Source organism: Oryza sativa, chromosome 11 (genome assembly GCF_034140825.1).
Source record: "Oryza sativa Japonica Group chromosome 11, ASM3414082v1".
In the NCBI taxonomy this organism is placed as follows: domain Eukaryota; kingdom Viridiplantae; phylum Streptophyta; class Magnoliopsida; order Poales; family Poaceae; genus Oryza; species Oryza sativa.
Window position 1 is genome coordinate 17,787,921 of NC_089045.1, and position 72,089 is coordinate 17,860,009.

The window sequence follows — 72,089 nt, forward strand, 5'->3', positions numbered from 1 at the left end:
AATTATTAAGCAACAACAACCTTTATCAAAGTTTATTAAAAAGAAAAAAACCTAAAAATAATCCTCCTTCCTCCTTTGGGCCGAGTTCAGCCCAAAGTCTTTCTGTCCTGCCTCCCTTTTCCCATCTCTCTCGGGCCTCCTCTCCCCTCGGCCCAGCTCCCTCCCCCTCCCTTCCTTCTCTCGGGCCGCCCCTCCCTTCTCTCCTTCCCGGCCCACTCCCTCCTCTCCTCCTCCCGCCTGGGCCTGCCCCGGCCCAAGCCGAGCTGCTCCCCTCCCGTGCCGCGCACGTGCGTGAGCGCTGACCGCGCCCCGCGTGGGTCCCACCCGCGCCGGTCGTCGTCCTCCTCCTGCTCGGCTCCTCTCTCTCTCTCCCGTGAAACCCTAGCCGATTCCTCCCACAAATCCGCGCGATTCAAACATGGGATTCCAAAATTGATTAGGGGGAATTAATCCCCTTTCCTTCCTCTTCAATTCCCCCCTAATTCTGCCTTGATTCGTGCTCTTATTCACCCGGAACGGCCTCGCCATTCCCGGCCACCTTCCATGGCCGCCGGCCGCCATTTCCACCGCCGTTCCCCGCTCCTCCCACCCCGCGCCTATAAAATGGGACCCTCTCCTTCCATTCTCTCGTTTTTTCCTCTTCCCGAGCTCCCCCGTGGCCGCACCGCCTCTCCCCGCCGCCTCCTTCTCTTTCCCCGGCGCCGGCCGCCTCCAGCCGCTTGTGCCGCCTCGCCCGTGCGCTGTCGCCACCCTCGGCCTCGCAGGTGCATCCTCTTCTCCGGCATCACCTCCGTTTCGCGGGAAAACCACCGAAGACGCGTCCTCGCCAGTAAATAGTGGCGTTGCCGTCACTGCACCACCTCCGGCAGCCCCTTCCGCCGTGCCCGAGCACCAACCGATGTCGCCGTCTCCTCCTTCGACGTCGCAGAGTTGTCCTCTCCTCCGGCTGCTCCTCTGTTTTGCCCGGAAACCGCTGCAAGTCGCTGCCAACCCCTCCACCCGCCTTGCCGGAGTCCTTCGGCTGCCCGTTCCTCCTCGCTTGTGCACCGGTCGGCCGCGCCTCCTCCACCTCCGGCATCGCAACGGAAAGGTCGCCCTCGGCCTCGCCTCCTCTTCGGCTGAACCCCGCCGGTCTTCGTCGTCGTCCTCTGATCATTCCCGGTTGCGCTTGTCGTCGGCCCTCCCTTCGTCAAGCCGTGCTCGTTCGTCGCCCGCGTTTCGTCAAGAGTGCGTCGCAGCCCCCGTCGTCGTCTTAGTCCTCGGCTCCGCGTCGTCAAGCGTTGCGCCGGCCGCGTCTCGCCTTCGTGCAAGGATCGCCGCCGAAGTCGTCCCCTCGCCGTTTGTCTCCGCCGCGCCCGTTCGTTGTTGTCGTTCCCACGCCTCGTTGCGTGGTGGTAAGGATCTCTCTCCTCTCGCTACCCCGTCCTCGTCCTTTCGGTGTCACCCTGTGCCCATTGTGCAGTTGTCGACCCCGATACCCGTGTATCAGTGTCGGTAGTCGTTCGCTTGTGCGTGTGGTGACCGTGTTAGTGTGCCCGCTTGGTAGCCGTGTGGTTTCCACGTGTACAGCCCGCGTGGTGTCTAGTAGAGTCCGTTTGTCGATCACTCGCCTCGGTTGACACACGGGGTCTGCTTCCGTCGACCTGTGGACCGTCTCTGTGTACTCGGTCCACCGTGGTCCCTTAGGTTGACATGTGGCATGTCAACAGCGTAGCCTTCCTGTCTTTTCCAGGCTAGCACTTACATATGTTTTATAGTTGCAAAGCCTAATTATAACAATCCGCAAATCTCCATATAACAACATTAAACTTCGGATGACCATGTCTTGGTCATACGAGCTCCGAATAGACCCGTTCAAGTCTCTTAATGTTTGTTATAACATAAAGAACCCTGTGCTTTCTTTTTTATGTATTGTTATTGCTTCTTTATAGGCTTGTAGCTTTGCTTGTGTGCTTCGCATAGCTACTGTCGTTCCGGAGGTTCGCGAAGCGTGGTTCGCAGTCGTCACCGAAGGTTCGGAAGGCCGTTCTCTCTGAGCAAGGCAAGTCACATCATCCTTGAGCATATTGAATCCAATTTATAAAATTATTTTGATTTAAATTAATGCATCATCGCTTTATTTAAATTCCCGCGTTATCACTGTTTTATTTAGCCATGCCTATTTACCTTTGTTATGAACTTATTATTATTGCTATTGTTTATATCACCTTGTTCACCCTAGGAAAATAAAACCCCAACTAGTGGGTACTCTATTCATGGTTCCACTAGTATGAATTTAGCTAGATGCTTCGCTGGTTAATTAGGCAACATTAGGTGGTTTTATAATTGTAGACTTTGGGAATTCTCATATCATTTGGACAGTATGGAATGGCTGGCTTATGTTGGAATTGGACACAACCTCCCCCTCTATTCAAAACCCCCAAAATGGTTTTAGGCTGGGCTCAAGGTGCGTGGTCGGGTTTTGTTAGTCGTACTTCGGGTACTATAAGGATTAAGCTCGGGCCTCTGTTGCAAAGCACTACCGTACTTCCACATGTCTAGTGGGTAAGGCGTAGTTTGTAGCTCAGTCTGGACATCAACAAAGGTACACAGATAGAGATGGACGAAGTCGAGGCTCGATGGACATCTCTAGGGCAAATGAAGGCTACACGAGTTGCGGCCCAGTAGTCGAGATGTCATGGCACAGGGCCGGTGTCGTGCTGCTAGGGGCTCAACCTTGGTTACCTGTCTCGGGATTTCGGCCATAGCCAGGGTTGGGTCGGTACTCTTGTTTATGGCTAGGATGGGTTGAGAACTATGTCACGTTTTCCGTCCGTAAGCCGTGGTGGTATGTGGCACGTGGTTACACGTGAGGAAGATGTGTCTTGTGGGTAAAGATGTACACCTCTGATCAGAGTATAATCTATTCGAATAGCCGCGCCCTCGGTTATGGGCAAGCCTAGTAATGTACCCAAGTTAGTGGTTTACTTCTTAAAACCTGCTTAACAACTAAAATGTGGAATGGTTGGCCTGGGTTGGCTTAGGACGAGCTGGGACCCAGGTCGGGTTGCCAGTTCGGTCTGAATCATCGTAGGCCTTGGGTTAAGGCAGGTTCGTGCGGGTTCACGGTCTTGATTAATAATATTGTGTAGCTCTAGGATCGTCTTTATAAAATAGCTTTGGGCAACTAAGTGACTTTTAAATGTTGTTTACCACAAAACCTAACCCCATATTATTACTCCTTACCCCCTTGCACTAATCATGCATCTCCCGATGAAACTTGCTGAGTACTGTGGTTGTACTCATTCTTGCTCAATCTTTCCCCCCTTCAGTAAGAGAAGCTTTGAAGAAGAAGTCTTAGGTGGAGTCCTGGCTTATACCCCAGTTGAGCGCCTGTGAAGATGGAACCTTATGCCTTGAAGGCGTGCTCCGTCGGTGCAATGCTGAAGAGATGTAGGATCCATCTCTTTCTGGGCAAGTATGCAAGTGCCAACTGGAGTAGAGGAGTAAACACCTCGAAAAGAAGAGGGCATCTCCTCTTTCTTGTATGCGTGTAGGCGCTGCAGGAGCGAGAGGTTGTGCACGGCTAGGAGTGGATGAAAGCTAAGCCAAGGCAGCACATGAGCTCAAGAGAGGGGCTGAGTGTAGCCAGGCAGACCGATCGCTACTAGCGCGGTGTATAGCCATATTTTAAAGACTCGCACATAATGCGGTCTTTGATCTAAATGTAGTCCGTCTGCTCTCTTGCTCTCTTCTTGTTCTCCCATCTCTTTTTTTTATCTTCCGTATCTCTTTTCTTTTCATTTTTTTCTTTTTTTTTCAACAAGGTAAAACTAACACCAACTGCAAACCAGGATCTTGGTTGATGTAACTCGTCATGCAAGCTCGTGGACCTCCCCCCACACTTGGACTTTTGTGTCGCAAGACATCAAAAACCAAGTGTGTGATGTTGGAGTCTTCATAAAGTTTGTTTCAACACCAAGCAACACCAAAATGTACAGTTGATGTAGCTCCCGAGTTCTTAGGCATCGTACATCCCTTGTTCTTAATCTCAACCTGAAATGGTTATTGACCAAGAATACCCGAAGGTGCATACTATCCTAAAAGCATGTTCTTGCTTTTATTGGAGAAAAAACTTACCAAGATAATCCGGGGTATCTCCCGATAGTGCTTTGTTTTATGGTCACAAGCTTGACCTTTGGGACATCATCCTGCAAGATTAGTGCCACAACATATACGAGATTTGCAGTATTTATGATAAATGAAAGCATCCACAACCACACTTCTAATCATGCTAGAATTGAAGAATGTAAGGTGGTTGTGATTCTCGTACAAGGATGTGGTACTAATTTCACAGGACTCTGAGGATTCTTTATGTGAGCAGGATTCCTGAGGAATTTTGAGAGTGAAATTTTCATGCTCATTCATGGAGTTGTCATCCGCCAGAGTTGATGTTCAAACTTGTCCATGGCTTGCAGGTTCTCCTTCTCAAGAGATGCATCGTGCAAGAACAAGGTTGTTTCTTGACAAATGTCAAGAACAACATTTTGATGGCCAGAGGGACAAGGTTCAGGCTCGATAGGAGGTTGCGATGGTGGTTCTTTGGAGTGCAACTCAAGGGTCTTGCCAGAATCTTGAAGATCATCCTGTTCTAGAATAGATTCAGGGGACTCATGAAGCAGAACCGCCATTACTTCCTCTATCGGCGTATTATCAGGGAGGATGCCCGTCAAGGTTTTCTCATAATCGCTATGAGGATCATCCCTGAATTTAGGAGCACAACCCGGAGCTTGAATTTCTTTTGAATCCGGCGATGGCTCTAGGGAGGACTCTTTAGTCAGTCCCGAAGATGTTGAAGGCTCGGGTTTAGGCTTGGCAAAAGAAGGTTCCTCCCTTCCTGACACAAATGCTTCTGGATGGGGTTCAACACACTGCCCGACAAAGGAGGTATTTTCCGATATGCGATAGAGAATTTCCTTGCCTTCGGCGGGAGTTTTGTGCATGAATGACCCTCCAGCAATTATGTCAAGGTAGAATGCAGACTCTCTATTTAAACCCATATGAAAATGCTGCAATAGCACGTAATCGGGTATAGACAGAGTTGGGCTAGACTAAACTAAGTTAGTGAATCTGGACCAAGCTGCACCAATCGATTCTTTATTTATCTGCTGGAAACTTAGAATTCCTACACGAAGAGTAGTAATACGGGTTATAGGGAAGAATGCGAGGCAGAATCTGTCTCGCAATTTCTCCCAGTCACCGTTTACACACCCGACGGTAGATGTGTACCATTGTTTCGCTCTCTCATGAAGAGAGAACGGAAACAATTTCCACCGAACAGTCTCTTGCTTCATGCCTCGAATCTTAAGGCATGAGCAAAGCTGTTCGAATTCCCGCAGATGATAGTAGGAGTTTTATTGGCCTAAACCAGAGAAAGATTTCTCCCTAACCATACTGATGAATTCGGGACGAATTTCATAGCCAGGTGTTAAAATATGCTCCGATGAAGGAGGTGGCTCGTAAAATTCGCCCCGAGGAGCAAATAATTGGAAGATAGATTGTGGCTCCATCGGTTGAGAAGGTTTTACAGGAATTCTTCTCTGGGGTAGAAGGGGTGAAGGTAGAAGAAAGAAAAATAAAAATGATACGAGGATGAACAAGGTTCGGAGATAAACAACAACCGTTCCCCGGCAACGGCGCCAAAAATGCTTGTTGGTATTTCTTACGATCACAGATAAGATCCGCAAGCGCACGGATATTCCGATGTAGCACTTCCCCTACGGAGTATTCCAAGGGTATCGAATCCAAGGGAACGTGTGTGATTATCTCTTCCTCCGGTTCATCCAAGGACACAAAGCTAATATGGGCAGAGGGCAAAGAGGATTTCCTAATGAGAAACAGTGTCTAGGGAAAGCTTAAGTTTTATCCTAACACAATATTTCAGGCACTGACAACCCGCTTGTCACACCCTGAAGTTCTTTCCCAAGCCTAAATTGAAGTTATAAATGGTCTTAAGAAAATACCTGTGTAAAGCAAGAGTAAACCTTAATAAAATAATGCAAATAATAATCGGAATTGGCATGTGGAATTTTTCTTGAGTTCTACATGTCGAAATACGCTAACAAGATTTTTAGTGGAATTTTCAGAGCTCTAGAAATAATTTTAACCAATTAAAAATGAGAGCAAGCAATATTTAATTCCCTGGAAATTCTTTTCCTCCTTTTTCTTTCTTTTTCCCTTCCTTTTTCCTTTCGGAATGGGCCATCGGCCCATTCTCTCCTTCCCCTCCTTTTCCCGCTGGGCCGGCCGACAGGCCGAGGCCCAGCTGAGCCGGCCGCCCGACTCCCTCTCTCTCCCGGGGTCACCGACAGGTGGGGCCCACCTGTCGGGTCCTCCCCCAACCTCCAGCCGCTATCGCCGCCCCCATCGCCGCGACGCCGTCGCCCTCCGCCGCCGGCCGGTCGCCGCCGGTTGCCGCCTCGCGTCGCCGCTGTGTGCGCGCCGCGCCGCCGCGCGCCATGGCCGCCGGGCCGGCTTGAGCCGTGTCCGCGCGCGCCGGCCGCGAGCCGCATCCACCGTCCGATCTACCGGGCGGTAGATCGGGGCCGTCCGTTCGGCCGCCCGCGTGGCTGCCGCGTGGCCGCCGCGTCGGTGCCACGTCAGCGCCACGCGGCCCGGTCCGTGGACTCGGTGCACCGTGAACCGCCCTCCCCGAGTCACTGCCATGTGGGGGTCGGCGCCGCCCCTCTCTCTCCCGGGATTTATTTATTGCGCAATAATTCAATTAAGGATTTTTCTATTTATAGTAAAAACACAGTGAATCTTCTAAAATTCATAGAAAATTCATCCGAGCTCCGTTTAAGCCCATTCAAGTCTCAGTGAATCAAGAAAAATGTAAAGAATCCATTAAAAATGATTTTGTTCTCTGTTTCAGTAGTCTTATAGCCTGTTTGTATTGTTTGCTTTGTATGTCGCTTAGATTCCGGCTCTCCCGACGCTCCGGTGTACCCGAAGTTCAGGTGGATGGTTGGGCCTGTTGCAACGTGGTGTAACGTTGAACAGTGGATGGTTAATATTGATTAATTATTACAACTGTTTTACTGCTTTCAACTTCTGTTTATAAATGCTCGCTTTATGTAAATGAACCATTATAGCTATCCCTTGATAATTCCTTGCATCATACCCCTATTCCGGTATGACTTGGTGAGTATAGTGGGTAGTACTCAGTCTTGCTCTATTTTCCCTAAACCCCAGAATTTGAGTATGCGTCAGATGGTGGTTTTTCCGAGGAGTAGGCTTCGCCCGTGCCGTCGAGGATGCCTGTGGAGTGGTGTTCCCGCTGCAGATCAAGTCAAGGCTTAGCTCCAGTTATCTTTTGTTTTTCCGCTGCATTTATGTAAGACTTTTATAATGTTTGTAAGACGTGGATCTATATATCAACTTTGTCGTTTGTGTACCCCGGCCGGTCCTGGACGGGGATTTTAATGCACATTCTGCTTGGAATTCTATTGGGGAATTTCTGGGCGTGACACCGCTGTTCCCAGATGTCGCTCTACTACGTACCCGGACAGGGAGGACTTAAGTGCTCTTGAGGGCTGTCACCACCTCTACACCCACCTCAAACGTACTGTGGGATACGCAGCAACCACTGGAGATTAATTACCCAGACACCGCGTCTACGCAATTAATAACTACTCTAGTGCCGATCAAACACTAAAGCAATCACTATAAATAAATGAACTATAGTGAACAATGATCCCGTATGCTAATTAGGAACTAACCAAGAAGTAATTCTTACTAAGCAAATCTTAATTACTCATAATGAGATTTCTATTAAAGCAGAGTAAACAACAAGATACAAAAGTAAGAGGACATTACCGACAACTCCGGGATTCTTCCGATTCCTTCTACCTTACTCTCTCCCTATTCTAATATACCATAAAGTACACTAGAGCCTCTTGTAATTCAGCTCATGCTTTGGTGTGTGTGAATGAGGGAGAGGAGAACGGTATTTATAGTGTGGAGGTGACTTGAGAGAGTGGAGATCCTCCAAGCATCCAATGAGCATCTTCATCCTCCTAGTGCCATGTGTCCAGCTGATGACGGTTATTCTGGTAAAGTCAGTAGAGACCATCATAGCAAGTCGGTAACTGCCAGCCTATGAAGTTTGGGGCCGAACAGTGCAGCTAGGGGTTCGGTCGAACCACTTGGTTCGGCTAAACCCTTTTTGGCCCGTTTTGCTTCGCATTTTTTCGTGGGCTCTGGTGTTTCATTAGGTTTGTGGGTCCAAAGCTCCATAGGCTGGAATATGGATGTTTAATTCACCTCCTCTTCTATGTATCTTTTGTCTCAACTTTGGTGGTTCGTCACCTGCATCCAAATATACACCTACACTCATGGAAATGGTTAGAAATAAACCCTACCACTACATTGGATGTTTTACTTTTATGGTATAATGCAGGTATTGATGGTGTTAATTTGGTATTTAACAGCCGTCAACACGCACGACAACAGATGGCGGCATGCGATGACGCAGCGGTGCGGCACCGAGGCAGGTTCGCATGGCAAAAGCGGCGGGTGGCGCGGCAAAGAGAGAGAGAGAGGAAGGGAGGGGAGGTCCTCACCGACGATGAACGGGGTCGGCGAGCGACGAACGGCATTCGGGAGGGCCTAAGGAAACACCCGAGAGGAGTTAGAGGGAGAGAGAAGGTCCATGGCGAGCGGCAATGCCGGCTGAAGGTGGGGAGAATGGGATGCTCACCGGCGTGCGAGGAAGGATGAACTCCGGTGGGATTTTGATGACGGGAGGCGGCGGCCGAGGTAGCTCTCGCAGCGACGAAGACAACGGCGGCGGCGACGCGGCTCGTCGGCGGCTCTAGCGGCGGCGAGCGTTGGCCGGAGGAGTGGAGATGGCAGCGGCAGATGGATGCACGGTGCGGGAGCGGTGGAGAGCTCGGGAGAGGCCGGAGAAAAAAGTAAAAAGGAGGTGGATGATGTGGGGATGGATTATATAGGGGCGGGGAGGTCGGGAACGGCTGGGAGTGGCTCTATTTCGCCGGAGTTTGTGGGGATGTGGAGGAGGAGAGAGAGGTGGGATTCAATTCGAATCCCGGCCGTCTCGTGGGCGCGGGCGTGCGCGGGAGTGGGGGCGTGGGTGCGGGGAAGGCGGGGCGTGCGAGGGAGTGGGCGACGTGGGTGTGGAAGCGGCGCGGAGTGGGCGCGGCGGCTTCGGCGGCGGGTGAAGAGGGAGGCCGCCCCTCCGGCTGTAGGTTAGGGGCAAACCCAACAGGTGGGCCTCACCTGTCGGCGCCTGGGAGGAAAGGGGGAGGCCGGATAGACTTTGGGGAGGGGGAGGGAGGAGCGGGCCGGCGCGGGAAGAAATGGGCTGGCGGCCCAAGAGGGGAAAAAGGGGGAAAAGAAAGGAAAAGGAAAAAAGGGAATTTCCAGGGATTAAATATTGCACTTTGTAGCTTTTAGTTGGTTAAAATTACTTCCAAGGCTCTAAAAATTCCACTAAACTTCAGGGCGTGACAAACCTACCCCTCTTAAACGGAATCTCGACCCCGAGATTCAGAAGAGCTGGCGAAGAGGTGCGGCCTTCAATTCGTCTTCTTTTTCCCAAGTGGCCTCTTCCTCTGAGTGGTGGCTCCACTGAACTTTGCAAAACCTGATCACATTGTTTCAGGTCCTTCTCTCATTGGTTTCGAGGATGCGGACTGGCTTCTCGACATACGTTTGATCTTCCTGAATGTCGATGTGCTCTGAGCTAGCTTGTTCCTCGGGTACCCTCAAACACTTCTTCAATTGAGACACATGAAACACATCGTGGATACCAACCATATTAGATGGAAGCTCAAGCTGGTATGCGACTTCACATCTGTGTTCCAAAATCCTGTCTGGTCCCACAAAGCATGGTGCCAACTTTCCTTTGGTTTGGAAGCGGTGTACTCGCTTGAGGGGAGTGACACAAAGGTACACATAATCCCCTACTTCAAAAGTGAGCTCCCTTCGGCGGTTCTCAGCATAACTCTTCTGCTGAGTCTGGGCGATTCGCAATCTTTCCCTGACAATCCTGACTTTCTTCTCTGCCTCGCTTAGCACTTCTGTCCCGAACAGTTGGCGTTCTCCAATTTGATCCCAGGAGAGTGGTATGCGGCATTTACAACCATACAACGCTTCGAATGGAGCCATTTACAAAATGGCCTAATAGCTGTTGTTGTAAGAGAATTCCGCATAAGGCAGACTTTTATCCCAAGCTCCGCCAAAGTCAAGTGCACATGCTCATAACATATCTTCCAAGATCTGATTGACCCTCTCAGTCTGATCATCCATTTGCGGGTGATAGGCTGTGTTGAAATTTAAGCGAGTCCCCAATTCTTCTTGCAACTTCTGCCAGAATTTTGAGGTGAATTGACTCCCTCGATCAGATACAATGTTCTTGGGTACCCCGTGCGTACATATGATTCTTGAAAGGTAGAGCTCTTCCAATCTTTTCCCAGTATAGGTAGTGTGCGCTGGAATGAAATGAGCAACTTTGGTGAGTCGATCCACGACTACCTAGATTGAATCGTGCCCTGATGACGTCCTGGGCATACCGGTGATGAAATCCATTCCAATGTCTTCCTATTTCCATTTCGGGATCTGAAGAGGTTGTAACAATCCTGCGAGCCTTTGATGTTCTACCTTTACCCGCTGACAAACGTCACAGAGTGCGACGACTTCAGCTATTTCTCTTTTCATGCTGGCCCACCTGAATTTCTCTTTGAGGTCCTGGTACATTTTGGTACTGCCGGGATGAATTGAATATTGAGTCTAATGGGCTTCTGTGAGTATCAGATCCTTTAGTTCTTTGTCCTCGGGTACGCACAACATTTCTCCCATCCAGATTGTGCCGTGCTCATCTTCGTGAAAATCTTAGGCTTTTCCAACCCTCATATTCTTCTTGAGCTCAGCTATTTCAGCATCATTTACTTGAGCTGCTCTGACTTGATCCACGAGCGTAGGCCATGCCTCTAGGTCTTGCTGCAATTTGTCTGTACATAGGGCATTGCAATAGCTCTTTCTGCTCAAAGCATCTGCCACGACGTTGGCTTTACCTAGATGGTAGTGTATCCCCATGTCATTATCTTTAACTAACTCCAACCATCTTCGCTGTCGAAGGTTCAAGTCAGGCTGAGTGAAAATGTATTTCAAACTCTTGTGATCAGTGTAGACTTCACAGCAGTTGCCAATAACATAGTGCCGCTAGATTTTCAGAGCGTGAACCACTGCTGCCAACTCAAGGTCGTGAGTAGGATAATTGCTCTCATGTGGACGCAACTGCCGCGAGGAATAAGCGACCACTCTGCCCTCTTGCATCAAAACACATCCCAACCCTTGGCGAGATGCATCACAGTAGACCTAGAAGTCTTTCGTCTGGTCAGGCAGAATTAGAATTGGTGCAGATACCAATTTCTTTTTGTGTTCTTCAAAGCTTTGGTTGCACTCAGCTGACCACTTAAATTTTTCATCTTTCTTAAGCAATAGAGTCATGGGCCTGGCAATCTTGGAGAAATTTTCAATGAACCAACGGTAATAACCCGCAAGTCCAAGAAAACTCCGGATTTGAGAAACTGTCTTTGGTGGGGTCCACTTGGTAACTGACTCCACATTTGATGAATCCACTGCCACACCTTGAGCAGTAATGACGTGATCAAGAAATTTAACTTCCGACAACTAGAAGTCACACTTACTGAACTTGGCATATAACTGGTGCACCTTCAATTTCTCGAGTACCAGATGGAGATGCTGCTCATGTTCTTCTTCTGACTTTGAACAGATAAGTATGTCATCAATGAACACCACGGCAAACTTGTCCAGAAACTCCATGAATACTTTGTTCATCAAGTTCATGAAGAAGGCGGGTGCATTGGTCAGTCCAAATGACATAACCGTGCACTCAAACAACATATACCGAGTGGTGAAGGCTGTCTTGGGAATATCCTCTTCCCAAATTCTCAACTAGGGATAGCCTGATCGTAGGTCTATCTTGCAAAACACTTTGGCTCCCTTTAACTGATCAAACAGGTCATCAATTCTTGGCAACGGATATTTGTTGTCGATTCTTGATTGTGACCTCATTAAAGGCGCGATAATCAACGCACATGATCTTGGTCTTGTCTTTCTTCTCCACAAAGATAACCGGAGCACCCCAAGGCGAAGTACTCAGGCGGATGTACCCTTTCTGCAGCTGTTCATCAACCTGCTTCTTAACCTTTGCTAGCTCATTAGCTGCCATTCTGTACGGCCTCATGTAAATTGGAGCAGTTCCAGGTGCCAAATCGATTCGGAACTCGATTTCTCTCTTCGGTGGCATTGTAGTGAGGTCTTCAGGAAACACCTCAGGATACTCTTGTACTACAAGAATATCCTCCAACTTCTTGGGACTTTTCTTCACTATTTCTGTCTGTTCCTCAGTAGCAGCCTGATCCTGACTTGCTACAGACTTCTGTGGCACTAGAGGCCGAAAGGTGATCTTCTCCCCTTTGTCATTGGTTAGAGTGATGGTGCGACTTGCGCAGTCAATCACTCCCTTGCGCAGCTAGAAGCTGTGATCTCTTGATCTCACTAGTCACTGAGGGGCAGTTGTGTGTTGTCTTCATGTCATTTCCATGGGTATGAACCCGCATCGGTATTTTAAGTTACACTACCGATAATCCATGTGTCCCAGCAAACTTCTTGGAAATGAAAGAATGTGTTGCACCTGAATCAAAAAGAACCACTGTCGGATGTGAGTTGACAGGAAACGTGCCCAGCACGACCTCTGGTGCTGCCCGTGCCTCCTCTGCAGATGCATGATTGATGCGGGCCTGAACGAACTTAGGTCCAGCACGCTACGGCTTTGGACACTTGCCAGCAAAGTGCCCGTGCTTGCCACAATTGAAGCAGGGTCCTGGCTTTCCTCCGGACTCCTTCTTGGGCTGTTCTGATTGAGCTGGCATAGCTGGCGGATCTGACGGAGCTGGTGCCATTAGTGAGGGTGGAGTTGAGCTTTGGTTGTGCTGCTCACTGCTGTTGTGACTGCCACAGTTGTAGTCGTTGTTGAAGTTACCATGGGCCATTTTCGGCCCAAGCCTCCCCCTTCTCCTTCCCCTCCCGCGGCCCGCACGCCCACTCCCTTCTATTGGGCCGGCCCAGTTCGGTTCCCCTCTCCCACAAAGTCCGCTTAACCCCCTGCCCGGCCTCCTCTCTCCTTCCCTCACCGACAGGTGGACCTGAGGCCCCACCTGTCAGGGCCTCCTCCTACCTCCAGGCCCGCCCACATCGCCGCCGATTTTGGCTCCTCCCGCTCGCGCCCTCGCACCCAAACCGCATGAAATCGGTTCCCCTCCACCTCCACTACACTCTCCCCACGTTTCCCCCAAAAATCGCGCCGGGATCGAGCTCCACGATGTCGCCCATGTCGCCAGCCGTTGCCGCCCAATTCTGCCCCTCTTGGCTACGATTTCCCTCCCCGCGCCCATATAAAGCATCGCCTAGCTCTCCTCTACCGTTTCCCCTCCTCCTCCGAGCTTCCCGTCACCTCCCTCGCTCTCCCCATGCCGTCCCCACCTCAGCCGCTTTCCGGCGAGCTCCAGCCGCGCGCTACCGCCGCCATAGCCACCGCCGCATTGCGCTGCCGCCACCAATGGCTTCGCCGTCGTGCGCCGCACACCAGCAACCGCTCCGTTTTCTGTCACGACCGGAATTAACCCAACGGGCATTCCTTACGTGCATGCATTATTCCTTGTCCCAGGAGGCAAGGTACACCAAAAGTTGATACAATTCAGAGTTTAACAAGCAGTAGCGTAAATAGTTAATTTATTACATGGGCGGCGAAGGCCCAGCACACATGAAGACAAACGAAAAACAACGGAAGACTAGGGCGACGACCACAAGCGCTTGACGGCAGGCACGAGCTAGACACCAAAGCCTTCATCTTCCAGGAACTCCTCTTCTGGGTTTGGGAAAAATTGAGCAAGACTGAGTATAATCACCGTACTCAACAAGACACACCCACAAGTGCAGAATAAATGCAAGGAGGTATAAGGGAGTTATAATATAGGGGGTTAGGGTTTGCAGTAAACAGCATTAAAAGACACTTAGTTGCTCAAGCTATTTGGTAAACACGATCCTAGAGCTATATAATATTATTAATCAAGATCGTGAACCCACACGAACCTGCCTTAACCCAAGGCCTACGATGATTCAGACCAAACTGGCAACCCGACCCTGGGTCCCAGCTCGTCCCAAGCCAACCCAGGCCAACCATTCCACATTTTAGTTGTTAAGCAGGTTTTAAGAATTAAAACACTAACTTGGGTACATTGCTAGGCTTGCCCATAACCAAGGGCGCGGCTATTCGAATAGGTTATACTCTGATCAGAGGTGTACATCTTTACCCACAAGACACATCTTCCTCATGTGTAACCACGTGCCACATACCACGACGGTATACGGACAAAAGACGTGACATAGTTCCCAACCCATCCCAGCCATAGACAAGAGTACCGACCCAACCCCACCTACGGCCGGAACCTCCGGGACAGGTAGGCAGGACTGAGCCCCTAGCAACAGGACACCAGCCCTGTGCCATGACATCTCAACTACTAGGCCGTAGCTCGTGTAGCCTTCATTTGTCCTAGAGATGTCCATCGACCCCCGACTTCGTCCATCTCTATCCGTGTACTTTTGTTTATAACCAGACTGAGCCACAAACTAAGCCTTACCCACTAGACATGTGGAAGTACGGTAGTGCTTTGCAACAGAGGCCTGAAGACCGGTCCTTATGTGGCCGAGGTGCTACTATCAAAACCATGCAGCCCGAGGCCAGCCTAAAACCATTTCGAGGGTTTTGAATTGAAATGGAGGTGTGAATCCAATTCCACAATAATCCAACCATTGCACAATGTCCAAGTGATATGAATATTCCCAAAGTCTAGAGTTATAAAACCACCTAATGTTGCCTAATTAAATAGCGAAGCATCTACCTAAATTCATACTAGTGGTACCATGAATAGAGTACCCACTAGTTGGGGTTTTGTTTATTCTAGGGTGAACAAGGTAATAATAACAATAACAATAATAATAAGGTCATAACAAAGGTAAATAGGCATGGCTAAATAAAACAGTGATAACGCGGGAATTTAAATAAAGCGATAATGCATTAATTTAAATCAAAATAATTTTATAAACTGGGATTCAATATGTTCAAGGATGATGTGACTTGCCTTGCTCGCTTTCCCAAACGTCGGCTTCAACCTCCACGTAGAGCGGATCTTCCGAAGCCGCAGCGTCTACACGACCAACAGAAAGGAAAAAGGTTTTTACTCTTATAAACTCCATATAACAAGCAGGAACAAAGCACAAAAATGGGTTCTTGACTTCTCGAGGAAAAATTAGAGACTTGAACGGTCCAATTCCGAGTTCAAATGGCCAAGTTATGGCCATTTGAAATTTATATGCTATTTAAGTGAATATTTGCGAATTTCTTCATTTAAATTTTAATTTAAAATGGATTTATTGCGTCAGCCAGGGGAGGGGGCGCGCGGACCGGGTCCACGGGAGTGGGACCCACGCGGCAGCCTCACGGTCCACGGTGGACCGGGCGCACTCGGGCTCACACCGGCCGGCGCCGTGGGCCCCACGTGTCAGCCGCACCCGAGGACACGGGCGGCTAACGACCGGGCCCCACGCGGCGGCCACACGGCACGCCTGGAGGCGGCCACGACGGCGCAGCCGGCAGTAGGCGGCGCCCGCGCCCCTATGGTCGCCGGCGACGGCCATAGGCACGGCGGAGCGGCGGCCGAGAGAGGGGAAGGGAAGGGGGAAAAGAGGCGGCGGTCCACGGCTCACCCTGGGTCGATGGCGACGACAAAGAAGGCGGCCGGAGCGGAGGAAGGCGGTGGCGTGGCTCGGGTGGACGGGGACGACGGCGCTCCGGCGGTCGACGAGCTCGGCGAAGTGGTGGGCGGGGTTGGCGGCGATGCGGCGAAGCCGGAGAAGGCGACGCCGAGGCGGGAGACGGTCCCGGCGAGCGGAGAGGGCCGGCCGGAGGTCGTCGGCGACGGAGGAGAGAGAGGGCGACAGCGCGAGCTCGTTTCCGGCGAGGAGAAGATGCGGCAAGTGGCGGAAACGGGCGAGGGAGGTGCGGGGAGGGTTTAAATAGGGTTGGGAGGGAGAGAGGGCGGCCGGCGGGGAAGGAAACCGGCATGGGAGGACCGGCCACCATCAATGGCGCCGGCGTGATTTGTGGGAGCAAATCCGGCCGTTTGAATGCGAGAGAGAGAGGGAAAAATGGGGGGAAAGGGGGAGGGGATCACGGGGAATAATTCCCCCCACTTAATTGCATGCGGGGGCGGCGGGATGCAGCGGATTCGGCGGCAGCGGCGGCGCTTGGCGCGGGCGGGGCGGCGGGAGCGGCAGGAGGAGGGGGATGACAGGTGGGCCCCACCCGTCAGCGAGGGTGGCGGGTGGGCCCGCCCGTCAGCGGCGTGTGCGCGGGGAGAAGGCCGAATGGGCCGCGGGGGAGAGGAGAGAGAGAGGAAGTGAGATGGGCCGGATTCGGCCCATCCGAGGGGAGAGAGATTTTAGGGTTTTTTTTTATAAAACCTTTTCAACTTTGTTTATTTCTTAATAATTATTATTTGTGCTCTGAAAATTCCACTAAAATTTATTTACACATTTTAGGCTTTTAGGAATTATACAAAAATCCTCCAAGCCTTACTTTGCACATTTTAATTTTTGGAGGCTTTCACAAGGAATTTAATTATTCTAGGCATAATTTTAAAGAATATATTTTAGGGTCGTTTTGGGACGTGACATTTTCCCCCTTCACCACCGGAACCACCAGTCCACCACCACACCCGAGCCACCTCAACTATACCGCCTCCAGCCGCACGCTGGCCGCTTGAGCTGCTCCCATGCCCTACCACCACCGCAACCGGCTTCGCCGCCCCGCGGGCAAGTCCGGTCACCACGCCGCTCCCCATTCCACCCCCGAGCTACCCTCTCCACAGTGAACCCAAGCCACCGTCGCCATTGCCGCCTCCGGCCGCCAATCGCCACCGCTCTCGTCCGTCCCGTGCTACGTCGTCGCCTCCCTCGGCTTCGCAAGGATGGGGAGACCCTCGGCCACCGCTCCTCGCCGCCAGAATCCGGCCTAAGCTCGGTTCCTCTTGCGCGCCAGTGAGCTCCTCCATCTCTACCTTCTCCATCCGGTGATTCGCGTCGTCTCGAGCCACCTCTCCCCCTACTAATCCCGCTGTCACCTTCCTCAGGTCGAGGCGAGGCCTGTCCGCCTCTTCCCGAGCGCCGCCCGCCGTCGGTGACGCCGTTCCGCCGCCTCCAATGCCACCGCCGGCCACCTCCCCTTGGTCATCTCGCCGTCGCCGCCCTCGGTGAGCACTACCCTCCCCTTCCCTCTTTCTCCCCTTCGCCGGCCGCCTCTCGTGCTTGCGCACGGCGCGCCGCAGCCGCTGGTGGCTGCCCGACCTGTGTGTCGCCGCCGCTTTGGTCCCGGCCGCCGCCGCCGCCGGCCTTGTGTGCGCGCTGGCCAGGCCGCACCGCCTGGCCGTCCCTAGTCGTCCGATCGGCCTTGGCCGATGTGGACCGTCGGGTGCGCGCCCGCGTGGCCGGCCGCCGCCGCGGACACGGTCCATTGTGGGCCGTGCCGCTGACGTGTGGGGCCCGCCCCTTTGTGGACGCGGTCCGCACCTCTCCCCCTTGATGACGTCAGCGATATCCATTTCCTTTGTAAAAATAAATAATAATTGCGCAATAATTCGTTCTTTAATTCTAGAAATTCATTTAAATGGCTCAAAACTTCTAAAATTCATATCTAGTTCATACGAACTCCAAATTGAGCCAGTCAAGTTGCAAAATTCATCTAAAATTGAGCTCTACATGTTTGTTTACTTTTTATGTACTGTTTACTTAGTGTTTATTATGTTTTTTCCTCGTTTTGTGTGCCAGCGTGTAGATTCCATTGTTTTGGAAGTCCGCGGTCGCGAGGAAAAGAGTTCGAAAGATTGTTTGAAGAAGCAAGGAAAGTCACACATTCCCCTTGAGCATGTTTATCCAAATTTATAAATGTTTTACCGTTTGCAAATAAATATGCATGTTTTGCTAATTAAATGGGATGCTGGTATTACCTATCTGTTCGCTTGTGCCATGTTTACTTGATATCTGTCCTTTGTCAACCTTGGGTGATAAATCGACTAGCTCGTGATACTTATGTGACCTAGCTAGAATTATATGCTTAGCCATGCTTAATTACCACTAGCTCAGTTGATTTGATAATTGCAGTTTTAGACCTTTTAGTATCATAACGAGCTGCGTGCTCGAGACATCTGACCGTGTTTCATTGGTCGTAATTATCCAACTAAAATGTTACTGATTGGTGGGCTATGGGTGCATGGTTTTGCTAGTCGCACCCATGGCAATTAAGGACCGGTTCACGGGATGCACTGGAAGACATACATCGCTTGCCACAAGCGGGAATGGGTAACTACCTGACTTGAAGTGTAGCTTTCCTCTGGCTGATGCATCCAGGCAAGGGTGAGCGTGATGGAGTTCGGATGGGCCTTGCGACGGCCTATGCGGCTTTCCGATTCGCCTAGGCACGAGAGGGGACTGCCTGCTGCCTGCTGGGGGCGGGGGTGAAACCTGAGGTGTGGTGTGTTTAGTCAGAGGGGGTTATATGAAGGGTCTTGTCACAATCACTCGACATGGTGACGTGTCTGGCCTGGCACGGTGACATGCCGGTGGATTGTGTCTTGTGGGTACAGTTGTGCACCTCTGGCCAAAGTAAAACTATTTGAATAGCCGTGCCCGCGGTTATGGGCGATCGACCAGAATCACCGTAATTAGTCTCACCCCTAATAAATCGTCTCAATGCACTGTGGTTCAGGTAGGTTGGTTGGGCCTGTTCAACGTGGTGTAGCGTTGATCAGTGGAGATTTAATGTTACCTTAATTAACCAACTGTTTTACTATTTTGCGCAGTAAATGTTTTACAATCGCCTTTATGCAATTAGCCACAAGCCATTCTTGAATCCCCTTGCACGTCTGCATCTTTGGTGTGGCTCGCTGAGTACGGTGGTTGTACACAGCCTTGCTATTGTTCCTCCTTTTCAGAACTGTAAAGCTTCTGAGTTGAAGACGAAGTTATAAGACCAAGGCTAATACCCCAGTTGAGTTTTGCCTGTGGAATGGAGCTGAAGCCCCGCTAGGATCGACTTTTTTCGCTGCTGCTGCTTTCGTTTCAGTGTGAGGACTAAGTGTCTCTTCTGTAAGTATTTTACGCTTTATTTATGTTTGGATCTGTTTATTACTTGTCATTTTGTGTACCCTGGCTCGTCCTGAACAGGGATTTAATACACAAAATAGTATGGAAATTTGTGCTAAATTTCAGGGCGTGACAATCGGTATGACATCTAAAGTAGACAAGGGATAGGAACCAATGCATGCTCAAATCCAAATTAAGCAAAGCAACAAATGACTCAACTAACTAGCCAAGCATGGTGACTTTTCACGCATAGAACATTTTTCATGAGCCCAAACAAAGATACTAATGCAACAGACTAAAGAATAAATTAATACATTAAATAGATGCATAGCTATAATGATACGCATAAAATTGCCCCATCGAACCTAGACACGACTTAGTGCATATCACCCAACAAATTCCCGACTGACTATCAAATGAATTCCAAACAAACTTTTACTAAATCCCTAGATTGCCCCTAGTCGAGAAATCCAATTAAATAAGCGACCAAGATTTTCCCACAAGACAAGGAAACAAAAAATCCAATTTTTCCCGAAACAAATCCAAGTGCAAAAGGCATATGCAGATGAAAAGGGGTTCAGAGGGCTCTTAGGGTTTCCAGTTGGCTTGTCCTATGGTCAAGGTCAGCTATGATACCAACTTGTCACATCCAGAAATTCATGAACCAGAATTTCAAAGCTGAATGTGCATTAAACCCCTGTCCAGGACCAGCCAGGGTACACAAACGACAATTGTTGACATACAGATCCACGTCTTATAAAAATATAAAAGATTACAAATACAGCGGAAAAGGTAAAAGCGAGCTAAGCCTGAAGACTTGACTCCTCTAGCGAGGCGACTCCATTCCACAGGCATCCTTGACGGCAACGACGAAACCAACTTCTTCGAGACATCTCCAACTGAGAAGAACTTCAACTCTAGTGTGGGGAAGAGAGAGCAAGACTGAGTACTACCCACTGTACTCAGCAAGTCATATCGGAAGAGGAGGTATGACGCAAGATATATCCAAAGGAGGCTAAAGGTTCATTGGCATAAAGCTAGCATTTAAAAGCAGTAGTTGAAAACAGTAAAAACAGTTGTAGTAATTAATCAATATTAACAAATCACTGTCCAACACTACACCACATTGCAACAGGCCCAACCAACCACCTGAACTACACCAATTCATTAAGCTAAACTAGGGGTGAGACTAATCACGTGAATCTGGTCGATCGCCCATAACCGCGGGCATAGCTACTCGAATAGTTTTACTCTGATCAGAGGTGTACAATTGTACCCACAAGACACAGCCCCACAACACATTCCCGTGCGTCGACATGCCACCACGACATACCGGAAAGAGGCCGTGACAGGACCCTTCGCATAACCCCCTCTAACCAATCGCACCACACCTCAGGTTTTACCCCCACTCCTCGCAAGGCAGCGGGCAGTCCCCTCTCGTGCCACGGTGAATCCGAAAGCCGATCAACCGAACACCCCGGCCGACCCAACTCCATCACGCTCACCCTAGCATGGGTACGTTAGCTAGAGGAAAGTTACACTACAAGTCCAGCCGTTACCCACGCTGGCTTGTGGTAAGTATGATAAATTCTTCTAGGGCATCCCGCGAATAGGTCCTAAATCACCATGGGCACGACTGGGAAAAACATGCACCCACAACCCACCATGTAGTGTATTTTAATTAACTAACACTATTGCAGTGGCACTAATCCAAAGCTATGCCAATAATCAAACTCTAAGCATTAAGGTGATTCCCCCTCTGTGTACTAGTTGACCTAAGCATGGCTAAGCATTTCCTAAACCAACATCCAATCAATTTAATACCAAGTTATCAATGGCATAAGGGTAACAACATATAGCTGAGTAATAGGACCCATCCCCATGATACTGTAAAAGAATGAAACGTTTAGAAGAAATAGAGGACATTTGTAAATTGGGTACAATATGATCAATAGTAATGCATGACATGCCTTGCTCTCGCGCTGATGGAACCACAACAACGTCTTCGAAGAATCGCGGATCGACGAAACGGTCGAAATCTATGCGACAAACAAAGCACACAAGCAAAACATGCTATAAGACTACTGAAATAGGAAACAAAACCATTTTTAATGGATTCTATGCATTTTTATGAATTTACTGAGACTTGAATTGAGACTTGAATAGACTTAAACGGAGCTCGGATGAATTAGTTATGATTTTTAGAAGATTATCTGTGTTTATTACTATAAAAAGAAAAGTCCTTAACTATTTATTGCGCAATAAAGGTCCCTGATGACATTATCCAGGGGGTGGCGCTGACAGGCGGGCCCCGCATGTCAGCGGCTCAAGAGAGGGAGGGGGCGCCTGGCAGGTGGGCTCCACTGGCAGCGGCTCAAGGGGAGGGGAGAAGCGCCGGCCGGGCTCGGCTCGGCTTCAAGCCGGCCGGCCGGCCATGGCGGGGCGGCGGCACGGCAGGGAGAGAAATGAAGGGAGGGGAGGTCCTCACCGACGATGAACGGGGTCGGCGAGCGACTGGCAGACGGTGGTGAGCGGCGAACGGGCTTCGGGAGGGCCTAGTGAAATACCCGAGAGGAGTTAGAGGGAAAGAGAAGGTCCATAGCGAGCGGCAATGCCGGCCGAAGGTGGGGAAAATGGGGTCCTCACCGGCGTGCGAGGAAGGATGAACTCCGGTGGGATTTCGATGACGGGAGGCGGCGGCCGAGGTAGCTCTCGTGACGATGAAGCCAACGGCGGCGGCGGTGCGGCTCGGTGGCGGCTCTTGTGGTGGCGAGCGGCGGCCGGAGGAGTGGAGATGGTGGCGGCAGATGGGTGCACGGTGCGGGAGCGGTGGAGAGCTCGGGAGAGGCCGGCGGAAAAAGGAAAAAGGAGGAGGATGATGTGGGGATGGTTTATATAGGGGCAAATCTCGACTGACTAACGAATAAATCTCAAATAGAAATTCCCGAATAGAATTCCAAGCAGAATGTGCATTAAAACCCCCGTCCAGGACCGGCCGGGGTACACAAACGACAAATTTGACATACAGATCCAGGTCTTACAAACATTATAAAAGTCTTACATAAATGCAGCGGAAAAGTAAAGGATAAACGGAGCTAAGCCTTGACTTGGACTGCAGCGGGAACGCCACTCCACGGGCATCCTCGATGGCACGGACAAAGCCTACTCCTTGGAGAAGCCACCATCTGACACGCACTCAAACTCTAGGGTTTTGGGGGAAAATAGAGCAAGACTAAGTACAACCACCGTACTCAGCAAGTCATACCGGAATAGGGGGTATGATGCAGGATATAACCAAAGGATTCCTCCCCTCAAATCCCGACTGACTGTCAAATAAATCTTAAATAATTTTACTAAAACCCTAGACTGACCTGATTTGACAAATCTCACTTAAACGAGCGACCAAGATTTTTAACTTGAACCGCAGGAACAAATCCCAATTTTCCCAGAACAAATCCAATTGCAAAGAACATATGCAATGAAAAGGATTCAGAGGGCTCTTAGGTTTTCCATTTGGCTTGTCCTACGGTCAAGGTCGGCTCTGATACCAACTTGTCAAGCCCAGAAATTCCTGAATAGAATTCCAAGCAGAATGTGCATCAAAACCCCCGTTCAGGACCGGCCGGGGTACATAAACATAAAGTTGACATACAGATCCACGTCTTACAAACATTATAAAAGTCTTACATAAATACAGCGGAAAAGTAAAGGATAAACGGAGCTAAGCCTTGACTTGGACTGCAGCGGGAACACCACTCCACAGGCATCCTCGACAGCACGGACAAAGCCTACTCCTCGGAGAAGCCACCATCTGACACGCACTCAAACTCTGGGGTTTTGGGGGAAGATAGAGCAAGACTAAGTACAACCACCTTACTCAGCAAGTCATACCGGAATAGGGGGTATGATGCAGGATATAACCAAAGGATTCCTCAATAATTAACTGACCTAGACTGACCTGATTTGATGTATTGTGCAATAATTAAAATCCTTAATTGATTTATTGCGCAATAATTAAGATCCCGAGGAGAGAGAGAGGGGGCGGCGCCGACATGCGGGCCCCACATGGCAGTGACTCGGGTGGCGGTCCACGGTGGACTGGGTCCACGGACCGGGTCCATGGACTGGGGAAGAAGCGGCGCACCACGTGGCGCTGACGTGGCGGCCACGTGGCAGCCACGCGGGCAGCCGAACCGACGGCCCTAATCTACCCGAGGGTAGATTGGACGGCGACTGGAGCGCGTGGCCGGCGCGCACGGGCGGCTCAAGCCGGCCCGGCGGCCATGGCGCACGGCGGCGCTACCACGGGGCGGCGGTAGCAAACGGCGGCGACCGATGGCGAGCGGCGGCGCACGGCGAGCTGTGGCGGCGTGACCTCGAGCGGCAAGGGGTGGCGGCGCTAGGAGAGGAGGGGAAGGACGACGGGAGGTGCTCACCGAGGGTTCGGCCGGCACGGAGGGGCGACGGCGAACGGCGGCGAGGACCGGGCGAGCGGCGATTTCGAACGACAGACAGTCTCCGGAATCACCTAGCGAACAAGATGAGAGAGGTTAGAGAGAGAGAGAGGAAGATGGAAGAGGACAAGGACGCCAGCCGAAGGCGGCGGCCATGGCGGTGCTCACCGGCGCACGATGCGGAGTGGGTTCCGGCGGCGGATTCCGACGGAGAGGGGTGGACGGGACGGCCCGCACGACGGCGAACGCGACGGCGTCGACGGCACGGCTCGGCACGGCAGCTAGCGGTGGCTAGCGGCGGCCGGAGCGGTGGCGGCGGCGGCGGAGAGGAGGGCGACGGCGCTAGGACGGTGGAGGGCACGGGAGCGGGTGGTTGCAAAACGAAAAAGAGAGAGGAGGAGACGGGGTCGATCGTGGCCGGGATGGCCGTGATTTCACCGGTGGAGTGGGGAGAAGTGGGGAGGAGAGAGAGGCGGGATTCGAAATTCAAATCCCGGCCGTCTCGAGCGCGAGCGCGGGCGGGAAAGAGAGGGAGTGGGCGCGGGGATCGCGGGGAAGGCGGCGACGTGGGCGGCGTGGCCTGGAAGGCGAGGGAGAGGCGGGAGCGGCGGTTGGGGAGGCCGGCCTCCTCCTCTGGCTGGAGGTTGGGGACGGGCCCGACAGGTGGGCCCCACCTATCGGCGCCTCGAGAGAGAGAGGAGGGGTGCGGGCTTAGCTGGGCCGTGGCCTTCGGCCGGCCCAGCAAGGCGCGGGAGGGAGGAGGAAATGGGCTGGCGGCCTATTAGGAAAAAAGGAGGGGAAAAAGGGAAAAAGAAAAAGGGAAAATAATTTCCAGGGAATTAAATACTGCTTGTGCTCCTTTTTAAATGGTTAAAGTTATTTCTGGAGCTCTGAAAATTCCACTAAAAATCTTGTTAGCACATTTCGACATGTAGAACTCAAGAAAATTTTCACATGCCAATTCCGATTATTATTTGCATTAATTTATTAGGGTTTCGCTCTTGCTTTTACACCAGTATTTTCTTGGGGTCATTAATAAATTCAATTTAGGCTTGGGAAAAGAACTTCAGGGTGTGACACGGGGAGGTCGGGAACGGCCGGGAGTGGCTCGATTTGGCCGGAGTTAGTGGGGATGTGGAGGAGGAGAGCGAGGCGGGATTCAATTCGAATCCCGGCCGTCTCGTGGGCGCGGGGAAGGCCGGGCATGCAAGGGAGTGGGCAACGTGGGTGTGGAAGCGGCGCAGAGTGGGCGCGGCGGCTTCGGCGGCGGGTGAGGGGGGAGGCCGCCCCTCCGGCTAGAGGTTAGGGGCGAACCCGACAGGTGGGCCGCACCTGTCGGCGCCTGGGAGGAGAGGGGGAGGCCAGATGGACTTCGGGGAGGGGGAGGGAGGAGCGGGCTGGCGCGGGAAGAAATGGGCCAGCAGCCCAAGAGGGGGAAAAAAGGGGGAAAAGAAAGGAAAAGGAAAAAAAGGGAATTTCTAGGGATTAAATATTGCACTTTGTAGCTTTTAATTAGTTAAAATTACTTCCAAGGCTCTGAAAATTCCACTAAAAATCCTGTTAGCATATTTTGACATGAAGAACCCAAGAAAAATTCCACATGCCATTTCCGATTATTCTTTGCATTTATTAATTAGGATCCAACTCTAGGTTAAATCAAACAATTTCTTCGGATGATTTATTTTGTCAAAATTAAGCGAGGGGATCTTCAGGGCGTGACAGCTAAGCCCACGACACAATTACAAGGCCAACACCCAAATAGGATTCGGACTAGATGAGACACGTGGCTTGTTTTGCAGATTCTTGGCAGCTCGGTAGGAGTTTTTATGCGGGACCAAAACCATCTAAAAGTAGACTCCATATGCTTTCCAACAAGTACTCATGGGCCCTGAAATTCCTTCTAGATCAACGACTAGGTCCGTTTGAAGTTGATGCTGTCAGGAGGCCCGAATCCGAATCCAAAACGTGTAAAACTTGATCTCTTGTCTTCTATGGACCAAAAGTGACGTGGTGATATGAAAGAAGTCTTGGTTTGGTCCCCTATCAACTTCTTCAATCATCCATGCATTCCTTACACTCTGTCTCTTTTTTTCGCCCAAGCAAGTACATCTACAAACGAAAACATACAAAACTCATTGTGTAGCAACGTTTGTTCAAATATATAACAATTAAATCTAATGTAAAACATATACACCTTTGGTTGATTAATACATAAGGTAGTCATGGTTATATCCAATCTAGTTGTGTCCTCATCAGATATGAATTTTTTCACTTTCCTACTTTCAGTTTAGGAAAGACAAATTTTTGGTGAGATATTATACACAATCTCTGGGGTATGCTCTAAGATGACGATTCTCTTCTTCCTACAAACATGCTAATGTCTCTCTCCCCCATTTACATTGTCTGTGAGCAGAATGCATGTAATGCAACTTACATGCAAGAATATGCATGTGCAAATTAAGGGACAATCTTTAAGATATATTATCTACTCCCTCCGTCACAGAATATAGTAACCTAGGACCGGATGAGACGTATCCTAGTACTGCTGTCCAGATTCGTGGTACTAGGATACGTTCCATCCGGTCCTAGGTTACTATATTCTAGGACGGATGAGTATTAAACTATTTATCCAATCTACAATTAAATATTTACAACAAGATCTCGCTTCATTATTTTTCGATGAAGAAAATATGTATGTCTCGGCCATTGAAACTCAATGTTTCACATGTGAGAAGGGATCATTTCAACAAGAGTTTAACTAAGTTGCACATGTTTAGTTTTTTTTTTGTCGCAATGGACCTTTTAATATTGCACATGTGTTGTTTGAATGTTTCCATAAGTGTATTTTGATGGTTCGTTACATTGTTTGCAAATGTTGCACGTGGTGTTGTTAGAATGTTTCAGAATGTATGTTATTATGTTTCAAAAATTACACATCGATGATTTATATATAATGTAAAAATGTTTCAGTTAGAAAAAAATATTTTTATTCGGAATATACTTATGTGAGATCTTGTTATAAAGATTAAATTAAATTAAATACAATGGTAAAGTCAGATTATAAATCCCATAATTAAGATATTATTTAAAGTTAACGAATATAGCTTTACTACATAGCCATGCATACACACTGAGCACGGAGAGGGGGCCTATGCAGTGCACAGAGGATGAAGAAGACCGATAGAGTTGCACGCATGTGATTAGCAAAAGGCTTTTGATTTTAGGAATTCTATCGTATCTCCGATCGATGTCTAGTTGATGTTGAAAAGTTTGGAAGCTTACATTTTCCACAACACTTGTCTTTTATTAATTGTTAGCTTGAAAGCAAATAGAGCATTAGCTTTTTGAATAGCAACGAATTCTGATGAAATGATTAGGATGCACCAGGAAATCATTAGATGCAACTTGTCACAGGTAAGGCATTAAGCCGAAGAAAATATTATTTGCATCGGGGAAAATTGATCTATTAATATAATAAAAACAGAAGAATAGAGGAGAGGGAGGAGATTAAATTCAATATTTCCTGGGCCCTCTTTAGGCACCGCTTCCATTTTCAGTATTGAATTCAATTTAGGCACCATTTCCCTCTTCCGTTTTAGGCACAGCTTTTTCTTTATCATCATGTGTTTTTCTTTTTTAAAGTAAGTTTACACATCTAAAGTTAGTACTACTAGCTAGCATTTATACACAGAGTTTGTACTATTAAAATTTATTAACACCAAAAGTCTGTACGCTAAAATTTTATATACCTGATTTAAATTTTGATTTGAATTTAAATATATTTTATACAAAATATTTCTATACACAAAATTATAAGTCAAAAGTTATCAATGTATAAATTTATATACATAAAGTCTACTATGTACTTTGTAGTTTTTAGTGCGATATCTACGTATCTCAAGCTGGCGGTAATACCATCAGTTGATTGGACTAAATGGCACAATTATTAGGTGACACGTGTAAAGAAAAAAAGGAAACAACACACATCGTTGCACGCACTTATCCGACTCACCTGCGCTCCTCCCTTTCCTCGATCTATCCGGCACCGTGCATGTACGCTTCCGCTTAGGCCCTGGGCCTAAACGGCCTCCCCACTTACGTTATCACGCACAGCAAGCCCACTATCTCCTGGGTTTATCTTAAGTTTTTTTTTAAAAAAAAGCTAACGTTCTGGCTCATGTATATGTGTAGGATAACGGGTCTCAAAAAAAATTTGTAGGATAAAAAATAAAAGTCATGAATAAATAACTAGCAAAACAAACTATAGATTAAGGTATAGATTAAGGGTATGTTTGATACAACTCTAGCTCCATCACTTCTGAAGTTAGAGAGTCTAACCAAATAATTTTAACTCCACTGAAAATTGCAGTGGAGCTAGCTGGAGTGTTCTAAAAAAAAGGTAGGCGCGGCAGGTGGTGACAGCTCTATTAGTTATTTGTAATCCTCTACGTTTGGGTGCATCACACTGTTATAGGGCGGAGTCTCATTGGCAAACTAGGGCTAAGCCGGTGCCCGAAGCTACAATTGTATATGTACACTTGTAGATTATTCTATGCTCGTAAAAAATAGCAATTGCATGTAGATATCTCAATGTAGGAGTAGGCTTAGATGTTACAAGAATTTTATGGACATTTCATGAAGTAAAGTAAGATTATACGAATTTTAAATGAAATTTCAATTTGGAGATGGAAATCTGAAATTTGAGTGAAATTTAGGAAGAATTAAAATTGAGCCCTAGCATTGGAGCGTACAGAATATTTGATAGATGGGAAGGATTTAAAGTTCAAAACATTTTCTATGCACGAAAGCAATCTAAAGAATATTACAAAAGGTTTCTTGTGCTATAGTAAAGGGATTCGATCGCTACAAAATAGAGAAGCGTTTATAGAATAATTATGAGGACATGGAATATAAAGGATTTGGGGTTAATGCTAGAGATAGAATGTGGGATTCTTGGACCATATTTGAGATGGGATAAATTTGAATATGATTTAAATTGAAGAAAGGTCATCGATCGTTTGAAAATTGGGATTAGATTAATACAGAATTTTCTATAATTTGATGGAAATATGAAAAAGGTTCAAAATCCAAAAATTCAACTCAAGTAATATCCAAAGTTACTACCAAAAGTTTTTTAATTAAAAATCAAGGAATTTCTAAAATTTAACTTTGTACTTTTCTTAATTAAAGTACTTACTCAATAGGAACAAAATAACAGCATGATGCAATATTTGTTTTTTGAGGATGTTACATATTTAGAACAGTGATAAGTGATATAATATTTCAATATTAATTTTGATCAATTATTTTTTCATTAATCATACCATCCATTAAAAAGATTATAAGAAAAACTATTTGACCAAGTTGTTCAACGATATGTATTATTAGAACTTAAATCTTCGTATAAGTAAACTACTGACGACAATAGCCCGTGCAACACTCAGGTTGGTGACTAGTATATCAAGTTTATTATGTCACCAATCAATATTCTAAAATATATGAAGGTATTAGCTGAAACATTAATTATTACAAATGGCTAGGCAGTTAACCAAACTGATCATACACCACTGCATACACAAAGTAAACAAACAAACAGATTAAGCATCGACAACCATGCAAAAATTATTACTTGTTACACACATATTTTGTGATAAGAATTGGATCCTCCAAGGGTTGAAGCATAGAGAAACGGTGTATAATGACTTTGTCCAGAGGTTAACATTAGTGTAGACCCCCATAGGTCATGGTAGACTTTCTCACATTAAAGTTGGACAATTCAATTCCTTCGAGTACTTGCTAGCAGCTACACATGTTGCTTTGGAACCAACAATAGCTTTTCTTTCAGACGCACCGACAACCCAAACTCTTCTGACATATCAACCTCCATTGCATGTGCAGGCAGCGCCCAATCAAATTTCCAGAGAAGGTTCGCTAGTGTGATCTCGATAACTGCCATGGCAAAGTTCATCCCGAGGCACATTCTCCTTCCAGAACCAAATGGCAAGTATTGATAGTTATTCACCCAAAAGTTGACTGACGCAGTGGCAGAACCATTCACACTTTCAACAAACCTTTCTGGCATGAACTTCTCTGGATCATACCAGAAGCGTTCGTCCCTACCAATGGCCCAGGCGTTGACCAAGACACGCATCCCTGAAGGGATCATATACCCATTGATGTTGCAGTCAGCCATGGAGACGTGTGTCGCAAGGAGTGGTGCCACAGGGTGCAGCCTTAGTACCTCCTTCACAACTGCTCTCAGGTAAGTCATGTTGTTAACTTGAACTTCACTAACAATTGCTTGTCCATTGGGAATGCAAGCCCTCACCTCATCCTGCACCTTCTTGAGCATGTGTGGCTTCCGCATGAGCTCAGCAAAGGTGAATTCGATCACCCGAGCAGACGACTGTGTTCCCGCAATAAAGACGTCCTGTTGGTTTATAATTTGGTGAAGATCAAACTTAAGATGACCCTGTTAAATTACAATATATTTATCCAATTGACACTTTTATGCACAATTAGATTATAGGTTTCAATGCAGAGAGTGAACATTGACACATTTTACTTTGTAATATGCAGGTTTTAACATTTTGTGTGAATAGATTGTTCGACTAGATTTGGGTAAATCAGTTTGAGTCTGTAAGTAAAAATGGATCTACAAAACAGTCTTTGATTGTATTTCCTGAAATACTTTCTGAAATTGATGCTTGGCTTATGCAAATTGCAAAATAAGGCATGCCCATTTTTCTAATTAAAATATGACTATTGAATATCCCGACAATTGCAAATGGAGCTGTCTAATATGATGATTGGAACAACTCATAAATGTCTTGTGCAATTGTGCATAGCCAAGAATGGTTTATTCATGCTATACTATGCATAATAAATAATTTTTAGAGTACACTCGGAGTAATTAATTACCTCAAGAATAGCTTTGACATGTTCTTCGGTGAGACCATACTCCTTCCTAACAGACAGTAAAATGTCCACAAAGTCATCTTTGTTACGGCCACATACTAAGTATGAATCGCACTTGCTCTCATGGTCGGCGATCAGCTTTTTCAGCAGCATGTCCCACTTCTTTTTCAACCTCTCAGCTCTTGCGCACATCACCTTCCCAATCACGCCAATCCGAGCTAAAATTGAAAAGTACTCCTCCACGTTGAAGATAGAAAGCAGCTTTATTGTCTTATTAACCAACTCTTGGAGGAGCTTTTTCTGCCTGTCATCCCCGACTAACTTCCTTGACACAACACGGCATGCGAGATCGTTTGTGAATGAGCAAAGAATCTGGCCTATATCCACTGCTTCACGTGCGAATGCCGCTTTGCTTATCTTCTCCATCACAATTTTCACCTATCACATTTTATGGTTTTAAATTGTATATACGTTGGTGCAAGTATTGCATAACCAACACAAAATTAAGTTCAGAACATCAACTTACAGAATAACTTAACTATTCTTGTTCCATAAGTCAGCTTGACAAAAAAAAAAGGTTTTCATGACCAATTTAATGATTCCAAATGGTAATAATTGGGTGCCGTAGTAAAGAAGAAGGAAAATTCGGTTCATAGCATAGGTGGCACGTCAAATTCAGAAAAATACCACACGAACTTTCCCATTCATGTAAAGTCAAAACACACGTCATTTTCTTCTTTCAAGAATATCACTACCGTCACTCTTTTTAGAGTTTGTTGAATTCTCAACCCAATACAGATAATGAAGTATCCAAAATACCCTAACTTCAAATGCAATACCCTCCCATTTCCTAAGGTCTGTTATTGTCATCCCAGATTGATCTTATCATGCGCAAGTAGAACTTGGAGGCTACAAGTATGGAGATGGTTTCTTGTACTCTCAATTTGTTCTTATGAGATGGGTTTCACCTTCTTCTATTACAATATTTCAGGATTAGGAGTAGGAAGGAGGTGTGAAGATGGCAAGCATAAAAGTTCCACTGGTGAAGTACGAAGTAGCTCAACTGGATGTGCCATTTTGTCTAAATAAACATAGTCGGCATGAAAATCGTGGTAGTGGTATTAAGAAAAGTGGGTTAAATTTTGTGGTACTTGAATGCCCAGGAAGATAATTCCATCCACTATTTGACTCTGGAATTTACAACTTATCACGATCTTTTCAGGTAATAGTTAAACCAAAGAAATAATAAAATAACATATTATGAAAGTAATAGTAGAAAATCTATTAATATATATAGTAGAAAATCTAGCATGAAAATAGTTAGAAGTCCTCGAGAGTACCAAAGGAAAGGTAATGAAATATTTGAAGATCAGACCAATACTAGATAAACGCATCAGGATTTTGAGATTCGTGTAGTCAGGGTGATCAAATTACACTGTCATAATTTTGAAGCACCAGCATCAAAAACATTTTTTTCTTTTCTCCAATCAATAGACTTTGGGAGCAAAGATAGTTGTCTTACTAAGTCGTTTTGACTTTGGTCAACGTCCAATTGTTTCAAGTTTGACTAAATTTATAAACACATATATACTAAATTAGTTTCATCAAATCAATAATTGAATATATTTTCATAATAAATTTATCTTCGGTTGAAAATGTTACTATTTTTTTTCTACTCGTACAAACTTGGCCAGAACGAACTTATAACCTGAAACGGAGGATCTATATCTTATTATTTCATTAAATGATGTAATCGATCATCCTTGAAATATGAAAACAAGTTACAAAATATGTTGGTTCGGAGAAACAAGGTCCCAATCTTTACAACTTGGACAGTTATTAATATGAAGGCATGAAGTAACACTTGTTACCTCCTCCTCACGGGCAAGCCATAGCGACTGCACCTTGTTGACACTCAGCAGGTGCGTGTTCACAAGCTTCCTTGCCTGCCGCCAATCCTCGCCATACGGTGCGAAGCCAATGTCGCGCGAGCCGTAGAAGATGATATCCGCTAGAACGGTGCGTGGCCGCGACGCGAACACGTCGTCATGCGTGCGCAGGATGGCCTCGGCGGCACAGGGCGAGGAAGCGACGAGCACCGGCAACGACGTGCCAAGTCGGAGGAACATGAGGTCGGGCGCATGCTTCGTGGCGAGGCAGCAGAGGGAGACGTGAGGGAGGGCGCCGATGAGGTGGAGGTGCCCGATGAATGGCAAGGCTGGAGGTGAAGGTGGCAAGGGGTTCTTCCTCGCTCGGCGTGCAGTTAGCAGGGCCAGAGCATAGTGCAGCAGTAGGAGGATGAGAGGGGACAGTAGCAACCACAACCATGTTCGTGCAGCCATCTCATCCATGAGATCTATATTGTAGAACAGTTCAGGGATGCAAGTTCTAGGCGAGAAGCGATAGTGCTAAATTCCTCCAATTTATACCCGATTTCATCTCATCTTCCTTTGCTCTCCCGATCATTATCATACCGTAAATGCCAAAATACATACTGACAAGATACCATGGAGAAATGAGCGTGATAGTACATATATATGGACAAATAACAAGTGCCCAGTCTCTAGCACTCGACACACACATCACTGTCTAAGAGCTTGACACATATGTGATGTATCCACATACATACATACATAGGAATATATCCTATGCAGACATATGTATATGTATATGTGTATATATCTGTGTGTACACACACATGCATATATATCTGTGTGTACACACACATGCATATGTTATATGTATGTATTGCAAAGTAATATCCAGAAAATGATATATCACTTGGCATCACTTGTAAAAAATCTTTTTGATCTTGTAACTAACAAAATAATATAATTCACCCCACTTAACACTAATAGCACTTGACGTGTAAAATCGATTGGATTAACTAACTCGAAATGTTCACTTACCCAAATATACGAATAAAATTTTAAATTATGATGTTGACTCTTACTGCGTGTGTCTATCTCATGACGAGCAGGTAGGAGAGGAGGAGATATCAGGTAGGAGATCAATCAAAATAAATACATGTCCCTTGTCAGTGCTACAGGTGCATTGTACGTACCTCGTCGTTGTTGTTCCTCTATAATAATCGTTCATTCCATGGAGGCAAGGTACATTTGGTTAGCAAATATCTTGGCACACATCTATATGGTTGAGATTCTAGGTGCACGTGAACTTTGCTCAATTATATATCTATATCTATATATACCTAATAAAAAAAAGTAAGGTTTCTGGTTTTCCTTTCATCCGTTTTTTCTTTTTTCACCGTTTTTTCTTTTTTTTCATCGGCCTTTTTTTTTCTTTGTTTTTCCTTTTCTCCGTCCGCTTCTTTTTTGGGCTTGGGTTTTTTCGATGTTTTTCGTTTTTTTTCTCCTTCCTTTTCTTTTACCTTTCGGGTTTTCCCACCTTTTTTTTACATCCCCATGTGTTTCCTCCTCCAATTAATTATAAAAATCGATTCCCCAGTATTCTCTTATCGTTTTCCCTCATGATTTTCCCTTTCAACTCAGATTTAATTCACGGTTTTTATCTTGAGTTTTGCGGATTCGCTCTAATTTTGATAAAAAGGAAAAAGGAGATCGAGTGTATCAAAAACCCTCAACTAATTTTGAAGATCGAGAAAGATTCGACTAAATTTGATGGGAAGGATCCATTCTGGCACTGAACGGGTAGAGCCATCTTTCGGAGGTTGAAGACGGTAATTAACTATGTGAGCTAGTCCTACATCTCCACTTGTGGGCTGGGTTAAAGAGATACATGCCAAGTAGAGGGAGGCAAGGGCTGGGCTAGGATTAAAAACTGTACAACGATAAAAAATATTTTTACCCATTGCAATGCATGGGCATTTTTTCTAGTATCTAATAAAAAAGTGCGTAAAGCTTCCTGTATATTTTTGGTCCGTTTGGCTTTTTTTTGGGCACTGGTATTTTTTCCTGATATTTTTTTGCACGCGAAAGAGTTTTTTTGTGCGCACGCGCTATGCCTTTTGGTTTTTTTGTCCGGTTTTTTTCGATGGTTTTTTAATCCGATCTGTTCACCGCACGCTTCCCGGGTTGAACCTAGTGCCACGCCGCCACCATATCGATCGTGTGTTTCCTCCTCCAATTGATTGTCAAAATTGATTCCCCACTCCTCCCTCATCATTTTCTCCATGATTTTCACTTTCGATTTGGCTTTAATTCACTATATTTAATCTCCGTTTAACAGTTGAAGATGATGACTGCGATGTTCTAGTGTCGTTTTTATCCAGAGTTTACACGTTGATTTTCAGAAAAACAGAAAGAGGAGATCGAGTGGATAAATGATACGCCCAGAAATTCACGAACCAGAATTCCTAAGCTGAATGTGCATTAAACCCCTGTCCAGGATCAGCTAGGGTACACAAACGACAATTGTTGACATGCAGATCCACGTCTTACAAAAATATAAAAGATTACAAATGCAGCGGAAAAGATAAAACGAGCTAGACTTGAAAGCTTGACTTCTGCAGTGGGGTGACTCCACTCCACAAGCAATCCTTGACCGCAGCGAAAAAACATCCTCTCTGAGACAGCTCCAACTGGAAAGAACTTTAGCTCTGGTGTGGGGAAGAGAGAGCAAGACTGAGTACTACCCACTGTACTCAGCAAGTCATACAGGAAGAGGAGGTATGATGCAGAATATAACCAAAGGAGGCTAAGGGTTCATTTGCATAAAACAAGCATTTAAAAACAGTAGATGAAAGCAATAAAACAGTTGTAGTAATTAATCAATATTAACCAATTGCTGCTCAACGCTACACCACGTTGAGACAGGCCCGAACCACCACCTGAACTAACCCGTTCCATCAAGCTAAACTAGGGGTGAGACTAATCACAGTGAATCTGGTTGATCGCCCATAACCGCGGGCACGGCTATTCGAATAGTTTTACTCTGGCCAGAGGTGTACAATTGTACCCACAAGGCACGATTCCACACATGTCGCCATGCCCTGAAGCACCACCATGGCACTACAAAGGGGGAAATCGTGATAAGACCCTTCGCATAACCCGCCCCTAACCATCCACACCACGCTAAGGTTTTGCCCCTACCCCTCAACAGGCAGTGGGCAGCCCCTCCTCGTGCGCCGTGGTGAATCCGGCAGCTGGACAACTGGACACCCTGGCCGACTCAACTCCATCACGCCCACCCTTGCCAGCAGTGTCTAGGAAAGGGTCCAGCTATACTACAAGTCAAGCAATTACCCACTCCCGCTTGTGGTAAGTGTTTACACCCAAATTTGGCACCTACGGACGAAATAAGGGAAAATTGCCAAAGTTTGGAAAGTGTCGGGTTTCCTTCACAGGGCCGGTCAGACCACATGTATGTGGGCAGTCTAACTGGCTAGTAGGGCCGGTCTGACCGCAGGTATGTGGCCGGTCAGACCGTCAGAGTCTGACCTGAGTCTCTTTTCGTTGGGTCTCGGGTTTCCCTGCTCGGGAAGGCATGTTTCGTGTTTCCGTTAGTTTCTAGCCCGAGTTGGACGTCGAGGAGGGCCTGTAGAGGGCAAGAACAACCTCTATTTAAGGGACAAGGCTGGTTCAATTGTAATACCCTGAACATACAATCAATCAAATCGTTTTTTTCTTTTATCTTTACTTTTCAGCTATGTTTTCTACTCTACCCTAGTTTTAGTCCATCTTTGTTGATTTGCGCCGTAAATCGTCCGCCGCCGCTGCGAGAGTGCGACATCTCTTTGTAGGTTTTATCTTGAAAACCTTCCGTTTTGCCCACGAGACGGGTAGTTATCCTCATATCGATCTAAATCGGCCTAGAGGCTGATTTTGATCTCTAAATCGGTTCTGTTTGCCAGTTTAGCATTTTTTCTATAAAACCCATCTTGATTTGGCTTTTTGGCTAGGTCGAGGTGGTTGGCGACTCCATATCACCGCAAGGCGTTTAGGTACTGCGATCGTGCTTGTTGACTTGTCACAAAAAGTTATCAACACGATTTTTGGCGACTCCGCTGGGGAACGAACTAATCAGCCATACCACGGCCGAATTTCGTTTAATTTAATCATCTATCGTTTCATCAGATCGAGAGTTTCAGCCAAACGACCGAAATCAATCTATCAATTTACCGTCACCGAGCAAATACATTGATCACTCAGTTGATTGGTTCAATCGGCTACATTGTTCTCTTACCGCCGGTCTGATCGCTTACTGTGCCGGTCTAACCGACTTAGCTGAGCCAGTCTTACCGGATTAGGGACCGATCTAATCGGCAGGAAGCAGCATCACTAGCGCACACGACTGCCGAGTGAAAGAAAAGTAAGGCTTTGAAGAAAAGCCGATTTAAACTACTGTGCATACGTGTTACAAGAAAAAAAAATCAGGCCGATTCAATTTGTATCGGTTATCACTGTGAAGTTTCAGTTTTTGTAAATTTTTGCTAGATACACAAGTAGCATACCGACGGAAATTAAGACCGTGTATTAATCTATTCGGTCAAATATTTCGGCTATGAGCTATATGACCGAAATTAATCAAAGAATTTCTTCATCAAGTATAACGAGCCAGAACGTGTTCAACAATATTACTACACAATACATTAGACCGAGCAAGGCATCGTGAAAGGAAACATCCCGCTACCTCAAGTTGTAGTTTCACCAAAGGTAACCTCCGATTCGCCCAACCTGTCCTTTGCTATTCAAAAGGATAATAATCGTTGTGTAGATGGATATGCTATTTCTTGTTTTGCTTCTATACAATATGCATGCTATGGGGGGACAATGGGTGTTTATACGGCCGATTACATAGGAATCGGCTATATGCAAAACCTAGCTAACGGTATGACTGGTCGTGACACCGGTCTAACCGCACCCTATGCCGGTCAGACCGTGCCTACTATGGCCGGTCAGACCATGTATTATACCGGTCAGCCGTGCCCATCATAGCCGGTCAGACCATGCCCTATTCTGGCCAGATCGGACCACATGTGGCCGGTCTGACCGCACCACTGACCACCGGTCAGACCGGGCCATGGGCCGGTCAGACCGGGCCATCTATAGCCGGTCAGACCGGTTCCCTGGAAATTTTTCCAGGTTTTCATACCACAACTAGCAGTACTGATTTTAATTATTATTCATCACCTATTAATACTGTTAGTCATGCTACTCCACATATCCCTAATGTTGATCCTACTAGAGGATATCTTCCCGATTCTAGATATGGCCAATATAATCATATTGTGCTGCAACAATAACCTCTTAGGCCACCAAACCCATCACCAAATCAGCATAGGCCTGAGAATATGGAGGAGTTGAGTAGTATCATTATTAGGGATAAATTTGGGACTGAAGTAAGGAATCTTGCTAAGGTTTACCAAAAGTTGTATCCTGATTGTTATAACAATATCCCATATCCTTGTGGTTATAGAATTCCTGAATTTACCAAGTTTAGTGGTGAGGATAGTAGTACCACATGGGAGCATGTAGGTCAACTCTTAGCGCAATATGGTGAGGCTAGTAATGTGGATAGATATAAATTGCGCTTATTTTCTATATCTTTGTCTGGTACAGCTTTTACATGGTTTACTTCTCTACCGGCAAATTCTATTTATACTTGGGCTCAATTAGAACAAAAATTTCATGATTATTTTTGCACTAGTAAAACTGAGCTTAAGTTGTCTGATTTTATATCGGTTAGGCACAAATACAATGAATCTGTTGCTGATTATATTGAGAGGTTTAGAGATATTAAAAGCCGTTGTTTTAGTTTGAAAATAACTGAAAATGATTTGGCTGACATTGCATATGATGGATTGCTTGATTCTATTAAAGAGAAATTGAATAGCCAGATATTTCTTGATGTTGATCATGTGTTGCATGAAGCTCTGGCTCAGGAAAGCCGAGTGGATGACAATTGCTTAAATGCTAGTTTAGGTGATAGTGCAATATCATGTATAGCCGAACCAAGCGATGGTTCGGATTGTGTTAATAATTTGTGCAATGATGCCGTAACGAGTATAGCCGAACTAAGTGTTGGTTCGCATTGTGTTACTAGTTTAGACAATGACACCATTGAGAGTATAGCCAAACTAAATGACGGTTCGGATTGTATCACAAGTGAAAGTGAAATAGCATTGTCATCTAAGATCGAGTCACAAATCGGTTATGTGGATGTTGGAAAAGATGATGACAATGTCTTGCGGGATAGTAGTGAAATAGAATCCAAAGTAGCTATGCATACATATCAAAGGCCGTATCCTGAACATATAGATTCGGTCCCATACCCACAAGGATTTAAGGTGCCCAGCTTCACGAAATTCACTGGTGAGGATGCTAGAACAACAATGGAGCATATCGGCCAGTAGTGATGATTTACTTAAGTTAAAATTGTTTCCTATTTCTTTGTCAAACTTTGCATCTACATGGTATAGTTTACTTGCTCCTAGTTCAATTTCTACATGGTCACAAATGGAGTATGAGTTTCATGATTATTTTAAAGATGTAAGCTTGATGGAGCAAAGACCGATTGATAATTCATCGGTCACCTATGATACTATTTCGGTTACACCTATTGTTAAGACCGGAATTGTTAGTAATCCTCTCCTTGTTGCTCCTATTGATTCTGACAACAAAAAAGTGTTGATTCGGCCTAGTCAAGCCGAATCCACAAAAGGGAAAAATGTTATTTTTGGGGATCCTCGGCCCGAGACAATTAGGATCAATAATGCAAAGGCCAAAGATCGTAAGGTTACAAAGGATGAGTCATCTAGTTCCATAAAGACTAAAAAGCCGAAGCTCACTTTTGAGATGCTTATGACTAAATTCAAGAAAGGATTAGCAGGTCAACGATTTGATAATCAAACTAGTGATTCAAAAAGACCAAGATCATCTCGTGGGAAGAGATTTGGTCAAACACCAAAGCAATCGGAGCCATCAACTATACCAACTCCATACAAACCTCCGGTTGTGATGCCATGGTATCCATATCCAATGTCACTATACGGTTATCCTTTTATGTATTACATGTCGTGGATACCTATGCCATATTATCAACAGTGTAAGGAATCACCTAGGTCAGTACCAAGTCATTCATCTAATTCAAGACAAGACCGTTTCTCACAAAAGAATCGGTCCGGTGGATCAAAGGTGAAAAAAGTGAAGAAAGTGTGGGTGAGGAAAGAAGCCAAAGCTCCGGAGGTCATTATTATTAAGAAGGAGTCTCAAGATGTTCAAGATGTTCAAAAACCTACTGGAGATGCAGTGGAAACTATACAAGCGAAGAAGACTGAAGCCGATGCCGTGATTGTCAACGATGGCGGTCTGACGTAGACTGTTGGCCGGTCTAACCACCATACTACGGCCGGTCTGGCCGACTCTCCTGGCTGGTCTGACCAACGGCTTGTAGCCGGTCTGACCGGGCCCAGAGGCCGATCTGACCGGGGGGCATCGGAGAAGAGTGGAAAAATTGAGAGCAACACAGGAGCTCTCACTTCGACTAAAAATATCAAGAATCATCATTTAGCTCCTGGAAAACAACCACAGCCGAAGTGGATACCTTCTGGCTTATCTCGTTTTCAAAAGAGGAGGCTACAACATCTTCGAGCCATAGTTCAAAAAAGGAGGTCGGAGATGTAAAGGATAAAACATGTAACAACTTAGAGCCTCGAACAACACCTAAGCAAATGTGGAGACCCAAAGAGGTAAAAGTTAAGAGACCGGTGATTTTCCATAGTAGTGATGGATTCAATTTGATGGGAGAAGGATAATCTGTCGTTAGAGATAAGTCTCCTTCACATGATGTTATGGGTGTTAGTGCGGTATTCATCTTGCCTTCGAAATCATGCAATCAAGAAAGCCGATTTTGCTCGGGGGGCAGGACATTAATATGCTCATAAAGAAATCAAGAGAGATGAACGGGCGATGGATACAACATCACATCTTTGAGCAGCCGTTTGTTGGATGCCAAGGCAAGGTATGGGTTTATTGTATTCATCATCATATTATATGCCTATGCCTTGTTAGAACATTGCTTGCTATCTAGCACATGTGTGTTTTTGCTTATCAAATTGATATTATACATACATGTTGCAGATGCCAGTTCTAAGTAGTGGAATTGGTAAATTGGCATATAATTTGTTTAAAGTATGATTTGGCACATGAGTCTTTGATATTTATTTAAAGCCAAATCATATGTGTTTTTATGGATAACCATATAATAATTATATTTCATATTTATTGCACCATGAAAGTTTGCTTAGTAATTCGGCTAATGTCAATGGTCAATGTGATGATTTGCTCTAGAGTTGTTTTCTTTAGGAACATTGGCATTGTTAATATTTTGCATATATGCTCAAGCCGATTACTTCCATTTGTAGTTTATTGGAATCTATGCATGTGATACATATGACTTTGGTGATTCATTATTGATCATACTTCAAGTGGCTAAACGTTTTTGATGCCTTGATGATTATTGTTTCAAAAGCCACTTGAATTAGTATTCATCTAGACATATTAGTTGGATGTTATAATTTTTCATGTCTAGGAAGAAGAAATTTTGGTCCAATAATTTGATACACCAAGCATCTGGCTATAATATAAAGAAATGAGTATTTTTGATACTAGAAAAGCCGATGCTTGATTTTTAAATCTTTGGGCAAAATTGGCAAAGTAATAGACCACGGGCGGTCTGACTGGCATTGCATGGCCGGTCTGACCGGTGGTAGCCTGCGGTCTGACCAGCTCTGCATGGCCGGTCTGACCATGCAGACAGGGCGGTCTGACCGGCATTGCATGGCCGGTCCGACCGGTTCCAAATAGGAGGCTGGGAGGCACGTTACAATTGATTCAAAGGCCGAATTAATTGTGAATTCGGACATTTGTTCCCATGAGTCATAGGTAGATTGCAGAATCCCTTTGATAAAGTATTTGAAAGATCCTAGTCTTAGGGTTGATCAAAAATTCGGCGGCGAGCATTCAAATGCACTTTGCTTGATGGAGAGTTATATCGCCGAAATGTAGATGGAGTACTTTTGAAGTGCTTATATAATGATCAATCTAAGATTGCTATAGGAGGAGTACATGAAGGAATTTGTGGAACTCATCAATCGGCCCGTAAGATGGATTGGTTGCATAGGAGAGCAGGATTCTATTGGTCGAAAGTGATTGATGATTGTTTCAAGTAATATAAAGGATGTGAAGTCTGTCAACGGATCGGCAATGTTCAATTGGCGCCTACCACTGTATTGAATCCTATCATCAAACCATAGCCGTTCCGAGGTTGAGCTTTGGATTTCATTGGTCAAATTTATCCTTTGTCATCAACAGGGCATTGGTTCGAGCTAGTTGCATCGAATTACTTCACTAAGTGGGCCGAAACCGTGCCATTGAAGAATATTACTTACACGGAGGTAATTGACTTTATTTTGAAGCATATTGTTCATAGATTCGGTATTCCTCAAACGTTGACTACGGATAAAGGAGCTTCTTTTATGTCCAAGGAAATGAGAAGTTTTGCCGAATCTTATGATATTTAGTTGTTGAGTTCTTCTCCTTACTACGCTCAGGCTAATAGATAAGCCGAGTCGAGTAATAAAACATTGTTAAAATTAGTCAAAGAGAAGATTGAAGAACGTCAAAAGAAGTGGCATGAAGTGCTTTCAAAAGCATTATAGGCTCATAGGATACCTAAACATGGTGCTACCAAAGTCACTCCTTTTGAGTTTGTTTATGGACGAAAGGCCGTTTTGCCAGTTGAGGTAAATCTTGGCTTTCTTCGGTATTTCAAGCAAGACGACTTGTTGGTTAAAGATTACAAGACCTTGATGGGGGGTATTCTTGAAGACATCATTGATGAGAGTTTGAAGACAGTGTTTTCAGAGAGCAATCCATGGGAAATACTTGAAGAAATACTTCCCTAGCGTTTGGCAAGATACATAGGAAGTCCCGTGGCCGGTAATTGGATTATCGCCCTAAGACGACATGTTCTATGCTTTTAGATTCACGATGTTCATAAAAAACACAGGGGGGCATGTGTTTACACCCAAATTTGGCACTTGTGGACGAAATAGGGGAAAATTGCCGGGTTTCCTTCGCAGGGCCGGTCAGACCACAAGTATGTGGGCGGTATGACCGGCTAGTAGGGCTGGTCTGACCGCAGGTATGTGGCTGGTTAGACCGTCAGAGTCCGAGCCCGAGTCTGTTTTCGTCGGGTCTCGAGTTTCCTTGCTCGGGAAGTGTCACGCCCGGAAATTCACTAGTAATTTCCGAACTAATTTGTGCATAAAATCCTCGTCCAGGAATCAGCCGAGGTACACAAACTGACAATTTAATATACAGATTCATCATAATAATAACGTTACATACTTACAACAGAAAAGAAAACAGCAGCGGAATAACGGTCTAGCGAAGCTCCGGCTCCACTCCCACAGGCAGCTCAACTGGGGTATAAGCCAAACGTCTTCTCCTTCGCAACTTGTCTTCAACTGAGGTTTGATTGATTATTGCAAGGTGAGCATATGACATACTCAGCAAGCCACACAGCAAATATGCAAGTGCACAAGGATACCAAAGGATGGCATAATATAGGGCTCATTTGCGAAAGCAGCATTTAGCAAACATTTAAGAGTAGTAAAACAGTAGAGTAATTAATCATCAATATTAATCAATCACTGAACAGCACATCCATGCTGCACAGGCCCAACCATCCTGAACAACCATACCCGACTGTACAGATCTATCTCCAAACCAGGAATGTACCATTCCAAACCAGGAGCTAATCAAATTATTACCAGTTATAGCATCATTTATTATGGTGAGAAGTGTGAGACTAATCACGAAAGACATTGTTAGACCCGCCCATAACCGCGGGCACGGCTATTCGAATAGTTTTACTCTGGCCAGAGGTGTACCACTGTACCCACAAGACACAGCCCCACAACATGTCACCATGTGCCTCAATACCACCACGGTACCTCAGAAAGGAGCTGTGACAGTACCCCTCGCACAACACAATCCACCACAGCGCACTGTTCCTGGATCATAATCACCCCCTTATAAACAAGGCATGGACTCCCCAGCGACCCCCGTGGGCTTATCTCCGCCACTTCTCAGTCTGATGCTCCGCAATGAACCATGCTATACAAAAGGTAAAGCCGTTGCCCATGCTGGCTTGTGGTTGGCACGGTTAATGTTTCACAACCGAAACTCGTGAACCGGTCCTTAATTGTCATGAGCACGACCATCAAAACCATGTGCTCACAACCCACCTTTATCAAGTTTTAATTGGCATATTAATTAATTAACCAATCACGATTAGCCATCGTGAGCTACCATTATCATGTCCATCATTAAGTAGTAGTGAAACATTAGTTATCCCAATTGTGTGCTAATGTTTCTAAGCATGGCTAAGCAATTATATCTAATACATCTAGTTGAACCAATATATAAATCCAACTAGTCAAATTATAACCCGAGGTAATCAAGAAATAGGGTAATCAATGCAAATTGGCCATAACAAAGGAATAAGTTCACACCACCCGGTGACATTCGAAAATAAATGCACAGTTGAAATAAATAGAGAATTTAAATATAGGATCAACATGCTCAAAGGAATTGTGTTTGGGATCTGTGTGACTTGCCTTGCAATAAAGGGTCTTCAATTAATCTTCTTGAATACTTCCGACGCACTCACGAACCTTCGAAACGACGGAAACGACAAGCTAACACGCAAAACAAGGAAAAGACTAAGAAACTCCAAATAAATAGTACATATAAAGTGAACAAACATGTAGATCATGATTTTAGATAAATTTAGAGACTTGAACGGCCTCATTCCGATTTCATATGAATTAATTACAAATTTTACAAGATTAAATTCCAATTAAACCTATTAAAGAAAAGACTAATCCAAATTAATTAAATAATTTACAAATGACTTATAACTAAGATAAAAGATTAAAGCAACCTTCGGAAAAAGATTAGATCATATTTGGTACATATATTAAAAAGGAATAATATGTCATTGAAAAGAGAGAACGGATTTATATCAATTTTGAACGGCTAAGATTAATCTTGCAAGCGAACCTCACGAGATACCGACTCAACGAGTCAATTCTACGTGACACGGGATCACCCAAATGATCAACCAAAACCGGCGAACGGAACCGGCGGCTCTGAAAGGCTCTAAACTAAAGGAAGACTCAACACGGACGAACGGACGAAGCACGGGGAACACCTCGTTTGAACGAACGAGTGAACGACTCAACAACGACCGCGGCTAAACCGATGGGCTAGACACGATTCACAGTAAAGCCCCGGTACGGCAAACGATAGGCCGATAGGAATTTAGGGATGTACCTTAGGCTTTGCAACTCGGCTACCGGGCAACGGCATCGAACAAACCACAACAACGACAACGTGGGATAGCGGCGGCTAGGTTTAAGTGACGCACGGCCGCGACACACTATAGCAGCAACGGCACGGCACGACACAACACAGCACGGCGACCAGTGGCTCGGTGGTTGCAGTAGCGGGACGGCAACAACTTGGCACACACGAGCAGCGGCCAAACAGCAGCTAGCGGTCAAGCGGTAACGCACAGCAGGAGCAACACGACTGTGGCAGGGAGGGCACAACGGCGACTAGACGACTAGGGCAGCGGCGACGGCAAGCAACAACGGCACAACCGGTAGCGACGGTGCACAGGCTAGGGCAGCAGCGCGGCGAACAACAACGCAACGGGCACGGCTACGGCTGCGACGAAGCGGCTTGGCAAGCGCGGCCGATGGGTTGAAATCTAAACCAATGAGACAAGGATAGACGTCTCACCGATCCAAAACGATCGGAGAGGGAGGGATGATGACAACGTTCCGATAGCAACACATGGAGACGACAACGCTAGACAAACCACGGATTAGATTATATTGGATTAAGACCCTAGGGAAAAACCTACACCGGCGAACGGCATGGGAGCGGCGGTTGCCGGCGAACAACGGCACAATAATGCAAACGGAGGGCACCGGGAGGAAGAGGGGATCAAAGTGACCCTTACCACCACTTACGCGACGACGAACGGCAACGAAAGATGGCCGGCGACGAGCTTCAAAGGGCGGCGAGGTACTGTCCACGAAGGCAACGACTTTCCGGCGATGTGCGGCGACAACGGAGGGGTGGACGGCCATCACCTCGCAGCTGCGAACCCAAAGGAGGCGACGGCGACCGAAGGCGACGACGGGACGAGCAGCAGGGCCTCGCCGGAGATCAAAACATGGCAACGGTTCGGCCTTCACGGGGACGGCGACTTCCGGCGGGGTTCGGCGCAAAAGAACGGGTGGCCGGGGTAGAGCTCTTCACTGCGAAGCCGAGGGATGTGGCGGCACAGGAGGGCCACGGCCGGGGCGACGGCGAATGGCGGCTGGAGCGGCGGCCGGAGGTGGAGAGAGAGGGAGAGCGCGGGGAGAGCGATTCCGGCGACGACGGCGGACGGGACTTGAGGGGATAGGTAGAGGACGACTAGGGGGTCCTTTATATAGCCATGGGAGGCCGGGATCGAGCCCACAACGACGGGAAAAACTCGGGAAAGTTTAGATCTTCGCCGGAAAAAGGAAAGGTTGAACCGCGAAATTGGAAAGAATTTCCATAGAAAATTTTGGGGATTTCTTGGGGAAAATGAAGAGGAGATTGAGAGGATTCCATTCCCACAAATAATTTGGAAAGAGGAGCAACGGGGAGGTCGGATTGGTGGGAGGAGGCGGCGGCACTGTGAACGGGCTGGAGAGCTCGGGCTCTGCCTGGAGGAGGAAGATGGAGTACTGTAGCGCTAGGGAGGTAAATCACACTTTAGCTGGGCTGAGAGGAAGGGAGAGAGAAGGGGAGGCAATGGGCTGGATTCGGCCCAAGCTGATGAGGAGGACTTTTATTTACTTTTCCAAATAAATTAACCAATGAGATGATCTTTCAATTGTTAAAAATACTTCCAATGCTCAAATAATTCCAAGAAAAATCTTGAACATACTTGGACATTCAAAGTATTTAATATAATAATATCCAGATCATTTAATGATTAATTTATTAATTAAATAATTACTGAAATATTCTTTGTATTATTAAAATAAGGAATTGAGCTCTGAAAAATCTCAGAAAATTCCAGAGAGTATAATTAATCATGGAGAATTTAATAAAAATTAAATCTATCTATGCTTTATATTTAGGAAATTTTATTTCCCACATTTAACTTCACTTGTAAATTAATGAACATTTAATATAAATTCTATTAATAATTTATTAAATAATTTATAAATCCTGAAACGAAATTCAGGCTGTGACAGGAAGGCATGTTTCGTGTTTCCATTGGTTTCTAGCCCGAGTTAGATATGGCGGAAGGCCTGTAGAGGGTAAGACCAACCCAAGGGACAAGGCGGATTCAATTGTAATACCCCGAACATACAATCAATAGAATCGCTTTTTCTTTTCTCTTTACTTTTCAGCTATGTTTTCTACTTTACCCTAGTTTTAGACCATCTTTATCGATTTGCGCCGTAAATCATCCACCGCCGCTGCGAGAGTGCGACACCTCTTTTTAGGTTTGTCCTGAAAACCTTCCGTTTTGCCCACGAGACGGGTAGTTGTCCTTATATCGATCTAAATCGGCCTAGGGGCTGATTTTGATCTCTAAATCGGCTCCATTAGCCGGTTTAGCTGTTTTTCTACAAAACCCATCTTGATTTGGCCTTTTGGCTAGGTCGAGGTGGTTGGCGACTCCATATCACCGCAAGGCGTTTAGGTGCTGCGATCGTGCTTGCCGACTTGTCACAGAAAGTTGCCAACAGTAAGCACGGTAAGTCTCCCATGGTTTCCCGTGAACCGGTCTTTAATTGCCATGGGTGCGACCAACAAAACCATGCACCCACAGCCCACCATTCAGTGTATTTTAATCAACTAACACCATTGCGGTGGCACCAATCCAAAGCTATGCTAATAGTCAAAGTCTATGCAATAATGTGATTCCCCTTTTGTGTGCTAGTTGAACTAAGCATGGCTAAGCATCTCCTAAAATCAACATCAAGTCCGATTAATACCCAAGTTATCAATGGCGTGGGGTGAACAACATAATGCTAAGTATTAGGGCCATCCCACTTGACATTGTAAAATAATGTAACATTTAATATAATTGCGGGACATTTGTAAATTGGGTACAATATGATCAATTGTAATGCATGACTTGCCTTGCTCTCACACTAATGAGACATCAGCAACATCTTCGAGGAACCACGGATCGATGAAACGGTCGAAATCAACGTGACAAAAAAAGCACACAAGCAAAACATGCTATAAGAATACTGAAACAGGAAACAAAACCATTTTAAAAAGATTTTTATGAATTTACTGAGACTTGAATTGACTTAAACGAAGCTCAGATGAATTACTTATGAATTTTAGAAGATTATTCGTGTTTTTACTATAAAAGAAAAGGCCTTAATTATTTATTGCGCAATATGTCCCAGGGCTGATGCCAGCAAAGGGGGGGCACCGACATGCGGGCCCCACGGGTCAGCTGCTCAAGAGGTAGGGTGAGGCGCTAGCAGGCGGGCCCCACATGGCAGCGACACAAGGGAGGGATTTGGTGCCGGTCTACCGTGGACCGGGACCACACAAGTGGTCCACCACCGGTCCATGGGACCGACGGTCCGGATCGTCCCCGAGGCTGATCGGACAGCGTGGGAGGCAGCTGGGAGGCTCGGCTCGGCCTATAGCCGGCCGGCCGGCTATGGTGAACGCGGCGGTGCACGGCCGCTGACGGCGACGACCGGCGGAGCGGGAAGCGGCGGCGCACGGCGCCAAAGGCGGCAGTGGCAGCCAAAGGCGACGGCGCACGAGCGGAGGACGGTGGCGCTCATAGTCACTGTCGTGCTTTCGTTAGGTCGAAACATGCCGACCCCTCTGCGTCCTATAACGAGAAGACATGTTTATTTTTCAGCTCTCTACTTCTGTTTTCGGCTCATGGCAAGCGTGCTACAAAGCATCGTGGCCTATGCGTAAGCTGAATATAACGGTGTTTTGGTTGTTTCCTCAAAATTGAGCTGTCGCAATTTCGACGTTCGGCGAGCTGTGCTTCGACTGATTTGTTTTTGCCCCCCTGGCATGTCCGTTGATCAGACGTTTGCCTTGGGGTTTTTCCACGAAGGCATTATTCACAGAAAAGGCGAAAAGACACAGAGATTTTTCTACTGGTTCGGGCCTCCAAGGTGGATAATAACCCTACGTCCAGTTTTTTTTCATTTTCCTCTTTTTTTTTGCTTTTTGTGTCGAATCGACTTACATAATATGTACATTTTCACAATTGGCGAATCGGGTGCCACCCATTTTACACATAAAAGCCCCTAAGAGAGGCGGCGTTCCAGGAGTGGTCGAACTCTTCGCCCTCCAAAGTTGCCAGCCGAAACGAGCCTGTTCAAGATCTATGCTTAATCAGGTATGGCCCTTCCCATTTAGACTCCAGCTTCCTGACTGCCATAGGGTTTGCCTTTTTCCACAATACGAGATGGCCAGGCAGAAGTTCTGTCGATCGAACCTTTTTGTTGTAGGTCACCGAAATACCTGTCGCGTACTTGCGCATATGTTCTAGTGCTTCGACTCTTACCCCCTCTAGGAGTTCGAGCGACACTTCACGCCCATCTTCGCCTCTGGAGAACATCACCCTTGCCGAATTAGCCCCTAGTTCGGCCGGCGTCATTGCCTCATCTCCATAGAGAAGCATGAAAGGGCTGAACTTAGTTGGCCTTCTGGGGGTCGTCCGAAGGGCCCAGAGAATGGATAACATTTCGTCTGGCCATTTTCTCTTCGCCGCCCCCTCAAGTCTCTTTTTGAGAGCTTCGAGGATTTTTCCATTCGCCCGTTTGGCTACCCCGTTCGACTGCGGGTGTGCGACCGATATGAACCTGATTTGTAGGTTTAGGCCCTCACACATTTCTTTAAACTTTTCGAAATCGAACTGCTTGCCATTGTCAGTGATGAACTCCTTTGGCACCCCAAACTGGCAGATGATGTTTTTCTAGACGAACTTCTGAACCGCGGCTGCAGTTATTGTGCCGAGTGGTTCAACTTCGATCTAGCGAGAGAAGTACTCGATGGCTACAATGGCGAACTTATAGCCATTTCGCGTCACCGGGAATGGGCCGATGATATCTAGACCCCATCTTGCGAATGGCCAGATTGGTGTGATTGGCTGTAGGTCGTACTGTGGTGCTGTTTGGTTTCGGCTGTGCCGTTGACAGCTTTCGCACTTTTTTATTCGCTCAACACACACTTTGAGTACGGTTGGCCAATATATGCCCTGGCGAAATACTTTTGACGTGATGGTTCTTGCCGCCTGGTGTGCACCACACATCCCCTGGTGTATTTCCTTTACCATTTCCTCACCTTCGGAGAAAGGGACACAATGAAGCACGGGCTGTAGTACAACAATTCAGTATAACTGTCTGGAGACCAACCTGTACTTCGCAGCTCTGAGCTGCAGCTATTTCGCCATGGATTCATCATCTAGCAGCCATCCCTCCTTATGATGCTTGACAAAAGGCGTTCGCCAGTCGTCCGGGTCTTCGCCCAATTCGACTTGGTCGTTTGCCATGATGTCTTGGCTGTCTGCTGTCTTGACTTCAAAAAAAGACTCCTGGCGAATGCAGCCCCCCACAAGCGACTGACTTTGCTAACGCATTGGCCACTTCATTCTGGCCTCGGGGCAAGTGTTCGACCATTATGCCGGCGAAACTTTTCTCCATAGACCAAACAGCTTCTAGATATTTCCTCATTCCTTCTTCCTTCGCCTCTAAGGATTTGTCAACCTGGCTGGCGACAAGCTTTGTGTCCGTTCGGATTAGGAGATGCCGAACGCCCAATGCTTTCGCCTTTCTCAGGCCCATTAACACTGCTTCATATTCGGCCGTGTTGTTGGTCGTATTGAACTGCAACCTTGCAGTGTAGCGTATCAGGACTCCTCCTGGCGAAATTAGGATCACAGAGATACCCGCCCCCTTGTGAGACCACGAGCCATCGGAATACATGACCCATGGCTGTTTCAACTAGTTCAGGCTTTGGGGTGGTCTCTAGTGTTCATTCGGCCACAAAGTCGGCGAGGATTTGGGACTTGATCACAGTGCGAGCAACAAAGTGTAGGTCGAAAGGTGATAGCTCCGCAGCCCATTTACTTAGCCCTGTAATTTCTTTTCCCCGAAGCACTTCGCCCAAAGGGTATTGCAAAGGTACTATGATTTTGTGGGCTTGGAAGTAGTGTTTGAGCTTTCTTGAAGCCATCACCAAGGCATAGGCAAGTTTTTCTATTTCAATGTACCTAACTAGGTGTTAACGACCAAATTTGGTAATCCAGGGATCGGAGATGAGGAAGAAATCGAGAAGGAATCGAGATTGAAATTGTTTCGGAAACAGAGTAAGAATCGGCTGAACCGATACAGTCGATTCCGACAATACGACTCGGTATACGTCAGCAGGACGAGTTGATATGCTTCAAGATGATTGCCATGCATGGATAGAGTCTTGAGAAGGCAATTATATCTATTAATTAGGATATCTTATGTAATTTCCTTAGAGATATGTTTGGGCAAAAGTCTGCCGTAAAGACTTATGGTATCTTAGAGTTTGTTAGAGATAAGAGTCGTGTCCGATATGGACATGTTTTGTAATTATCGGGTATAAATAGACCCCGAGCCCTATGTAATTAATATCACACGTTCAATACAATCTCGGCGCATCGCCACCCTTTTTTACTTCCGTTTTGTTTCGACGAGTTCTTGCTTTCGGGTTAAGCTGCATCGGTTCGATCTTCAACTAGAGGTAAAACTTGATATGGCGGCTTGCATTCTCGGGATTAGTGCTTCCATCTTTATGATACTCTAATCTTGTTTATGTAACTCATCGAGTTATCATATATCTTACATAATCTCTAGCAATATCGCTATCTAACCCTCAATCAGCTAACATCTGTCAGTAGAAGGCAGCCGATTAGGTTAACTATGGACGTTAACTTAGATTATGTAAGATATCTACCACTCTATGAAGCTTCCAACGGCTTGATTGTCTAGATATTGTCCTTCTTTTCATACTAATAGCTGCATCAGTTGAGTTTGATCTTATGAGTCGAGATTAGAATCTCAATCTCTAGCCTATCTTTGGTTGCTGATTAGGGTAGCATCGGGGTTTCAGCCGATCTTACCTGATTTAACTACAGTTATTCCATATGCTTGATTGACATGTTAAATCTGCCCTTTATGCTAAGATCTTGTTGCATTTAAGTATATTATGCTTTTGTTTAGTATATTCTACTTGCTTTAATATCTTAATATAGAGTGGTATCGGAGTATTAGCCGATACATGCTAGATCTATCTGATCGGCTATGCTATGGATGTATATAGTTTTATTGTTAATATATATTTAGATCTAAGTGTTTTATACTGTCTCGGCATGACGACCGATCTATCCCAATCACTTGATTTAAGTATATATCGACATAAGGATTATATATCGTTGATGTCTACAGCCGATTGAGTAGATTTAGTTATTTCTTACTTATTTATGACTGCTGATCGATGCATATGTGACATCGGCTTTAAGATAAATGATATGTCATCGGCACCTAGCCGATCGGCTATCGTTTATGGATTTAACCACGGTTTCTTTGTCTTTGTTTCTTGTTGATTGCAGGATCAAATCAACTGGCACGCTCATACATCCAAAGGCAAGTTTTGGACCTGCACTGGAGTTAAGCAGATCTCCCAGGCCTCGTGTTTTCTGTCAACACGCTTTTGGCACGCCCGGTGGGACCGATTAGAAGTCAGAATCACAACAACAGTTTTCCTCATGGCAGAGAAACCGCCAGCATCACCATCTTCGGCTGGTAAAGATGGTTCTGCTAAGACAAAGTTCCCGAGGCTTGGTCTATCTGAAATTACTGGCGACAATATCGTACCTGTCACTCTAGACAAATTGACACCTGAGTAGCAAAAGGATCTTGAGGCAATGGTGCAACAAGCAAGGGATCAATTCTTGGGCTCATTCACAGAGACCCGCAAGGGGACGCTAGTTCAAAAGTACAAAATAAAGGTAGTTGCTGATATCCCTAGGACAGGTTCTTCAAAAGATGGGGAAGTAAAACAAGCTCCAGATGGCACGGCTCAATCAAGGAACCAAGGTGCTGCAGATGGTTTGCAAGGAGAACAAGGTGATGGTTCTCAAGGAATTCAAGGTGATAGTTCCCAGGGGCAACAGGGTGGAAATCTTAACAAGGATGGCAGTGCGGCACTGGAGTTTTTCAACAACTTCCAAGATCGGGTTGACTATGCCGTGCAGAATGCTTTGATCAATCAGTCTGGGGTGTTGGTCAATACTTTGTCAAACCTGATGAAGACGATGGTTGATGGTTCAATAGCTGACTATCAGGCTACAGGTCCGGTTTATTTGCCAGGAGGTGTTTTCCCGAATTATCGACCTTTAGTCACTGATAATCAGCCAATTGTTCAACCAATTCTTCCCAATGCACCATCAGCTCAGCCGACGGCACTGGTATCGGCTCCAGCACCTGCCGCATCATCATCGGTGCCAGGTCAATTGGTTAATCCTCAGTTGTTAATGAGAGAAGAACCACAGCATAGTGGGCAGGATGTGAATCGGCTAACGCAAGATCAGATTGCGGCCATGTTTTTACCACCTCAACCTACTATCAATCCAATTCAGCAGTGGCTGATTCAGCGAACACCACCAAGGCAGCAGATTGGGCAACCAATTCAACAGACGCCACCAAGACAGCAGGTTTTGCAACCGATCCAACAAACGCCATTAACGCAACAGGTTATTCAGCCTGTTCATCAGCAAGGTTTAATGAATGCGACGGCTGGGTTTGCAACACCTAACAATCAGCTAGGGCAACACGCTCTAAATCAGGTTGTCCCAGAGCATTTAGTTCATCATGTGCAGCCAGACCAGACAGTGGTACCTCAAATTGTTCCCGAACATCTGGTGCGTAATATTCAGCCGAACTTCCAGAATTACCAGGGGGGCAATTTGAATTATCAGTATCAGCCTCCTTCGCCGCAAGCTCAATATCAGCAGGGGCTAACTCAACACCAGTTTGTTCCTCAATACAATCAATTCGAGCCCATACAACAACAATCGCAAGGAGTAGCTCAGTAACAACCGTGGCCCGATGTGATTGCCGATGTGATGAGAGAACAATTCGGGCTTAAACCGAAGGACGCTGGAAACCTGTATCGGCAGCCTTACCCTGAGTGGTTTGAGAGAGTTCCTCTTCCTAACCGGTTCAAAGTTCCAGATTTTTCAAAATTCTCAGGACAAGATGGTGTGTCAACTTACGAACACATTAGCCGATTTTTAGCTCAATGTGGTGAGGCATCGCCTGTGGATGCATTAAGGGTTAGGTTGTTCCGGTTGTCCTTGTCTGGATCGGCTTTTACTTGGTTTTCTTCTTTGCCGTATGGATCAATCAACAGTTGGGCTGATTTGGAGAAACAATTTCATAGTTATTTCTACAGTGGGATTCATGAGATGAAATTGTCTGATTTAACAGCAATCAAGAAAAGACACGATGAACCTGTACTTGAGTATATTCAGAGGTTCAGAGAGATGTGGAATAAGTGCTACAGCTTGAGTTTGACTGATGCCCAGTTAGCCGATTTGGCTTTTCAGGGTATGATTGCTCCGATCAGGGAGAAATTCTCAGCTGAAGACTTTGACAGCTTGTCGCATCTTATACAAAAGGTAACATTGCATGAGCAGAGGTTGGTAGAAGCCAGGAAAAACTCCAAAAGAGTTAATCACGTTTGTCCTTAGATATATGGATCAGATCATGATGAGGATGATTCTGAAATAGCAGCAGCCGAATGGGTAAGAAGTAAAAAGGTTATACCATGCCAGTGGGTAAAGAATTCTGGGAAAGAGGAAAGGTATGACTTCGATATTACCAAGGCTGACAAGATTTTTGATCTGTTACTCCGAGAGAAGCAGATTCAACTCCCTGCTGGTCACACGATTCCATCGGCCGAGGAATTGGGCAAAAGAAGGTACTGCAAGTGGCATAACTCCGGGTCTCATTCTACTAACGATTGCAAGGTCTTCAGGCAACAGATTCAAGTAGCCATTGAGGGAGGCAAGATCAAATTTGATGATTCCAAGAGGCCAATGAAGGTTGATGGTAATCCTTTTCCTATCAATATGGTACACACAGCTGGCCGAACAGCCGACGGAGGACGTGCGAGAGGTTTTCAGGTGAATTCGGCTAAAATTATAAACAAGTATCAAAGGAAGTATGACAAGCAACAGGAGAGGCGTTATGAAGAAGATAATGGTGGTTTTGATCCTCATTGGGGTTGTGAGTTCAGGTTCTGCTGGAATGAGGGTATGAGGCTGCCATCTATCGAGGATTGTCCTGGGTGCAGCAATGTTGCAGGATGTTCAAGCCGATCGTATGATGGAGGCAATCGGCTGAAGCAAACAAGAGTTCCTGTTCATCAAAGGTTGGGTCCGGTGAACCAAGATTATAGCCGAGAGGACGATGAAGACAGGAGGATTCGGTGGTGTCCTTCTGGTATTTTTACGAAGAATCAAAAGAAAAGAGTTCAAAGGTTGAGAAATAGAGAACGCTTTCAGGAGGTCGAGCAAGAAATCAGTCATCGGCTGAAGAAGACAAAGCCGAGGCAAGAATGGCGCGTTAAGAGTCAAGCTCCTGAAGCCGATGACGCCACAGCCGACGAGGCGAAGAAGTTGGCAAATGGGAAAAGTGTTGTAGCGGCATCAGTTAACATGGTTTTTACCTTGCCAGCCGAATTTGGGATCAAACAAGCCGATGTTGGTGAACTAGAAGAAGAATCAGCTAAATTGGTTCTATCACCAGAACAAGCAGTCTTTGAGAAGCCTGAGGGGACAGAGAATAGGCATCTTAAACCATTGTATATAAATGGTTATGTCAATGGGAAGCCGATGTCTAAGATGATGGTTGATGGTGGGGTTACAGTAAATTTGATGCCTTATGCTACGTTCAGGAAGTTTGGCAGAAATGCTGAAGATCTCATCAAGACGAACATGGTGCTCAAAAATTTTGGTGGCAATCCATCAGAGACCAAAGGTGCTCTAAATGTGGAACTGACAGTCGGTAGTAAAACTATCCCTACCATGTTTTTTGTCATCGATGGGAAGGGTTCTTACAGCTTGTTGCTTGGAAGAGATTGGATTCATGCCAATTGTTGTATTCCTTTAACCATGCATCAATGCTTGATTCAATGGCAAGGCGACAAGTTTGAGATCGTGCCAACCGACAGGTCAGTCAATGTTGCCAGTGCCGATTTGGTTCTTTGGGAGATGGATGGTCTTGATTGCTTATCTGGAAAAAGTTTGGGATGGAGATTTTCTAAAAGTGTCTGATTCTGATATACAGCCAATTGAAGATGGAGAACCCAAGCTATTATTTTGAGTGAGTCATGAAGGGTTCAAGCGTCTACACCAAGGACACAGTAGATGATCTCGATGACAAACAAGGACAGGGTTTCATGTCGGCCGATGACTTAGAAGAAATTGACATAGGTCCAGGTGATCGGCCAAGGCCAACATTTATTAGTAAGAACTTATCTCCAGAATTTAGAACCGAGTTTACAGAGCTCTTAAAAGAATTTAGAGATTGCTTTACTTGGGAATATTATGAGATGCCAGGACTCAGTCGATCGATCGTTGAGCATCGGCTACCTATTAAACCAGGGGTTAGGCCGCACCAGCAACCTCCTAGAAGATGTAAAGCTGATATGCTCGAACCTATTAAGGCTGAGATTAAATGATTATATGATGCTGGTTTTATTCATCCTTGCCGATACGCCGAGTGGGTTTCTAGTATAGTTCCTGTTATCAAGAAGAACGGCAAGGTGAGGGTGTGCATTGACTTTAGAGATTTGAATAAGGCTACCCCAAAAGACGAGTATCCAATGCCAGTAGCCGATCAGTTAGTTGATGTTGCTTCAGGACACAAGATATTGAGTTTTATGGATGGAAATGCGGGATATAATCAGATTTTTATGGCTGAGGAAGATATTCATAAGACGGCTTTTAGATGTCCTGATGCAATCGGCTTATTTGAGTGGGTTGTAATGACTTTTAGATTGAAAAGTGCTGGAGCCACGTATCAAAGGGCCATGAACTATATTTATCATGATCTGATCGGCTGGTTGGTCGAAGTCTATATTGATGATGTAATTGTTAAATCTAAGGAAATAAAAGACCACATAGCCGATTTGAGAAAAGTTTTTGAGAGAACCAGGAAATATGGCTTGAAAATGAACCCAACAAAGTGTGCTTTCGGCGTATCGGCTGGCTAGTTTTTGGGATTTCTTGTTCATGAGAGGGGAATTGAGATAACTCAAAGGAGTGTTAATGCGATCAAGAAGATCCAGCCTCCGGAGAACAAGACAGAATTGCAGAAGATGATCGGTGTTAGAAGGTTTATTTCTAATTTGTCTGGAAGATTAGAGCCTTTTACACCATTGTTAAGATCGAAAGCCGATTAAGAATTTGCTTGGGGGGCAGGGCAACAGAAAGCTTTAGATGATATTAAGGAATATCTGAGTTCTCCTCCAGTTTTGATTCCTCCGCAGAAAGGGATACCTTTTCAGTTGTATCTATTGGCCGGTGAGAAGTCAATCGGCTCGGTCTTGATTTAGGAGCTTGAAGGAAAGGAAAGAGTTGTATTTTATCTAAGTCGACGGCTTTTAGATGCAGAGACTAGATATTCTTCTGTGGAAAAGTTATGCTGTACAAGGTTGAGGCATTATCTACTGTCCAATGAATGCACTGTCATATGCAAGGCCGATGTTGTCAAGTACATGTTATCGGCTCCAATTTTGAAAGGAAAGATTGGAAAGTGGATATTTTCTTTAACTGAGTTTGATCTTCGGTATGAGTCACCAAAGGCGGTCAAAGGGCAAGCTATAGCCGATTTCATTGTTAATCATCGTGATGATTCGATCGGCTCGGTTGAGATTGTGCCATGGACTTTCTTCTTTGATGGATCAGTATGTACTCATGGTTGTGGTATCGGCTTAGTTATTATTTCCCCTCGGGGGGCATGTTTTGAGTTTGCTAATACTATTAAACCTTATGCGACTAATAATCAAGCTGAGTATGAGGCAGTTCTTAAAGGGTTGCAGTTACTCAAGGAAGTTGAAGCCGATGCTATCGAAATTATGGGGGATTCTTTGCTAGTGATCAGTCAATTTGGCAGGAGAATATGAGTGTAAGAATGATACGTTAATAGTTTATAATGAGAAATGCCAGGAGCTGATGAAGGAATTTCGGCTAGTAACTTTGAAGCATGTATCTCGAGAGCAGAATATTGAAGCTAATGATTTAGCTCAAGGGGCATCGGGGTATAAGCCGATGATCAAAGATGTTAAGATTGAAGCTGCTGCCCTGACCGCCGACGATTGGAGATATGAGGTACATCAGTATTTACAGAATCCGTCTCAATCGGCTTGTCGGAAATTAAGGTATAAAGCGTTGAAGTATACTTTATTGGTTGATGAGCTCTATTATCGAACGATTGATGGGGTCCTGCTTAAATGTTTGAATGCCGATCAGGCTAAGGTCGCAATCGGAGAGGTTCATGAGGGAATTTGTGGCACTCATCAATCGGCTCATAAGATGAAGTGGTTGCTTCGACGTGCACGATATTTCTGGCCGACGATGCCGGGGGATTGTTTCAAATATTACAAGGGATGTCAAGATTGTCAGAAATTTGGGGAGATCCAGAGAGCACCGGCGTCGGCTATGAATCCTATCATTAAACCATGGCCATTTAGAGGTTGGAGAATTGATATGATTGGCATGATTAATCCACCATCAAGTAAAGGACATAAGTTTATATTGGTGGCAACCGATTATTTTACCAAATGGGTAGAGGCGATTCCCTTGAAGAAGGTTGATTCTGGGGATGCTATACAATTTGTTCAATAGCCTATAATCTATCGATTTGGTATTCCTCAAACCATTACAACCGATCAAGGTTCAATTTTCGTGTCTGATGAGTTTGTTCAGTTTGCCGATAGCATGGGTATCAAATTGTTGAATTCTTCACCATATTATGCATAAGCTAATGGGCAGGCCGAGGCATCTAACAAAAGCTTGATTAAGTTGATTAAGAGGAAAATTTCTGATTATCCTCGGCAGTGGCATACTCGTTTAGCCAAAGCATTATGGTCTTATCGAATGGTTTGTCACGGATCGATCCAAGTCCCTCCTTATAAACTTGTTTATGGACATGAGGCTGTTTTGCCATGGGAAATTAGAATCGGCTCAAGGAGAACGGAGTTGCAAGATGATCTGACAACCGATGAGTATTATAACCTTATGGCCGATGAAAGGAAGGACTTGGTTCAATCACGATTGCGAGCCCTTGCATAGGTTACTAAGGATAAGGAACGGGTTGCGCGACACTATAACAAGAAAGTGGTGCCCAAGACTTTTTTGGAAGGCGAGCTTGTATGGAAATTAATTTTGCCGATTGGAACTCGAGATAACAAATTCGGCAAGTGGTCGCCGAATGGGAAGGACCGTTCCAAATCTATAAGGTTGTGTCTAGAGGGGCATACATGTTGCAAGGACTTGATGGTGAAGTCTATGGACGAGCACTCAATGCCAAGTACTTGAAGAAATATTACCCAAGTGTTTGGGTTAATGCATGATCGGCTCGTGTTGCCGATACATGTTAGCCGATGTGTTTACATCGTCTTGAGGTGGTCGATATTGTTATATTGCCCTTAGTTGTTTTCTCATATTGTAATCGGTTGTGGTGTGCCGATATACAATGGTCGATATTGTTATATCACCCTTAGTTCAAATTATAATTTTATCAATGCTTTGGACATTGTAAAATTAGGGGGGCATATATATGCACAAGTTGCAAATTTGGAAAGCACTAGTTGCAAATTTGGAAAATTTTTGGGCAAGTTCAGCAGTTATATTGATCGGCACGAAGGTACTAGGGTATCTTAGCCGATTACAGAAATTTCCTAAAGTCTATTGTACAGAATGTCACTGAGACAAATAGTGCTGGATAGATGATATAGCCCTCTGCCTAATTTGTTCTACTTCTTCTATGGCTTGGGCGCCTTGAGCATCGGTTCCAGGGATGACTTTCAAGGACTTGGTCATATCAGCGACATTCTTGATAGCCAATTTCAGCCTTGCCTTCTGTTCTTCGACAGCTTGTGGGAGATCGGCTAGCTTCTTGTGCTCCATATCCAGCTCGGCATTGCATTCTTGAAGTTGTGCCATGAGATCAATCTTACGAACTTCAAGCCGATCAATATTGGACTTGATCGGGCCCTCAGACAGCTGATCAAGCTTAGACTTCTCTTCGTGCACAAGCTGTCGATTGTGCTGGATTGTGGCTCCAATATCTTTGCGTTCCTGGCGATCGGCTAATCTCTGCCTGGCCTTCTCCAGCTTGAATTGGTGTTACGCAAGGTAGACGGCTGGAGTAAGGGCATCGGCTAGCTCATCTGGGAGTAGAGCTTGGATATCTGTGAACCTTGCCCGGATCGAGCCACAGTTGGTCACCAGGTTGTCTAATGATGCTTCTAGCCGATGAGAAATATCTTCAAGCATTCTTTTCACATCATCGGACAGAGGAGCTATGGCTTTACTGGTGGTGTCCTCTTCTGTTTCATCAAAATAATCCTTGATGTCAAAGGAAAACATATCGGCTAAAACCTGCAAAGAGATAATATTATGGATGGTCAAAGATCAAAACATGATTGGCCGATATCAAGTTTGTGTCAACAAAAAACTTACTGGAATAGCAGGAGCAGCTGGTTGTTCCACTTCAACATGGTGACTCCCTACAGCCGATGGAGTTTTGTCACTTGATGATTGCTGTACAGGGGAAGAAGGAGGAGGAGGAGGCTATTAAATGAAACAAATGTTAGACAAGATTAGCTTAGATTAACTGGCGAAAGATTAAAAATATCTTACTGGTGGAGCCGGTTTGAGAATTGTTGCTGTTGATCTTTTATTCACAGCAGTTTTCTTCTTCTGTAGCTATAAAAGTTATGAGTAATCGGCTATAAAGTAAAATGATTACAAAAGGGATTTGAGAGAGCTGCTTACTCTTGAAAAATGAGCTGGAGCAGAAGGAGTTGGAGGAGTTTGTGTGGGCGAAGCCGATGGTGTTCTCTCTGTGTTGCTTGCTTCGGTTGCAGCTTGGTCAACATCTTCTTCGATTTCCTCTTCATCTAGAGCTTGTTCAATGGATGGATCTAGGGCAGGCAGATCATCAGCTGTCCTAGTTTTCTTTGTCTTGTTCTTCTTCTTCGGAGTTGGGGCTGAGGTATCTTTAGCCGATGATCTGGTTTTCCTCTTTTTGCTGGCATCGGCTGGTTCTCTAATGAGCCCTTGAAGAAGAGCTGAAGTCTTGGGGCATCATAGCCGATGACAGGAGGAGATGGTCCACCTCCATTTGGAATTAATCATGGGGCATATTTAATATCCCTGCCACTGTTGCTCTGGCGAGGAGGAGAGAACTCTGTTGTCTGCAAGTTAAAAGGAAAATTAGTCAAGGTTAGTCGGCTAAGCAACTATTCAGATGAAATTAAGTAAGTTAAGACATACCTGAGGGACAACGTCTGGAAAGAGGTCTGTCATATACATAGAAGCCGATTGATGGAATAAGTGCAGTTTCCATTCGCCCCACCATCTGTCAAATGCTTTGCTCCTGAAGGTTGCCAACTCTTTATTATAAATACTGCCTAGAGGAGGTCCTTGGAGATTAAGTAGCCGATCCATCATTAAGGTTGATGAAATTTCCCCTCAGCACTGGATCTTATCGGCAAAGAATAAGCCGATTGGGAGTTGGCCCATTCCAAACTGCCTGGCAGAGCTTATTGGATGATAAAATTCATAGGAGACTTGAATATTTCTCCCTTGATGGATGCCGACAGAAAGGATACATGGACTGATTGCAGCTGACAAGATTTCTCTAGGTTTCTATTATCTATCATGATTAATATCTTCGAATCTGAAGTCCAATGGATTTTCCAGAAATGTTGAGTCTTCATAGAGAAACCAGACTCGAGCATCTTTTTGGAATCCATCATAAAAGTTGCAAAACCAGTCCTTGAGCAGCTCGGCTGATAACTTTGCTCCTGTGTCGGTTGGTGTGGAGGCATATTCTCCATAGGATGTACATCTACGATGAGTGCGTTCATCTTCATCATCATCGGTAATCGGCTCCAGTCTCGGGAATTCGGCTTCTGTTACAGATGGCCGATTGACAAACTTCATGACTACTAGATTCAGCCAGGACTGCAATAGCCACCATGGTCCACCTGCCCTGACTACTGAGCCAACAGCTAACTTAGTCGATGCATTGTTTAACATTTGGTACAAGTAGCCGAGGAGGATTTTGCCTAAAGGAAATTGTTTCTTTGCTTCCAAGGCTTCGGCTACGAATTGCCAGTTGGTTGTACGGCCACAGCTTGATCCACAAAAGAGAAACTTCTCTAGCCACATCAGCAGAAAAGCTACGTGTTCTCGGGGGGTAACAGAACCTAGGCCCATATATGCTGCCACATAGCCTGACCAGCCGCCTATACTCTTGGTCTTGAAGTCATATTGGTTCTTTGTGTTCAAGCTCATAGGGTTAGCTGATGAGGTGACATCCAGACCCGTGATCATGATGATATCTACTAGAGTTGGGGTCATCGGCCCCTGGTTGAACAAAAAGGCATTGATGGTGTTGGACCAAAAATAGGAAGCAGCTGCCATTAAGGGCTCATCTTTAGCTGAGTTGGCTATGGTAAGATCAAGTGCTTGGCCAATTCCAATTTCATCCCAATGAACTCTTTTGCTAGCCGACATGCACTTGAACCATGTGATCCAACTTTTTTCGGGTGGAGTTTTCTCGAGGGATGGCCAGGATTTGAAGGTGTTTTTCCAGTGACTTAATCTGGGTTGGCCAATCTAAAAGGAATCCTATTGGTTTCGCCAATAATGAACTCAGTGGGATCAGGGTTGCCGACTGGGCCGAGGAAGTAGTAATTTTCATGCGACAAGCTTGGGATTGCAACTAGATTGGAGAGATGCTACAAATCTAAAACAACCGAGAAGAGGAGAGCAATATAAGGCGAAAGAAAACCGATATGACGCAAAGAAAGAGATCTAGCCAACGAGAACTTACCTCAGCGTACTCGGCTGATGGCGCGGTAGGCAGGCTGGCGGAGGAAGACATCGCCGTAGGCGGAGATCTGGCCGGAGATGAAGTCACCTGGGGATCGCCTTGTGCGTCGGAGAAATCGCCGGGGAGAGAAAAGCTGAGTTGGCTTCGGCGATGAAGACGAGAGAAGATGGTGTGAGAATTCTCGAGGGTAACGGTTAGTATTTAAAACGCTGGAATAACGTTCGGGAAACGACAAGAGCGGATTTCTCTCAGAATCGACGTATAGCAATTCCGAAACATTATCCAATATTCCGGACTTGGGGAGCATGTGTTAACGACCAAATTTGGTAATCCAGCAATCGGAGATGAGGAAGAAATCGAGAAGGAATCGAGATTGAAATCGTTTTGGAAACAGAGTAAGAATCGACTGAGTCTAAATCGGCTACGATCAGGATCGGCTGAGTCCGAGTCAGACTAGGTGAACCGATACAGCCGATTCTGACAATACTACTCGGTATACGTCAGCAGGTCGAGTTGATATGCTTCAAGATGATTGCCATGCATGGATAGAGTCTTGAGAAGGCAATTATATCTATTAATTACGATATGTTATGTAATTTCCTTAGAGATATGTTTGGACAAAAGTCTGCCGTAAAGACTTATGGTATCTTAGAGTTTGTTAGAGATAAGAGTCGTGTCTGATATGGACATTTTTTGTAATTCTCGGGTATAAATAGACCCCGAGCCCTATGTAATTAATATCACACGTTCAATACAATCTCGGCGCATCGCCACACTTTTTACTTTCGTTTTGTTTCGACGAGTTCTTGCTTTCGGGTTGAGCTGCATCGGTTTCGATCTTCAACTAGAGGTAAAACTTGTTATGGCGGCTTGTGTTCTCGAGATTAGTGCTTCCATCTTTATGATACTCTAATCTTGTTTGTGTAACTCGTCGAGTTATCATGTATCTTACATAATCTCTGGCAATATCGCTATCTAACCCTCAATCGGCTAACATCTGTCAGTAGAAGGCAGCCGATTAGGTTAACTATTGACGTTAACTTAGATTATGTAAGATATCTACCACTCTATGAAGCTTCCAACGGCTTGATTGTCTAGATATTGTCCTTCTTTTCATACTAATAGCTGCATCTGTTGAGTTTGATCTTATGAGTCGTGATTAGAATCTCAATCTCTAGCCTGTCTTTGGTTGCTGATTAGGGTAGCATCGGGGTTTCATCCGATCTTACCTGATTTAACTACAGTTATTTCATATGCTTGATTGACATGTTAAATCTGCCCTTTATGTTAAGATCTTGTTGCATTTAAGTATATTATGCTTTTGTTTAGTATATTCTACTTGCTTTAATATCTTAATATAGAGTGGTATCGGAGTATTAGCCGATACATGCTAGATCTATCTGATCGGCTATGCTATGGACGTATATAGTTTTGTTGTTAATATATATTTCGATCTAAGTGATTTATACTGTCACGGCATGACGACCGATCTATCCCAATCACTTGATTTAAGTATATATCAACATAAGGATTATATATCATTGATGTCTACAGCCGATCGAGTAGATTTAGTTCTTTCTTACTTATTTATGACTGCCGATCGATTCATATGTGACATCGGCTCTAAGATAAATGATATGTCATCGGCACCTAGCCGATCGGCTATCGTTTATGGATTTAACCACGGTTTCTTTGTCTTTGTTTCTTGTTGATTGCAGGATCAAATCAACTGGCATGCTCATACATCCAAAGGCAAGTTTTGGACCTGCACTGGTGTTAAGCAGATCTCCCAGGCCTCGTGTTTTCTGTCAACACTAGGCTGTCAACGAGCCGAGCTCGAGCAAGCTCGTCTGCCCAAGCTCGAGCTCGATACAACCTCGAGCCGAGCCTATAAAATGTTTGAGCTTTTTGACAGGCTCGGCTCGAGCTCGACCAAGCTCGAGCTCGACTACCGAGCTTGATTTTTAAGTAAAACAATATATATTTCAAAGATAATTTTTCAAAAATAATTAAAAAATAATTAATTTCTAGTTCATCATATTAATAGAAGAGGAAAAAAGAATAAAATAAACATATGATGTCAATATATGGCATACAAATAACAAATTTGATTTCCTAATTTATTAAATAACAACAAAAATCATATATTACTAGGCTCGTTGGAAGCTCGAGCTCGGCTCGACAAAGCTCGCGAGCTTAGGGAGAGGCTCGGGCTCGGCTCGTTTGGAGCTCGAGCCGAGCTCGAATCGAGCCTAGGACGAGCCAAGCTCGAGTAGCTCGCGAGCCTCGAGCTTTTTTGACAGCCCTATACCTAACTTTCGCCCCTTGAAGAGCTTCGGAGACGAAGTATACTGGTTTCTGGCCTGCTTCGGTTTCTTATACCAAAGCTGCGCTGACTACAACGGGCGAAGCTGCCAGATAGAGCAAAAGTTCACTTCCTGCCGCTGGGCTAACCAAAGCTGGTTGGCTTTGCAGATACTGCTTCAGCTCATCGAAGGTTGCTTGGCACTCAGGTGTCCAATTGAACTTTTCTCCCCCCCCCCCGAAGGGTCTTGAACAAAGGTAATCCCCTTTCGGCTGCTTTTGATAGGAATCGACTGAGTGCCGCAATTCGCCCCGTGAGCTTTTGTACTTGTCATGCACTCGATGGTGAATGGCTGAATGGCCTCAATTTTTTCGGGGTTAGCTTCTATCCCCCTTTCGAACACAAGGAATCCCAATAACTTACCCACGCGAACACCGAACACACACTTCTCTGGGTTTAGCTTCATGCCTGCTGCGCGGAGGTTGTCGAAAGTCTCTTGCAAATCTAACACATGATCGAATGCCTTGCGACTTTTCATGACAATGTCAACAACATAGGCTTCGACGTTTCATCCCAACTGTGATCCCATGACCTTGTACACCAGGCTGGTGAATGTAGCCCTAACATTCCTTAGGCCAAAGGGCATTCTGAGATGGCAAAAGGTGCCAAAAGGCGTGATGAAGGCTGTCTTGGGGATATCCATCGTCCTTCAGTCACACTTTGTTGAGGTCTATGAAATTGACACTCATTCGCCACTTGCCGTTCGACTTCTTTACCAACACTAGGTTTGCTAACCACTCTGGGTGGTCGATCTCTTGGATCACCCCTGCGCTGAGTAGCTTGTGCACTTCCGCTTTCGCCGCCTCTTAGCGATCTGCTGACATCTTCCTTAACTTTTATTTCTTCGGCTTTGCGTCAGGCTTGACTGCTAGATGGTGCACAATGAGATCTGGCGAAACACCTCCCACTTCGTCTAGCCCCCAAGCGAAGATATCAATGTTCTTACTGAGCACGGCCAAGATGCTATTCACTTCTTGTTCGCCTAGGTCTCCGCCGAGTGATACGACTTTTGTGGGGTCAGTATCATCTATCTGCAACTGGAAAATCTTGCCGTGTGGGGCAGGTTTCGTCGTTGGTATGGCTCTTTCTTGCCCTTCGACTTGTAAGGTATGAACTTCCCTATCGAAGGAGGTCACCGCGGTAGCTGAAGGCTGGAAACCCTTAACAACTATTACACCGGTTGGGCCAGGCATCTTCAGCTTGAGGTAGTTGTGATGAGAGATTGCTTCGAACTTGTTCAAAGTGCCTCGACCGAAGATGGCGTTGTAATTATATGGGATGTCAACAACATCGAAGGGTATCTCTTCTTCTCTTGTTTTCTTGTGTGCCGAAGGCGACTTTGAGGAGGGCCTGACCCAAAGCTTGCACTGCTTCTCCTCCGAACTCCTTGAGCGAAGTTGGCGCTTGGGATAATGCCAGTGTTGGCAAGCCCATCTTGGCATATGTCCCGACGAAGATGACATCAGCTAAGCTGCCCCCGTCGATCAAGATACGCCGGACTTCAAAACCGGCCATCTCCACCAATACCACCAATGGGTCCTGGTGTGGGAAAAGGACTCCTTCAGCATCCTCCGGTCCAAAAGATATCTGCTGCGCCAAGTATATTGGGACCCCTTCGCCTGCCGAAATAATGTTGTGCACTGCTCGAAGTTGCATCTTTTTCTGTCGTTTCGACACTTGCGAGTGGGGATAAGATCTTGTGATAACCTAGATCACTCTTCATTGTGCGTCTTAGCATTGTTCGGCCAGAGGTTCTTGGTTAAGGACCGCTTCGCGCGGCGCCTCTTCGGCCCTAGCTTGCTGCTGCCTTGGCGCTTGAGTGTTGCCTTGCTGCCGAATGTTTCGGCATTGTTCGGTTGTGTGTGAAGAGCGTCCGTGAAAGGCGCACTACTGGTCCTTCCTGATCTTTTTGCGAAAAGGTTGTTGCTGGCCGCCCACTTACTGGGCGTCGAACTCCTTGTGGAGGGCTTGCACTTCTTCGACTACCATCACCGCCTTGCCAGCTCGATCGGTCCTGAATTTTTTCAGATCCGTTTCTCTCGAATACCTTGGGATGGGAGGGTACTTAATTGGGGGGAATGGGGTGACTCTTGATTCCCCAGCTTAGGGGCAAACCCTTTTCGCCACCCGGCTTGACCACAGCCCCATACTGAGAGGGCCAGTTCAACTGTGGGTATGGGAGCGCGAATGGCGAACCTACAACTTGCACATGAGGTTGAGCTGCAGGTGTTGATTGATGCCCCGTGCCGAACACCATCGCCTGGTTCTGCTGGTCTGTGGAAGCAGCTTGCATCGCCACAGCTGGATCGAACATGGCTGGATTCCAGGCTTGATTCGGCGGTGGGATCGCTCCGTACCCGGAGGGCACGGCTTGTGCGAAAGTCATGGGTGCATGGACCGTGGTGCTCGGGTCAAACTGTGGCAGTTGGCCTTGGGGCGAGGCCCCTTGAGCTTGGCTTGGCATGGCGAACTGGCCCAACAGTTGTCCAGCAGGCGCACCCTGACTTGGGCTTCCCTCAGCTTGGACCGGAGGAGAAACTCTTGGTACATTCTTGTGGGGTTGATTGAGTTGTTGCAAGAAGGCTTGAAATTTTGCTTCTAAGGTCGAAGTTGCTTCCATCATAGCTTGTGGCGTGTGAGTAGGCTTCGGGTACTGTGCTTGAGGTGCCACCGGGCGAACCGGCGCCGAAATTACATGCGGAGTCGGACGTACGGCAACGGCCGGGGCGGGCTTGGCGAAGTACACCGGAGACGATACAGTGTGTGGGGGAAAAACTTAGGGCTGAGCGTAGAGCTGCTGAGTGTGGGTCTTGGCTTGTCTTGCTGCTTCGTACGCTTGCTGCTGCTCTTGCATCTGGCGAAGCGTGTCTTACAGTTTAGCCATATTTTGTCCTTTACATGTACGGGCCCTTACTGGGCTAGATGGCACGGCCCAACAGTTTATTGAAATTCCCCGAAGGAGCAACGGCCCACTGGGCCTTCTTCCGGTGGGGTTTGATATATGGCGAAGCCCGTGTCTTCGCGCCTAGGCTTTTGCCCGTACGACCCTCTGACGAAGTTCATGCTTGGCGGAGCCCGCGTGTTTTTTAAGCCACGGCTTTTGCCATGTGGCTTTCGCCCATATGGCTGCCCTCTCGATCTTCACCGCTGGCCTCCGGCTTGAGTCTGTTGCCCAGGTTGTTGGTTGCGGTAGGCTCGGCCGAAGGCCCTCATGGTGTACCTCCAACACTCTCATTAAATAAAACTAGGCTATGTGGTGAAAGAATAAGAAAAGAATTTGTTCTTATACTTCTAATATCTGTAGTTTACACTTGCTACTATACAGTCATGCAACCAATACCCCTAACATTGTCTTGGTGTTTCGAGAGACCACCCCCTGATTGCCGAGTTCCTTACGACAATCTGTCATGGCCATCCAATCAGGGTCAAATACAGAGGAGTACCCATCCTATGAAAGTGTCTTAGGAATATATACTAAAATGGAGGAATACTCGTATTGAGCTATCACCATCAGCGGCCCACCTCTACTGTTCCGCAACATATATGCCCAGATAATGATACTTAATAATCTAAGCACAATGCTTATATTATTAAATACTACTCTATAAACATGCATCCGACATAGAGTAACCGAATACTCGGACATTAAACCTACACCATTGCATCTCTCTGGTAAGCTAGCTACACAACTATATCGATACAAGTAAAAAATAAAGCTGGTACTCAGATGAAGTAAAGTACCGAAGATATATAAAAAAGAATTAGAGGCATTATTAATGAAAATCCATTATCTTAAAAGAATATAAAGAAGAATATTTTATTAATTCAATAAGTCTTACAATAGAAGAGAGAAAAGCTTCTAGATCTATACCCGATATCTTCCGAAGACTCGATGACTAAGAAAACTATTCTATTCTACTCCACTAGCACTATAGTACTAAACTAAAATTGAGAGAGAGATCAAGAGCTTCTTGCTTGAGTGTGTGAAAGAGTGGAGAAGGTGTGGTCCATTTATAGGCAGGTAATGACGGTTGGGCTGATGCGAATTGTCGAAAATACCCTCCAACCGCTACCAAGACATCATCTATAGAATCCATGCCAAACCCCAGCATTGACAGCTGTTGGTATTTCTTACGACCACGGATAAATCCGCAAGCGCACGGAAAACCGCTGTAGCACTTCACCTTTGGGTGACCCCAAAAGGATATCGAACTCAGGAAACGTGTGTAATCTACCTAAGGTTAAGACTATCCAAGAACAACTAAAGGTAGGCTAGCTAGGCTAGAGAGGACTTTCTGTGACTTTCTAAGCTAAGTTGAAGGTAACTCCCTATATGTTGCTTCGGGCACCGACCCCTGCTGGTCTGCCGATGTGGTTTCGGCTACAGCTCTATGATGTATCCGAACGTGGAGGATTACTAGGACGGGATCCAAGGCTATCACCAGCTGTCGTCTACCTCTAACAAATCCATTGGATACACAACAAATAAAGGTAATCTCTAACCTAGACACCACGTCTAAGTTTTTAATTATTACTCTAATACTTGCGCATGAACTTTCTTCTTTATCCATAGTCGTAGTACTATAGCACTTAGTACGAATACTAAATAATGAACCCGCAACGATGGAAATCTATCTCACTTAGACTAAGAAATTAAATAACATAAGAAATATCCCGAATGCTTACTTAATAGAAGAAGTTTGTCCGAACTCGGAGCAGAGTGTACCGACAGCTCCGGTACTCCTCCAGAATTCCTGCTAGGAAGCTACACTCGTCGAGGTAGAAGTCGGAGAGAGCGCCAAACTTCCAGGCACTCCTCCAGAGCTTCCCCTCATCTTCTACCTATTTCTTATGTACAAAAGATACAATAGAGCCTCTTGTAATTATTATTTGTTGAATACTACAGGTATCGTTGTGGGATATGAACCGACACCTTAAATCTCTATAGGTGTCGGTTATGCCCGGGGGCAAAGGCGCCAACAAATTGTTGCCAGCTTGGAAACTGACTCCTGAGACCTGTTCCCAAACGGGACCTATGAGGGTTGCTGCATTAGTGATATCATTTTTTTTTACAATTATTCCTTAGTATATTACACAATGCATGGGCATAAGTAAATTAGATGTATAATCTAACCCATGTTAACTCGTATATTTGCGAAGGATGGTGAGGCGAGTTTATATATGAACAGTAAATAAATTGTCCCCCTTTTTCGGTGGGATTGCTTCCTAGTTAAACTAACAAAACACTAATTGAGAGTATAAAAATGATATTGTATCATATTTGTTAATTAAGAATTTTGTAATTGTTAAATTAGATTCCACACTTTTTCAGATTTCGTGACTGTTTTGGTGATCTATCGTGACGGTAATTTGCTTCTAGGTACATATAGTTAGATAGTTTGAAGGACTTTTTTTTTTGCAATATTCCAACTTGATGTTGGGGGGTAACTCTGTAGAGGAACGGTCCATTATGACTTGGAACTACACTCGAATTCCGATTTTCACTGTGTGCCCTAGATTCTTTGTTTTTTGATGATATGTGTCTATATTTTCCCAAACAAGGATTAAAGGAATGCATGTTCTGCTGATGATCCAACCCCAGGATGACTTGCCACACATTGGATGTGTTGTTCTCTAGTCTACTACTTAGTATATATCGACGTGCACGCTCACTAGTTATACTGAATAGCACGACAAGATAGACACTCAGATTGGTATTGCAGTGCATAGAAACAAAGCAGAATAAAGTGAAATAACTGATTAAATTAATTCGTGTGTTCCTCGTACATATGTAAATTGCCCAGACTTACCATAGGTTTTATTCCAGCCATAACAGTGTACACGTCCTACTATTCGTATCACTTATTGTTGATCACCTCCAAAAGATTAATATACACCGGTGGAGAAACCATCTTTGATCGGTCGACCAGATTTTACAATAGTCCCGGTTGTATTAAAAACCGGAACTAAAAATATCTTTAATCCCAGTTTAAAAGCTACAGGGTACTTTTCAATCTTTAGTACCGGTTGGTATTACCAACCGGGACTAAAGATCTATTTGTAGTCTCTGTTGATAACACCAACCGGGAAAAAAGATCGCCATACGCTTTACTCCTGGTTGGTAACACCGTTACCAGAACTAAAGATCTATTGATAGTCCGGTTGGTAAAACCAACCAGAAAAAAAGTTCGATGCGGAGATCGGAGAGATGTGCGCGATCGGATCGAGGTATCTCCTCCTCTCCTTTGACTCCTCTCTCCTCCTCTCCTCAACCCTATCTCCTCCTCTCATTTTTAACTCCTCTCCTCAACCTTATCTATTCTTCTTCTTATCTCTATTCCTCTCCTCCTCTCTACTGCCAGGCCGGCACGAGGGCGGCGGGGCGCGGAGGGCCGGCCGGCGCAGCGGCGGCTGGCGGCCGCGCGGCGGCGGGGCGTGGTGGGCTGGCCGGCTGGCTCAGCGGCGGCGCGGCGCGCGGTGAGGCGGCGGCCTGTGGCAGCGGCTGGCGGGGCGCGGAGGGCCGGCTGGCCGGCGCAAAGCGGCGCACAGCGAGGCAACAGCTTTCTCTCTTTTTTTTTGAGAATCTGAGATTGTTGTGTGATGTATTTGATTCGATCTGAGATGTTGTGTGATGTATTTGATTTGTGTGTGATGTGAATATGTGATGAATTTTGTAAAAGTTGTGATGTAATTTTTTTTAAGATTTTGTGATGTACTTGAGTATTTGAGATGATCGATTTGTGGATTTGGAGGCAATTTGAGGATGATTGATTTGGGATTTTGGGGACGGGATGGGGTGAAATCAATATATTTAAAAATAATGAAGAAAAGAAAAGAATAAAGAGGAACCGGAAAGAGCAAT

At 45.8% G+C, this 72,089-nt stretch overlaps 1 protein-coding gene across 2 annotated transcripts; it reads right to left on the minus strand.

Moving 5' to 3' along the window:
• Nucleotides 1–29,183: 29,183 nt before the first annotated feature.
• On the minus strand, nt 29,184–33,088 carry LOC4350483 (indole-2-monooxygenase). Of its 2 annotated transcripts, none has more exons than XM_015762372.3 (3): nt 32,528–33,088; nt 30,660–31,094; nt 29,184–30,168 (listed from the first exon to the last, which is right to left on the minus strand). In XM_015762372.3, exons 1-3 carry the CDS (start codon nt 33,005–33,007, stop codon nt 29,542–29,544), a joined length of 1,542 nt encoding a protein of 513 aa, XP_015617858.1. In that variant the 5' UTR covers nt 33,008–33,088; the 3' UTR covers nt 29,184–29,541. The 2 variants fall into 2 exon arrangements, with proteins under 2 accessions (XP_015617858.1, XP_015617857.1); XM_015762371.3 differs by having other exon boundaries at nt 29,184–30,210; nt 32,528–33,073.
• Between the last annotated feature and the right edge of the window lie 39,001 nt (nt 33,089–72,089).

Bases quoted from the DNA above. Each gene is read 5' to 3' on its own strand.
- LOC4350483 (XM_015762371.3), bottom strand. From the start codon at position 33,007: ATGGATGAGATGGCTGCACGAACATGGTTGTGGTTGCTACTGTCCCCT. The intron at 31,095-32,527 runs GTAACAAGTGTT...AAAATGTGATAG, and splicing joins GGCTTGCCCGTGAGGAGGAG to GTGAAAATTGTGATGGAGAA. The intron at 30,211-30,659 runs GTAATTAATTAC...GTAATTTAACAG, and splicing joins ATGTCAAAGCTATTCTTGAG to GGTCATCTTAAGTTTGATCT.